This window comes from Jatropha curcas, chromosome 3, assembly GCF_041381405.1.
Source record: "Jatropha curcas cultivar XTBG-Jc1 chromosome 3, XTBG_Jcur_1.0, whole genome shotgun sequence".
Taxonomy (NCBI): Eukaryota; Viridiplantae; Streptophyta; class Magnoliopsida; order Malpighiales; family Euphorbiaceae; genus Jatropha; species Jatropha curcas.
In genome coordinates, this window is record NC_143153.1 from 7,903,973 (window position 1) to 7,975,292 (window position 71,320).

General features: G+C 30.7%; 6 protein-coding genes and 1 non-coding gene across 13 annotated transcripts; 4 read left to right on the top strand and 3 right to left on the bottom strand.

Moving 5' to 3' along the window:
* Window positions 1-9,552: 9,552 nt before the first annotated feature.
* Window positions 9,553-9,857, bottom strand: LOC149497464 (signal recognition particle RNA). The gene has a single exon (XR_016320292.1).
* Window positions 9,858-12,702: 2,845 nt separating this feature from the next.
* Window positions 12,703-15,289, top strand: LOC105645363 (HMG1/2-like protein). Of its 2 annotated transcripts, XM_012230937.4 has the most exons (7): window positions 12,714-12,874; window positions 13,507-13,626; window positions 13,764-13,821; window positions 14,108-14,152; window positions 14,383-14,463; window positions 14,584-14,673; window positions 14,989-15,289. In XM_012230937.4, exons 1-6 carry the CDS (start codon window positions 12,825-12,827, stop codon window positions 14,671-14,673), a joined length of 444 nt encoding a protein of 147 aa, XP_012086327.1. In that variant the 5' UTR covers window positions 12,714-12,824; the 3' UTR covers window positions 14,989-15,289. The 2 variants fall into 2 exon arrangements, with proteins under 2 accessions (XP_020539433.1, XP_012086327.1); XM_020683774.3 differs by lacking the exon at window positions 14,584-14,673 and having other exon boundaries at window positions 12,703-12,874.
* Window positions 15,290-15,594: 305 nt separating this feature from the next.
* Window positions 15,595-18,276, bottom strand: EMB2394 (Ribosomal protein L6 family). The gene is made up of 3 exons (XM_012230938.4): window positions 18,128-18,276; window positions 16,909-17,217; window positions 15,595-16,142 (listed from the first exon to the last, which is right to left on the bottom strand). The coding sequence occupies exons 1-3, from the start codon at window positions 18,160-18,162 to the stop codon at window positions 15,806-15,808; spliced, it is 681 nt and encodes a 226-aa protein (XP_012086328.1). The 5' UTR covers window positions 18,163-18,276; the 3' UTR covers window positions 15,595-15,805.
* Window positions 18,277-20,661: 2,385 nt separating this feature from the next.
* Window positions 20,662-26,196, top strand: LOC105645365 (glutamate receptor 3.7). Of its 2 annotated transcripts, none has more exons than XM_012230940.4 (6): window positions 20,662-21,394; window positions 21,871-23,210; window positions 23,611-23,888; window positions 24,023-24,054; window positions 24,714-25,120; window positions 25,450-25,592. In XM_012230940.4, the coding sequence occupies exons 1-6, from the start codon at window positions 21,145-21,147 to the stop codon at window positions 25,453-25,455; spliced, it is 2,313 nt and encodes a 770-aa protein (XP_012086330.1). In that variant the 5' UTR covers window positions 20,662-21,144; the 3' UTR covers window positions 25,456-25,592. The 2 variants fall into 2 exon arrangements, with proteins under 2 accessions (XP_012086330.1, XP_012086329.1); XM_012230939.4 differs by having other exon boundaries at window positions 20,669-21,394; window positions 25,551-26,196.
* A 12,955-nt stretch (window positions 26,197-39,151) lies between these two features.
* On the top strand, window positions 39,152-44,818 carry LOC105645366 (glutamate receptor 3.4). 3 transcript variants are annotated; one of them, XM_089719386.1, is made up of 8 exons: window positions 39,152-39,341; window positions 39,838-39,951; window positions 40,070-40,231; window positions 40,888-42,228; window positions 42,338-42,615; window positions 43,103-43,134; window positions 43,232-43,641; window positions 44,111-44,818. In XM_089719386.1, exons 3-8 carry the CDS (start codon window positions 40,193-40,195, stop codon window positions 44,567-44,569), a joined length of 2,559 nt encoding a protein of 852 aa, XP_089575512.1. In that variant the 5' UTR covers window positions 39,152-39,341; window positions 39,838-39,951; window positions 40,070-40,192; the 3' UTR covers window positions 44,570-44,818. The 3 variants fall into 3 exon arrangements, with proteins under 3 accessions (XP_089575512.1, XP_012086332.1, XP_089575513.1); XM_012230942.4 differs by having other exon boundaries at window positions 39,838-40,231; window positions 40,880-42,228; XM_089719387.1 differs by lacking the exons at window positions 39,152-39,341; window positions 39,838-39,951 and having other exon boundaries at window positions 40,050-40,231.
* A 14,101-nt stretch (window positions 44,819-58,919) lies between these two features.
* Window positions 58,920-62,481, top strand: LOC105645368 (septum-promoting GTP-binding protein 1). Its single transcript, XM_012230946.4, has 6 exons — window positions 58,920-59,379; window positions 59,611-59,731; window positions 59,852-59,948; window positions 60,079-60,118; window positions 60,239-60,322; window positions 61,774-62,481. The coding sequence occupies exons 1-6, from the start codon at window positions 59,083-59,085 to the stop codon at window positions 61,936-61,938; spliced, it is 804 nt and encodes a 267-aa protein (XP_012086336.1). The 5' UTR covers window positions 58,920-59,082; the 3' UTR covers window positions 61,939-62,481.
* A 284-nt stretch (window positions 62,482-62,765) lies between these two features.
* LOC105645369 (hexokinase-1 protein) lies at window positions 62,766-68,544 on the bottom strand. 3 transcript variants are annotated; one of them, XM_012230948.4, is made up of 5 exons: window positions 68,386-68,544; window positions 67,153-67,229; window positions 66,069-66,191; window positions 63,586-63,665; window positions 62,766-63,019 (listed from the first exon to the last, which is right to left on the bottom strand). In XM_012230948.4, the coding sequence occupies exons 3-5, from the start codon at window positions 66,180-66,182 to the stop codon at window positions 62,950-62,952; spliced, it is 264 nt and encodes an 87-aa protein (XP_012086338.1). In that variant the 5' UTR covers window positions 66,183-66,191; window positions 67,153-67,229; window positions 68,386-68,544; the 3' UTR covers window positions 62,766-62,949. The 3 variants fall into 3 exon arrangements, with proteins under 3 accessions (XP_012086338.1, XP_012086339.1, XP_020539451.1); XM_012230949.4 differs by having other exon boundaries at window positions 66,069-66,225; XM_020683792.3 differs by having other exon boundaries at window positions 66,069-66,277.
* Between the last annotated feature and the right edge of the window lie 2,776 nt (window positions 68,545-71,320).

Consider the following 71,320-nt stretch of genomic DNA (forward strand, 5'->3'; position numbering starts at 1 on the left):
GCAAGTCATTTACATATGTAAAGCTTTTAGTATATTCATTTAAACATGAAATCTGGAAAAACCTTTGTTTTAGATTACCGAAAACAAAGCAAATCTATAACCCAGATTCAGAATATGTTCAAGAAAAATTATAACCATAAAGTTCAAACCTTTAAGCATATATTGTAATTAATCGACAAATATTGAAGCATAGCATCTGACAAACTTGCTGGATTTCAATAGAATTTTCAATAGAAATCTGCCTCCACTCCTTAAGCTGATTGGGTTTAAATAGACTGAAGTATCTCACAATTTTGGGAATAAATTCCCAAATTACATCCCTAATTGATGCCTATTGACTCCTGATTATGGATAACAATTACAACCTTAATTAGCTCCCAAATTGATGGTTACTTACAGCTATCTTACAAAAGTATAGTCAATTAATTATAATAGTATATTAACATCTCCCCTCAAATTGATGATGGGCAATCAAGAAGCATGAATTTGCCAATGAGAAATTGATGACGTTGTCTTGTCATAGATTTTGTGAATACATCAACAATTTGAAGAGCACTGGAGACATGTGGAAGAGAAATGACACATGTATCTACGGCTCTCGAATAAAATGACAATCAACTTCGACATGTTTAGTACGTTCATGAAAAACTGGATTTATAGCAATTTGTATGGCACTAGTGTTGTCAGCATGCAGAGGAGTAGAATGAGGTTGAGGAAATCTAATTTCAGCAAGTAACGAACGTAACCAAACAATCTTTGAGCAAGCAGCGGACATAGCCCGATATTCAGACTCAGTAGAAGATTTGAAACACGGTCTTGTTTCTTACTTTTCCAAGATATCAAAGAATCGCCAAGAAACATACACCAACCAGTTATAGAGCGTCGAGTGTCTGGACAACCGGCGCATTCAGCATCACTGTAAGCAACAAGGCGTACAAGAGAGCCAGTAGGAAAGAACAAACCCCGAGAAAGTGCCAAGAAGATAGCGAATGATTCGACAAACTACCACCAGATGTAAGTGACATGGAGTACTCATGAATTGATTGACTTGCTGAACTGCAAAAGAAATATCGGGCCTTGTAATAGTCAGATAATTCAAACTGCCAACTAATTGCCGATAAAAAGATGGATCAGGAAGAAGATCTCCATCTTGATTATGATAATTGACATTTAATTCCAAAGGAGTATCAACTAGGGATGAATCTTGAAAGCCTGCTGAAGTAATCAAATCTGTAGTATATTTGTGTTAATGTAAAAATATCCCAGAACAATTAAAGTGAACTTCCAGCCTTAAGAAATATGTAAGTGGACCAAGATCCTTCATATTAAAAGAAGTTTCAAGAGATTATTGGAGATTGAGGATCGTTGATGTATTAGTACCAGTGATAATAATGTCATCTAAATAAACAAGAAGTAGAACAAAACCAGCAAAACTCTTATGAAGGAACAAAGAGGAGTCATATTTACTTTGCACAAATGAGAACTGAAGTAAGGTAGACCGAAGCTTGTCAAACCAGACACGTGGAGCTTGTTTTAGTCCATACCAAGACCTTTTTAACTTACACACATGTATGGAAGATGAGGAAGTCAAACCCAGTGGAAGTGTCATATAAATATCTTCTTTAAGATCACCATGAAGAAAAACATTTTTGACATCCATTTGATGAAGAGGCCAACCCTGAGAAGCAGCAACTGCAATAATAGTACGGACGGTAGTCATTTTTGCAACTGGAGCAAAGGTCTCCTCATAGTCCACTCCGTACTTTTGCTTATTGCCAAGAGCAACCAATCGGGCTTTATATTGATCGAAAGCTCCATCAGAATGAAGCTTGACTGAATAAACCCATTACATCCAATGGGCTTAACATTTGGAGGGCAGGGAAGAATTTCCCATGTATGATTGTCGTGAAGAGCTTGAAGTTCGCCTTGCATGGCTTTTTGCCAACATTCATTCTTGGAGGCTTGTGAGTAACAAGATCGAATAGAAATATCAGATAAAGTGGCAGAATACCCAGCAAGATTATCAAAAAAACTATACCGTCTTGGAGGTTGAGATACTCTGGTAGATCGACGCAGAGTAGATTCAGGAGAATCAGACATAGATCAGGGATCAGTCTCGGGAAGAGGCACCGTTTGTTGACGTCTTTCATACACAAATCTAGGCTTAAACCAATTAGGCACAATTGGAAAATCCTCAAAAATTGGAAGAATGGGAGAAGTAGAAGAAGACTCAGCAAGATTAGGAAAGAAATATTGATGCTGAAAGAAAATAACATTTCGAGAAACACGAAATTTGTTAGAAGTTGAATCATAGCAAACAAAACCCTTTTGAGAAGAATTATAACCCGTAAACACACATTTAACAGATTGAGCTGAAAGTTTACGACGTTAATGAGAAGGGAGATGAACAAAACAAACACAAGCAAATGTGTGTAAAGCATGATAATTAGGATATTGATGATATAAACGAAAATATGGGGAATCAAGATTTAACACCTGAGAAGGCATTGTATTAATTAGATAAGTTGCAGTAGGTAAGACTTCAACCCAAAACTTAGATGGAACCGAAGATTCAATTAACAAAGTTCAGGTTACATCCAAAAGATGACGATTTTTATGCTCAGCACCTCCATTTTGTTGTGGTGTATAAGGACATGAACATTGTAAGACAATGCCTTTCTCGTGAAGAAAATTTTGAAATTCATGAGACATATATTCTCCTCCAGAATCAAATCGTAATACTTTAATACAAATAGAAAACTGAGTCTCAACATAGGCCAAAAAGGTCTTGAAAACAGAATATACATCAGATTTAGAATGAAGGAAGTATACTCATGTATATCTACTGTAATCATCAATAAATGTCACAAAGTACTTGTATTGAGCATGAGAAATAACGGGCATAATGCCCTAGACATCACTATGAATTATATCAAAACATTGGACAGCACGACTACCATTAGAAGGAAAAGGAAGAGTTTTGCTTTTACCGAGTTTACATGTGGAACAATCAAAAGGAACCTTAGCAAGGAGTTCTTTATTGCCTAAGAAACCAAAATTTGATAAATGAGACAAAATAATAGGATTAGGATGACCTAAACGTCTATGTTATAGTTCACTCTTACTAATAACCGTAGTACAAAATGAAGAGATACGAGGAACAGAAAATAGTAGTGGAAATAGTCTCCCAACTTTAGGCCCCTCCGCGATTACTATCCCCGATGCCTAATCCTACACAAGACAACCATTACGAGAGAAATGCACATCATAATTGTTATCTACTAACTAACCAACCAAAAGAAGCTTAGTTGAGAGCTTTGGAGATATAAAAACATTGTTGAAACATGGTCTAAGATCTCCAATCTCAGTTAGGTATTGTACTACCATTTGCAATCTGAATTTCAGTTGAACCATGATACTTGCGAACATTGTTAAGCATATTAGATGTGTTTTTCATATGATTTGAGGCAGAAGAATCGACAAGCCAAAGTTGAGAGAGGGAGGTATTTTTATCTTGTAGTCCTAAGGCGGAGAAGGCTAAAATAATCATTTGTTGCACCATTTCTGGAGTAAGAACCACAGGTTCAGCAACTGAAGAGGGAGTTATAGAAATTGTTGGAGCAGCATTCACTTTTCGATTTTGAGGCCGTGTCGGACACTCCTTTATGACATGTCCTGACTGTTTGCAATAATTACAAAACTTCTATCCACAATTGGCAGTAATATGCCCATAATTTTTGCAGCTATAACACTGAATTCTACTCATATCCCGACCCTTTACTCTTCCTTGGGCAGCAAAAGCAACCTTGACAGTAGTTTCTTGTTGGAGAGAGTTTTGAGTGAGAAGACGCTGTTCTTCGCGAAGTAATTTGCCAAAACAAACATCTAAAGAAGGTGAAGGAACACGACTCATTAAATTTGAGCGAAGTGTCTCAAATTTGGACCTCAACTTCATTAAGAATTGATCTTTTTTGCTTTGCTCATGAATTTCTTGAAGTACAGAGAGAGATTCTGTAAGCACTTTAGCATAAATAGTGTCAGTAAACTTAGCCCATAAATTCTGAAAACTAGAATAATATTCCTGAATGGAGAGATTTCCTTGGGAATAATTAGCAATATCACTCTCCAATTGAAAACGTCTTGCAGCATTGTCTTGATTGTAGACCTTGTTTAAGTAATCCCACATGCCTTTTGCAGTTTTAAAAGACCTCAGATTAGGAGCAATAAGAGGGTCGACTGACCCTAGAATCCATGTCATTACTCTTGCATCTTCAACTTTCCAGTGAAGCAACTCCTTAGCATCTTTAGAAGCTGGATCATTTCCATTGATATGGCCCAACAATTCTTTTCCTATAATAAAGAGCTGGAACTGAAATTCCCATGAAGAATAATTTTTTCCGATGAAACGAATATGAAAACTCTCAACTACGTTTAAAGTGGCCATCTCAAATAGCACAAGGAGACCAAAAATGAAAAATTAGTAATAACAAAACCAGGAGCAGGTCAACCAGAAGAATCAGCAAACCCACCAAGATGAAAATCCTACAGCCAGAAAGTTGCAAGATGGAAAAATGTCCACCAGAATCTCTTCCAAATGAAGAGAACCTCCAAATAGAAATTTAGAATTTCTATGACCAAGAGTTCATCAAAGATATGAACTAAACTGAGAGTTCAAAGATATGAACTAAACAAGGAAAGCAGAAACAGAAGCTGCAGAATCAGAGGCAGCAGAACCTGTACTTTGTTCTTAAAAAAAACAAAGCTGAAACTCATAAAAGAAGAGCTCTAAAATTGCATAACCATGGCTCTGATACCATGACAAACTTGCTGGATTTCAATAGAATTTTCAATAGAAATCTGACTCCATTCCCTCAAGCTGATTGGGTTTAAATAGATTGAAGTATCTCACAAATTTAGGAATAAATTCCTAAATTACATCCCTAATTGATGCCCATTGACTCCTAATTATGGCTAACAATTACAACCTTAATTAGCTCCCTAATTGATGGTTATTTACAGCTATCGTACAACAGTATTGTCAATTAATTATAATAGTATACTAACAGCATCAAGGTATATGTGTATGAGTGATTAAAATCAAGTAAAACCATAAAGAGAAAGAAAAAAAAGGAGAAATCAACACAAAGGATTTGTAGTCGTTTGGCACTTAACCCGCCTACATCAACTTCTCAATAATTCATCTTGAGATTCTCCACTAATCTGCTCTTTTTAAGAGCAAGAGTAAAGCTTTTTACAAATAGAATGGTTCTAACACCTAAAATTAACTGTAATCCGCAAGTTTTTGCAAACAATTTATAAACTTAATCTCTAATCTTTGGTAAATAACTAGAAATTTTAAACCCCACTAATTTTTATAAGGAACTAGAAAACTTAACCTCTAGTTTTGCTAAGAAACTGGAAAACTTAACAAGACTTACTCTTACATAAAATGAATGCTTGAAAATCTTTACAAAGCTTTACACAAAGCTTTCACTTATAAGTTTTGAGATTTAAAATCTCATATTTATTCTAGATTATAAAATCTACAATAGATAGAGAGATACATCATAATTAAATTTAGAAATTAAAGAAGTTTTTAAATATGAAATTAGTTTTGATTTTGAAAAACTTCTCTTTACATAAATGGTTCTTCTCATCTATTAGAAATTATGCAATGAAACAAAAAAAAAAAGATATAGAGAGAGAGAGAGAGAGAGAGAGAGAGAGAGAGAGAGAGAGAGAGAGAGAGAGAGAGAGAGAGAGAGAGAAAATGATGAGAAAGTTTGAAATTTAAAATTTTAAAAGCAAATAATATCTCTTATAAAGAACTAAAATCTACCAGGCCAAGAAATTTATACCCAAGAGCTCGATTCTTCTTATTAGACTAACAAATTAACATTAGAAACCTGAGAGGGAAGGGAATGTAAACAGGCGGCAGTTCTCAGAGAGAGAGAGAGAGAGAGAGAGAGAGAGAGAGAGAGAGAGAGAGGGAAGTCGGTTTTGGGCTTATTAGACAATCACTCAAAGTCATTGAAAGGCCCAATGGAAATTTTAAAATTTTATATTCCACAAAATCTTTTTAGATCATAAACTTATATTTAGAATTTTTCACTATAAATTTTTCAAAATAAATTTTTAATCAAAGAAAATGTTTTAAGTACCATTTTTGAAAATTTAAAAGAAAGATAAATTAAATATAAGGCAAATAGGCATAGTCTTTCTTTCTGTTTTAACATTGAACTATTAATCTTAAGAGTATTTAATGTAAAGCACTAACCAATATGTTTTCATTCTTCAAGCTGTTTTCATCTTTAATCTTCAATGTAGAATTACATTGAATTTTCAATGTATAGCTTTATTTTGAATTAAAACTCTTGCATAAGGCTTAGTACAAATATACAAAATGAGAATTCAATTCATTACTCTATTAGGCATCAAAATAGAAGGGTGTATAACCTTGAGCCAACAATGTTTAGCATTTTGATTAACATTAAAATACTATTATTTGTATTATTTAGTGGCCTAGAGTTTGTACTAGTGTTTAATTAGAGAGTTGAGATAGTGAATTATTAAATGTTACTATCCTAACTTTTAGTTGACCTCTACTATAATAGCTAACACCTAAGATTACCGATCAAGGTCATAAAAAATAATTTCAAACGCACCAGACCAGTGTGAGGAAGCACATCTTAAAATTGCTCCAGAAGTCTCAGTGCATGTAGGTTGAGCTGAAAATATCCTTCACCATGAGTATAAAAACAATAAATAAGGAGTGACTTAATTGATAAGCAATACTTGAGTTCAATGGATAATCTATATAAAGTTAGGAGTTCCATTTCATGGAAAGACACTTATGAAAAGATATAGTAACAAATCTCAAATGAGATTATTCTCATACCCAAAAAAGAATGAGGGATGTTTAGTCGTGTAGAGCAGAGATGTTGGTGTTTAAGAAAAAAAATAGAAAAAAGACAAAGGATTCGGAAAAAGGAAAAATGAAAAATCCCAGACAAATGGTTCATTTGAATAATGTTTGAGTAACATATTGAATTTACTTATCCAATTCAATAACCACTTCAAATTATTGAATTTTGTATTCTAATATCACACAATTAATTTACCTGTTTGTGCTTGAATTGATTCCATCTACTCTGAATGAAATTACCATTAATGTGTTATTTCGTTTTATGGTCAAGGACAAAGAATAACACAAATTGAAAATTTGGAAAATGAATTGAGAGATTAAAAATTTTGAATTAAATAGTATGTTGCATTATTAAATTTACTAATAAAAATTAAAAAAAGAACATTCATCATAATTAATCAACAATGAATTCTCTCTTTGTTTTTTATTGGAAGAATTAAACTAACTACTGAAAAAAAGGTAATGGTTCAACTAGACTCGCCCATGGAGGCCTTCATAACCTTTCACACCTGTGTGGCGCCTAGAGTTAGCTCATAATCTAGGCCAGCCATGCATCCTCCAAAGTCTTAGCATATTATTCGGCTGTAGAGGCTCATTTTGCCATATATATATAAGGGTCTCATACATCCATGTCTGAGCTCAAGGCCTTTGGGCATCCCAGGCAACATAGAACTGCCTATACCGAAACTTTCACCTGCAAAGAGATGCGTACTATTGGCCTTTGGCCGATAGTATGCATAGAGCTCCTTCCCTATGGAGACATCACCTCCTCTCAGTAGAGCATGATGCTCACGTCATAGCTGACTAGGGCTCAGTCCCACATACCAATCCGAGGAGGCAAAGAGCATTACGCTGGGTCTCCCCTAGCATGTCCTTCGACAGCATTCTCATCTCCATAGTCTCAGCTTGTCCTTAGGATTACAGTGGTACAACTCCATGGGTATGGGAGTTGGACTCGCCTTCGTACATATATAATAAATAATGCAAACCCAGGTGTGGTATAAGGATACATTGCTATATCTCAACCATCACTCTCTCATATCTCTCCCATATGATCAAATTAGCCCACGCCACCTCATGCACAACCTTTTCATAGCATAATGATGCGTTCCAAACCCCCGCATCATTACATTCTCCCCCACTCAAACAGATCAATGACTTCATCGATCATGTTGCACCCACTATGGGCATTCTAGCCGTAATTATCTTTGTTCTCAGATCCCCAATGAAAAAGTTCTACGCATCTGCTTGTTGCACTGCTTTGTGAAGAGCTACTGCAAAAAATAAATTTGTATTTTTGCATTGCTTCTGTTCTTCTTTATTATTCTTCTAGAAACAACATTCTTCCTCTCAGCTACGACGTATCATCAAAATATCCAACCCATCACTGACCTTTCTACATAAAGGATTAAACTTTTATACAATATTCCTTCTCTTATGTATTACATATTATCATTGTTTATCAAATCATCCACCTTCTTACATAGAGGATTATACTTCATATTATTAACATTCTCTATATTTACACCATTCCTCTCCCTTTTAGCTAGATAGGATCTCCACATGTACTCTCCCCCACTCAAACAACCAATGACCCCTTCAATTATGGTAGTGTGCTTGGAGTATCCTCCATAATTCTCCTTTGTCTTGGTTGCTCTTTGATCGACATTTCTCCTTTGCACTAGGGTTGTCCCTTCATCTACAGTTCTCTTCACAATGAGGTTGTCCCTTCATTTGCAATTCTCTTTACACTGGGGTTGTTCCTTCAGTAGCTAATTTGCTTCTACATCGATTTCATTATTATTCAAGTGTTTTTCATTGCTCAAGCAGTTGTTTGCCTCATGCTAATTCATGGCATTGTTATATGTACCTCGCAAAATACAACCAACAAAACCCAAAGCAACCTTAAAATAAAAGTATATGTAACAAAATCGTTAAGCCTTTTCTTCATGCAGATTCGTATCTCATAATATTAGCAACAATAAGCACAAAAGAAATAACACATCAAGGTAAAAAGTGATATGACTTACACCTATAATCTTCTTACACGTCTGCAAGTAACATAGTACCCCTTTTGGTTTCATTATTCTTTTGTTGCCTTGGTTATTGGGCTCTTTCTTCTAGAGCTATGCCACATTTGAAAACAGGTCGATTTGCATTCAATCTAATTTTGACTGAATTTTATAACAGGTTGATTTCAAGTTGTCTTTCCATGTATCATACCTGTCAAAGTAGGAAACCATGGCGAATAATGTTTTAATATATTAAATTTACTTGTCCAATTTAATAACCACTTCAAATTATTGAATTTTATATTTTGATATTACACAATTAATTTACATGTTTGTGCTTGAATTGATTCTATCTACTGTGAATAAAATTACCATTAATGTGTTATTTCCTTTTATGGTCAAGTACAAAAGAATAACACAAATTGAAAATTTGGAAAATGAATTGAGAGATTAAAAATTTTGAAGTAAATAGTATATTGCATTATAAAATTTACTAATAAAATTTTAAAAAAAAAAAAAAAAAACCCATTCATCATAATTAATTAACAATGAATTCTTTCTCTCTGCTTTTTATTGCAAGAATTAAACTAACTACTGAGAAAAAAAGCGAGAAAAAAAGGTGATGGTTCAACTGGGCTTCCCCTACGGAGCCATTTTGGGCCCAAATAGCACCAACCTGTAATCCATCCACTGCCAAGAGCGAGAGGTACTCGCTGCTCTGTTAAGCCAGCCTCACGCGGTACCCGCTTCTCCAGGAATACAGTGACCCAAACCTTCGCTAGGGTTACAGCATTCAGCTCTAGGCTTGGTATGGGCAAGCAAGGACCACGCCATGTTAGGCCCGATTCCATAGAATGAAGCCGTGTCCCACCACCTCTAAGCTCTCGTTTGAGTTACAAGCCCACGCAACCGGACTCAGCTGCCCCTCGCTATTTTGCATGTTATTAGAAAGAGCAAAAATGTGTTTTTTGTTGGCAATGTGGGATTCCAAGAATGCTGCTTTACTTATTATCTATGTTTTGCTTGTATTATAATATGGGTTGGTATTAAGCTTTAATTTCATATATATATATATATATTAAATTCTAGTTTCATCCATGCATAAAAGGTGTAAGTTATTTATATATGACTAATTTACACTTGATATAAGTTAATTCTATATGTGGTATAATAATGTAATTTAAGCACTACAATTCAATACAATTACACCTTACAACTTGTAAAGCTCAAACTACAAAGTATGAAAGACAATCTATTAATTAGATAGATATATTATAAAAAATGAGAAGAAGGCTTAAACTTGAAATCTTTTAATATATTTTCAGGGTTTTTATCTTATCATTACGCCAATTGTCGTTAGGGTAATATCACTTCAACGATACATTAAAACTAATAATTTTCATTTTGTATTTTGCTTTTATTGAAATTTTTATTACTATTGGATGACAAGTGCATATTGATCAAAACCCCGAGATGAGTTCATCCCATTACACCCATTATCAATTTATATTTCAATGTGAATCAAATATGATTTAGTTAACGTTTTTATTTTCTAATCATAACTTTTTTTATCAATTCAATGAATATTATTAAAAAGAGAAGAGTTGATAGCATTAAGGTAATAAGAGTCAAAATCAAATACACTCTCACGCTACTGAACTCGGCCGCGTTATTATTTCCTGCAGAATATTAGAAAGAGCAATTTTAAGCTATTTGTTGGCAAGGTGGATTTGTAATTATGCTTCTGTTTTTATTATAATAATATCTATATTTTGTTTTCATTATGATATGTTTACTGATTTTGAGGTTAACTGGAGTTATTAAGGCCTATTTATTATTAAAAAAATTGTTTGTATTTCTTTTTTGAAGTTTGAAACCATCTGTCTATATATTTATGTTTTCTATATATAAAAGTCTCTGACTAAACTTTTGAATTATTCATTTGATTATGTAATCTGATAGATAATTGATTTAATAGGATGATAATAAAAATAGAGTTTCATTCTATGTATCAATATCAATAGTAAAAAAACTATAATAAGAGAAAATTTATTGACTTCAAAATTGAGTTCAGATAATTTCGCTATGCGTCGCGTGAATAAAGAAAATAAAAACAAGAGTTTAATTAGGAAAATGATGATTAATTTGGATCAACATGAGAGTTTAACTATATTGCATTGTCAAAATTCAAACTGTATATTTAAAAGAGATCGATGTATTTACTTCTCTCACTATACAATCCTATAAAAATAAAGTTAAACTGAATTTATTGATCATATATAATTCCATTAAGATATTAAATAAGCCTTTTGCATTGAGAGAACCTTTATTCCCAGTACTTTAATTGGGGGTAGAAGTTGGAAGTAATCTTATGCTTACTAGTTAACACTTGGATCCAACTATCACTCCCATCCTTTAAAATACCTCACCCAAGTTTCATGAGGAAAGCTTCAATAACTAAACTGAGATTTCTCAATCCAAGACGCCTATAAACTTAGATGAGTCATATTTCTCCAAAAGGTCAATCTTCCTCTGAGAATTAGAGATGCCATTTTATTTCACAAAAATTAGAAGGCAATTTCACGATTTGCATTGCATATTGCCGCATCGCCGCAATCACTAAAGTAGTAAGAACTCTTTCTACTATCGATAAATGAAATATAACTCTTCCGTATTATATTCAGTCTTTATAACTCTTCCAACAACAACGCCAATAGCAGAAAGGACCTTTTTATGGCAAAGGTGGATAGAAAGTCCAGACAAACGTTTCTATACCACAGTCTGTTCTAACTTAAAAGTCTTGAATATTGAAAGGACTCCAAGGTTGCACTACTAAATAACTGAAGACCACTGTCCAAGGTCCATCCAATATGGCCTTATGAAAATCTGTTTCCATCTCAAATTTGACTAAGAAATAACTATTTCCTGAGTCAAGAACCTGATGTCCCCGGGTTCTACAGACTCTCTATCTTAGAACATAGAGCTTTATTTCCAATTCTCCTACTTTATACATGAGCAATGACAGACGGTGGCTGTTTACTAGCAAGATTGGTCTATAAGTTTTTCGAAATAATCACTTCAGGAATTTTTCTTGACCTTCAGTTAACAGAAGAAAGTTCACATCATCTTCATTATTCGGATCCATTCCTTGTACTATCTTCTCGCTCTCTTGGCAAATTTTTTTGCTTGCTTATGAATATTGTTTTTATTTAATTTTAACTATAATGTATTGCATCACATTTATTGAATTAAAGTACAAAGATTGAAAAAAATATATATAACTATAATAAATTTTACAATTGGCCAAATAAGTTGATAAGCCTAGTTTAATTCTCAAAAATTATTTTTTCAATAAATTAGTTAATACTGTTCTTTTTCTTTTTAGTAAATATGTAACTGGAAGGCCACTCACGCGGCATTGCACGTCCCATCCTTCACTGTCCCAAAGGACCGTTTTGCTTTCACACAGCTACTTGCCTACTTCAATAACTGCATACGATTCATACTCGCAACCCCGAACGACGAGCCTAAACTAGAAAATCTACCTTTCCCAATATGTCCTTCTCAACACGTTTCGTAAAGTAAAAGCGAGTACTCTTTCTAGCAGCGAGTATATTCTCATCCTACTCTTCCCTTGACATTGCCAGCCCCTTCGACAATTAGCACTCCCGCCAAAAAAATGCAAAAAATAAAAACCCAAATATTTGGACTTGAAATTTCAATTTAATTTCATTATAATTTCGTTTGAAAACCGCAGTTACTTATAAATGCTTCCTCGCATTTTCTGTTTTAGTTTTTAATTTTCTTTCGTTCTCTGCCTTAAAAGCATTTTGCTCTCTCCATATCTCTGTTACTCTCAAATTCTCTCTGCTTCAAAATACGAAGCCATGAAGGCACCAAGACCTGCTGTGATTTCTCACAAAAAGCTTGACGCTGAGTATCTCTCTCTCTCTCTCTCTCTCTCTCTACTGCTTTTTACGCTTTCTTTTTTCTTTTAAGAAAAATTGTTTCTGTTTTTGAGTAAACTATGTGCCTATGTTTGTTTGAATGATTATATTTCAGGCGAACATGTGTTTTTCCTTCGATTTTGTTTTGCTAATGAGTTTTTGCTCTTTTTCTTCCTTTGTGACTCTTTTCGTTATTTTGCTTCTTTTTCTGTTGTTTGCTATTTCGACATTGCGTTTGTGTCATTGCTTCGTGAATGTGCTCCGATTTTAGCTTTTGCGTTCATATTTTCGGTTCTGTTTCTTCTTAAATTCGATTGATTGTGTAGCTGTAAAGCTATTTTTCGAGAATCGTTGTTCTGGTTTGAAATTTTGCTTTCCTATCATATTTCTCGACTCTGTTTCGTAGCAAACTGTGAAACCTGCATAAGAAATCCTTATTCTGGTTTCGGAATTCGGAACTCACATTTTCTTCTTTTTCATTTTGGTTTTCGTCAGATTTGGCTTCTATGTTAATGATCTCGTTTTTTTCTTTACAAAATCGATTATCTTCTCTGACATATTTTTGGTGCATTTTCTCTTTGAATCGATTTCTTTTAACAGTTTTCTTCTTCGCATTTTGAAGGAAGTTGAAGGCACGCAAAGTCGAGACCAAAACGCCAAAGGAAAAAACGAGCAAGAAGAACTCCGCTCCGAAGGATCCTGATGCTCCGAAGCGTCCTCCCACTGCTTTTTTTGTTTTCATGTAAGTTCAATTTCAACATAATTTAGATTCGGTTTGCTTCTCGCAAAAATATTTAATGTTCGTTTTAGTATTTTTTTGAAGTGTTTTTGTTAATTGAAATTTTAATATATATGCTTTATTGTTATTTTGGATGACAGGGAGGGGTTCAGGAAATCTTTCAAGGAGAACTTTCCCAATAACAAATCTGTTTCAACTGTGAGATTCAATTTATTTCGATTTTAAAATTTCATTTGTCTGTTTGTTTGACGAGAAAACCTGTAAAATTGATGAAAATCTGATTGATGAGAAACCGCTGGAGACAGATATTCTCTGAGAATAGATTTTCTATTCTCATTATTTATATTTTATAATCATAAAGTTTAGGTTAAGTATTGGAGTTCAAAGGTGACATTGTTTTCTACTCTCTGGTTTTTCTCGGCAATGAAAAGGGAAATAACTTTTCATGGAAGGTAATTACTGACTGAGATCTGTGAATTTGCAGGTTGGAAAAGCTGGTGGTGAGAAATGGAAATCAATGTCTGATTCTGTAAGATCTCCAGTTTCTCATGTCATTTTGCTCATTGAAAAACAAAATCGCAATAATTTTTAGGTCTCTGTAGTTAAATGCTGTTTTAGTTATCCTATCATTTTATATGTATCATTGCTAGAATTTAAATTCTGTTATTAAACCTTCAATTGGAAATTGTAGCTAATTTTCGATTGATTGCTTGTAGATCTTTAGCTTTCTTTCTATGTTGTTTTGGTCTTTAAATCTAGGAGAAAGCTCCATATGCTGAGAAGGCCTTGAAGAAGAAAGCAGAGTATGAGAAAGCTGTTGAAGCATATAAGAAGAAGCAGGTGCTCCTATATTTTCTTTTCCTTTTGATTTAAATCTATCCTGTGCTGAATTTCCAAAAAATTTCCAATTCTATTTTTTGTTTGGTGATTTCCTGCTTTTGCTATTTTAAATATTGGAAGAATTACAATGGAGATATTGAAAAGTCCGAGGAATCTGAGAAATCCACTTCTGAGGTCCACGATGATGCGGAGCAGGAAGCCAGTTCTTAGGTAATATGTGACGCATCAAATATCAACAAAAATAACAACACTGCTTGTCTATTCATTCGAATTAGTGCTGACCATGGAGTCGTGCGCCCTGTGGAGGTGTTTTAAATCGGAACGTCAATATCTGACCGGTGACTTGAGCCGACGGGCAATGATTAACACACCTAATAGATCCTCTTTTTTTCCAGTTAAAAAAAATTAACTGAAAAAAAAAAAATAGTGCTGAACATATTACTATTGCTGTCAGCCCTCATTTTGTGCCTGGAATATTTTGCAATTTAAGGGATCTTGATATTGGTCATTTTGTTTTCATTTCAGAGAAATCTAAGCAGCTGTTTTTTTGGTTGAAGTTGGTGTGTACAGAGGCGTACAGTGAAAGAAAGTGGTTAAATCAATAATCATATTGGACAACTTTAATTAGGAGTAGATTTTTACTCTAATGTTTTAGAGTATCAGTACAGTAGGTTTTTGATGTTGCTTACCTAGCAACAGCCCTTTCGCACTCTAACTGTGCTTACGCTACTGTTCTTTATGCATTGAAATTCACAGTTGTGCTTTGGAACTTCTTTGGCAACACTTTGTGGAAATATATGGTCCTTCTATATTATACTTTGATTAATAGTTTCATTTGTCATCATTTGGATACAAATATAGACACAATTAAGGGTTGATTATAACTGCTTTCTTTCTTTTTTTTTTTTGAGAATATATAATATTGTAACCGCTTTTATATTGCAAGGGTTTTGATAAAAGTTGTGGCCTCGTGCCAGCCAATGAAGCACATCATTTGGATCTTCCACAAGCACATGGTTTTCAATTTTGACAATTTGCCAATTAACTCCATTGTTCTATTAAATGATGAGATTTCATTCATATGCTTGTGGAATATATATTAGCCTTTCAGAATATAGCCGCGCTATCAAATAAAAAATAAGAAATGACGACTAAACCGCCTTTTATATTAGACTTTTGTTTCAAGGCTTCTGATTGCACTAGCTTCTACATCGCTTTCTGCAATAATCTAACCCATAACAGAAAACGCAAATGAAATGTAAAATAAATTTGCTTGTCAACAAAACAAATCACTGAAATACATCCTGCACATAGGACAAAATACAACAAAGAAATGCATCGATCACTTCTTCTTCCCTGCTTTTCCTTCCTTCAACCTTACAACTTCATTGGCATACCTCACACCTTTACCTTTATATGGTTCAGGAGGCCGCCATTTCCGAATAGAAGCAGCAAACTGGCCGATGTTGCATTTCTCATATCCGCTAATAATGATTCTCGTGTTTTCTTCCACCTTCACTTTTAGATCATCAGGTATTGTCATTCTAACTGGATGAGAAAATCCAAGACTTAATACCAAGTCTTTTCCTTCTACTGTTGCACGATAACCGACACCAACTAATTGCAGTCTTTTCTCAAACCCCTTTGACACTCCCACCACCATGTTGTCGGTAAGTGTCCTAAATGCATTAAAACATGAAATAAGTGGAAAAGGTATAAAAGACCAGTAGAATAAAAGATGCATTATAACATGAAGGTATAAAAAGACCAATAGAATAAAAGCTACGGTTCATAAGGCTGATGCTCGTATTTGCGAACTTAATTCACATACAAATGGAAAAACATAAGATATTGCAATAAAAAAGAATCCTTAAAACAACAGAATCTACAATGCTACAACAGTAAAAGGTACTAACAACAAATAACTGCCAGTATTTCTTTTCAAAATATCTTTTATTACTTTATACACAAAATTTTTAATGTCCCTTTGTAACCCAAAGCATCTTACCACAAACAATGTTCTCATTTCACATAATACAACCAAGAAAGTATGCTTGACTCTCTGTATATACCTTACTGGTCATGTTGGCTACATATTTGCCGGTAGTGATGTAAACAGACATTCCATTCCAATAATTAGTTACCTCTTAAAAATAATTTCCTAATGATTAGGAACTATGTAAAAATAGATATCATTCAATAATATATTAAAATTATTCAAATATAAAAGATGATCCAATGCACGAAACATCGGGCTATACTAAACAATTTTAGATCACTGGTGAACCAAACCAAAAAAAGGGAATCATATTCCAAAAGTTGAATTGTTCCCGATTCCAAAGAAAATCAAATGCGACCTAAAAAGTTTCCAATAATAGAGTTTCAAAAAAATGTGAAATAAATTAGGGAAAGAAAAGTTCAAGACGAGAGGATGGAAGAATTTACCTGAAAAGCCCATGCATTTGGTTTGCTCTTCTCGTCTCCAGTGCTTTTTTAACCCGGATAACTCCATTCTCATCTCTTTCAAGCTTGACTTCTCGAGGATAAGTTCTTGAAAGTTCCCCCAAAGGACCCTTCACTTTTAAATCTTGGCCATCCAATGTGATTGTCACATTGGTAGGCACTTGAATCGGTTGCTTCCCTATTCGTGACTCCTTACATACTATCATCTTTCTCAAGAACCCAACACGAGTTGTAGGAGCAATAGGCACACCAACTCCATTTCTCTCACCCAAAAACACAGATCTCAGATTGCTGAAACATAAAGGAAGAAGAGTTATATCAGAAACGAAGAATTTTCACTGTTAGCTAATGACTACATCATCAAGCATAAGTGCTTTAAGACGTTGAGTTCTTGGAATTGAATAATTAGACTATCAATTATTCTAATTCATTTAGCAATGGCAGGCATTGGGGAAAGTCCTAACTCCTCTACATTGCCCAGGCTGAAAGGTTTCAAAGTGGCTCAAATTCAAAATAGAATAAAATATGAATCTTGAAATAAGTGGTTTTGCCATTTTGACAAAACAAGATAAGCAAGACTTTTCCAGATGAAACAAATAAAGGTAGTAGACTTGGTTTGGTTGGATTTACTCTCTCAAGAGACACTTTAAGGGCCTAGAGGAGCTAATGACCAAATATGAGCATGCATTTTTTTTAATGATTGCTTTATGATAATGTCTAATTGAAAAATTGGATTATGAAATTAAAAGGCATATATATATATATATATATATAATCAACACTTTAAAATGAACGAATATGAGTAAAGGCTCTGTGGAAAAAAGACAGCAAAGTGTATTTCTAATCGCAAATAAATGACAACACAAATTTATTACCTAGAAAGCTTAATAAACCTTCAGCCTATCAATTAATTTCTCGTTCAAGCTAAGTTTGTTCATCAAATTATTCGATTCCGTTACATGGGGAAACAATCTTTTACAAATTAGAGGAAAAGACTACCAACTAACCAAACAGCAATTGGGTTGCTTGAGAGAAAATTATGACATTCAAAACATTTCTTTCTTTGCCAGTATAATGCGCTTAATTGACAAGAATTGACAAGATACATAATAGACTGTAATGGATCTGCCAGCACTTTATCATACAGTGTATGTAATTGTAAAGCATAAACTCAATTGAGAACTAGGGTTAGGGTTTCTACCTGGTTTGAAAAGAGGAGGTAACTGAAGAAGCCATTATCAACAGCCTTCGAGCATCACTGAAACCTTTGCTACTTTCTTTTTGATAAGAAAAAAAAGAACAGATGGGCTATCCATACTCCAGAGCAACTGTTATCCAGCAATTTGGCAATTCACGGAATTACCCTTAAGGCTTTGGGCTGATTTTATAGGGGCTAAGGCAACCTTCTCCCAGCCCAACCCAGTCCAGCCCGGCTTAGCTTATGGCTCATAAAATTTTCGATATAGTCCGGCCCTTCAAATTTATGACCGGTTAGGCCCAAATATTGAGAATACGCACGCGGGACTGCCACGCTGCCCGATAATTGAAATTTGGAAAGCATTTCTTATATTTATAAGCTTACACTTAAAATTTAATTTTTAACACTAATTAATTTTAAATTATTTGATTATATATTACTTAAAAAAATTTCAGTTAATTATTTTTATAGTATCCCCAAAACCCATAATATCCAAATGTATCTCAGCATCCAATATCTATGATAAATAATTCTTATTTATTACGGGTCACAAATACAAATTTAATAAGATTTTTGACATGATGAAAAACACTATAATAATAAAATAATTATATTAACTGATAATATTTATCGAATGATTTAATCAAAGTAAAATTTATATAAAATATAAATATGCTTAATGGTTGACTTAACGGTATATAATTATAAATTATATTAAAACAAAACAAACAAAAAAGGAAAAAGAAAACGTGTCGTGTAAATCAACACTAAGATCAACAATAAAGTTTATTTTAACATCAGTATTATTAATTATATTTATCAACAGTAAAGTTTATTAATTATATTTTATTAATTTAATTTTTTATTTTTTCCTGGGAATTTTTTGTAAATAACAAAATTTAATGTTATTGAATTATTAATTAGCACATTTATTTCAAAAAATTTAATTTGTGCAACATTATTTGTTCATGCTAATGGAATTTTTTTTGAATTTTTATCTTTTAAATTTTGATCTGACATGATGATTTAAAAATGATGAAAATATTTTTTTATTTGCAATTTCATTTTAATTGCAAATGAGGATGTTATCACTGCAAAATATCGAAAGTTAAAATTAAGATAAAATTGACAAAAAAAAATTAAAATAGGGTTAAATAGCAAAAACCTATAAAGTTTGGATTATTTTAATATATTAAGCCAAATACTCTAGTGTAGCTTTTCTTTTTTCAGAGTAATTTCTATCTTATCAAACTAGCAAAAGGAGTGGATACAAGAATGATGCTTTTGAAAGTAGACAATAAGCATCGATGCTTTTCCAATCACACGAAAGATGCTTAATTATATATATGCTCTTTCTTTTTTCTTTTTTTTTTTGAAATTATATATGCTCTTGCATTATATTTATTGGTGTTTAATGAAAAATGAAATGCCTCTTAAAACATTGCCTTTTCATTTGTATTAGACAACAAATATTCCTTTGAGTGTGCGATTAGGAAGTATATTCTCTCTCTTTTTTTAGATTTCTTTTCTCTAAATAAAAGTTACGTTTTTTAATTTCTTTGAGTGTCCTTGTATTTAATGAAAAAATATAAAAAAATTGAAAAAAAGATATAATAGTGTGATGGAGAGAAATGATAAGGGCAAACTCTGTATTTTAAAAAATACAGAGGCAAATATTTATTTTGACTAAATATAAAGATAAAATAGTAATTTTTTCTAATATCTTACATTTTTTACTATTGTGTATGTTATCCTTTGCTTTCTTTTATTTTCTCACTGTTTCTTCTCAAGCAAACAACAGTAAAAGCACATGAAAAGAAAGTGAAATTCTCAGTAAAAGAGCTTACATTCATTTTCCTACTATCTTTTACGATTATTTTGTTTAATGCTTGTTCTTGAGTTAATTTATGAATTCAGTTGAATTAACTGAATCAAGTATATTTAGTTTTATTCATTTCAGTTTTAATTTTAATAAAAAAAATATAGAAAATTTTTCAGTTAGAATTGATTTTTATTAACATAAAAATAAGCTAAAAATAAGCAATTTATAGTATCATTAGAAATTAGAATTTGATATTTCAAGATAACAAAAAAAAAAGCCAAAATACAATTTAAAGTATGAAAATTTATTTCCTTCAATAATCGATTGTTTGTCATTTAAAAAAAATATTACTCTTTATATTATATTTTAATAAGTATATTAAATAATATATTCTTTATATACTAATTCCATAACAGTAAGTATATTTGATACTATTAAACTGGTTTCCGATAATTGATCCAACCAAAATTCTCAATAGACATTAACATAATATATCAAAGATTCTATCTAATGTCTGTTTCGTCAAAGAAAAGTAAAAAAAAAAAAAAAAAAAAAAATCTTCTATGTGTCTAGTTATGGGACTTGTTCTCATCTCTGTCTCATTATCTCTTACGGAGTGTGAGTCACGCGACGTGACTCACCTGTGGAAACTACTCTTTTTGTTAAATGAAAAATGATAGAAAATTAATGCATGCAAGTGGGTCCGGAGCCTGCAAGTTGCCTCTTCCTCCTTCAAACCAGACCTGCAAATTATTTCTCCGTCCAATTTCCACTCTCCACTGTCCTGTCCTGTCTCCATCTTCCTATAAGTCTTTGTCCTATAATGGGAATGTCATTTTTCTTCAATTTCTTCTTTCTTCTCTCTGTTTTACAATTTTTCCACAAGGTCTAATTCAGCTTTTCATGTTTATCTTCTATCTGGAAAGATTTTTTGCTCATTTTCAAGAATTGGGTCCCTACCTGTTAATCTCGTAACCAACTCCATATAATTATTCAAGCTTCTTGCTTTCTTTCTTTCTTTCTTTCAGCTAAAATTCTCTACTTTCCTCACTAATGGACAAGATTAATTTACTAATCGAGAAACAGAGTCGCCTTTCATTTTTGAGCCTACAGTTATTGAATTTTTTTCTCTGAGTATCCACGTTCTTTTAGCTTGAATTACTTATTGTTAAAAACTGGGTCTTTAGTCTCAAGGACAATGGCTATTCCATTTTTCTGGTTCGTTTTCATATTGGTATTTGTCAATGCTTCTGTTTCCTGCCAAAGGCCTAAAGTTGTAAATATAGGTGCAGTTTTTACTTTTGATTCTGTTATTGGTAGAGCTGCAAGGCCAGCAATGGAAACTGCGGTGTCTGATATTAATGCGGATGCAAGAATTCTCAATGGGACAGAGTTAAAGTTGTTCATGGAAGATGCAAACTGTAATGTCTTCTTGGGTTCTGTTGGAGGTAACACTTCAAATTCCCAAACATGATTTTGTAAATTTTTCTTTGAGAGCACTTGATTTTTGTATTTTTTTTTTTTTTTTGAATTTAATAAAATTGATTTTGAAGAATTGAACTTGGTTATATTTTTAGGTTTAGATTTTGTCTTTGTGTAATTCTCTCAATATGTTTTTCTTTCATGTTATTGAACTTTGCCAAGTGCTTTTTCTTAGTTGTTTGTTTTATTTTTTTGGTCTGTTTGAGGGCTAATTAAGGTGTAGAACCTTTCAAGTTTTGATTCTGAACTCAAGAATGTTTCTTTTCAACTAAATTATCCAATTTTGACTTCTATTATAGCATTTAGCACTCTTAATTAGTTCTCACTGCTTCAAGTGCTTCATGATTAATTCTGTTTCAAAGCTTTATATTGGATGTATGAACTCAGAATTTGGAGTCCTTGCCCACTACATTATCTTGATTGCACCTCTGTTTCATGCCAGTTTTTCAGCTGCTTGAGAATCATGTAGTAGCTATTATTGGTCCCCAGTCCTCTGGAATGGCTCATATGATTTCTCATATTTCAAATGGTCTCCAAGTGCCCCAAATTTCCTATGCTGCTACTGATCCAACTCTATCTGCCCTGCAATTCCCCTTTTTTGTGCGAACCACACAAAGTGACTCTTATCAGATGGCTGCAATAGCAGATTTGATTGATTTTTATGAGTGGAAAGAAGCCATTGCTATCTATGTGGATGATGATTATGGAAGGAATGGCATAGCTGCTTTGGATGATGAATTTGCAAAGAAAATGTCAAAACTGCGCAAATTGGAGTTGTCGGTTAACTTTGATGAAACTGAGATAACGGATTTGCTCAAGAAATCCAAACTGCTTGGTCCTCGTGTTTATGTTGTTCACCTTAATGCAGACCCCAAATTCAGAATCTTTACCATTGCCAAAGAGCTTCAGATGATGACTAACAAATATGTTTGGCTTGCAACAGATTGGCTTTCTACTGCTATAGACTCATTCTCTTGGATGAATCAAACATCACTTAGAACTCTTCAAGGAGTAGTTGGGCTTCGTCAACATATTCCTGAGTCTAGCCAGAAGAAAGCTTTTATGTCTAGATGGAGGGAAATGCATCAGAATGGGTCAGTAAGTTCTGCATTGAATATATATGGACTTCAGGCTTATGATACAGTTTGGTTAGTTGCAAATGCAATCGATAAGTTCATCGATGAATTCAACAATATAACTTTCACTTCCAGTGACATGCTAGGTGAGTTGGAAACATCTGAACTACGGCTGGGAGAGCTCAAAGTCTTTACTGGTGGAAATGATCTGCTAAACAAAATATTGCATATGAACTTCACTGGTTTAAGTGGTCACTTTCGATTTAATCAAGAACGGAACATTGAGAGTGGTGGCTATGATGTCATTAATATTGATCACATGTCTATTCGTACAGTTGGTTATTGGTCTAATAGCTCAGGTTTATCAACTTTACCTCCACAGAATCACCAAGGCGAACAAGCTAATTATTCCCGTCTGGATCAGAAGCTTCGTACCATTACCTGGCCCGGTGGAACTGTTGATAGGCCACGTGGTTGGGTAATTGCTGACAACGAAAGACCATTGAGAATTGGAGTGCCATATAGGGCCAGTTTTGTTGAGTTTGTAACTGAAAACAAGAGCCATATAGTTGAAGGATATTGTATAGATGTGTTCCTTGCAGTGAGGAGACTAGTCCCGTATGATGTACCTTTCAAGTTTGAGATCTTTGGGGACGGCCGGTCCAATCCCAATTATAACGAGCTAATACAGAGGGTGGCAGATGGTGTAAGTAAATATTATTGACTTCTACAATTGGTGAGAGAGAGGGCAACAGAAATAGAAAAATTTAGGCAGGTCTTTGGGGCAAGCATGACCTTCCAGGACATGGAAATTTACGGAAACTATGGAGTTGTTGTCTGATTCAAACATAAAATGTCTACTTGGATTCATATAAATGCTTTATTACTTAATTAGAACTTAAGCAATATCATCTACATTGTAAGATAAATGGATATTATGATGGGGTGTGGGATTATGGTCATTTTTTCAGGTAGGCCTAAGTCTGATTGAGATTCATGCTGGTGGGTGTAGCCAGAATGCCGTATTTAGATGCATTTTTATAGCAAGTAGAACCTCTGAAATTGGATGGGCAAATCTTTTTTATTCTCTAATGTTTTGGTGTCAGGTATTTGATGCAGCTGTTGGAGATATTGCAATTGTAACAAACCGTACAAAAATAGTGGATTTTTCTCAGCCTTATGCTGCTACTGGCCTAGTCATTGTCGCACCAATCAGAAATTCAAAATCAAGTGCTTGGGTATTTCTTAAACCATTTACGGTGGAGATGTGGTGTGTCACAGCAGCTTCTTTTGTGATGATTGCTGTTGTTATTTGGATTCTTGAACATCGAGTCAATGATGATTTCAGGGGTCCTCCCAGAAGGCAGATCGTAACAATGTTCTTGTATGATCATCTATACTTGGATGAAGTCAATTTATTCATTTCACTTTAACTCCTAGTTTGATGTTGCAATAGATTAATCTATATGTAGCTGAGATAGTAAACCTCTAACATTGTTAACCTGTTACCGGTGGCAGGTTCAGCTTCTCGACTCTATTCAAGACAAACCGTAAGGAATACTATACTTGTCTTAGATTACTACTCTGCTTCCCCTATTTATTTCTTTAAGATATGCGTCCATAAGTAGGCACTGTGCTTCAGAGAATATTTCTGTCTAAAACGTGACTCTGATCTCACTCTAAACTCCATAAGTCTAAAGGCTTTCTTCTTATGAATTTTATAGTTTTAAATATCAGTAGACAAGCTATGTCTTGCATTTTCCAGTGAAAGTGAAATGCAAAATCTGAGTGAGAATATAGACATAATTCAATTCATGCTCTTGTAGCTTTACTTTTTCCCTCTCTGCAACCAATGAGGACTGGTGTGAGTTGATAGGAGAATTGCTTGCAAATGCACCTTTAGGTCTCTTCGGCTTTGTTATTGTTATAAAATTTCTTTTTACAATTCTCTGATACAGAAAAGCTTTTCAAAACAATTTGGTAACTGCTAAATAAGTGAAGAAGTTAATAAATATAGAAATAAATATTTAGATAAATAACAATTACTGTTATTGTTGTTGTTATTCTATTGAAGAAGTTAAATAAAGGAATCCTTTTCCTCTTAGCTACCTTTACAATTATTAAATATCCATCTTAATTTAGTATAGAATGGCAATTCTGGGATTCCTGTATTAAAACTTGTAAGTACTGAATTGTCATTTCATTGCAGAAGAAACTACTGTAAGTCCTCTTGGACGCTTGGTAATGGTAGTATGGCTTTTCCTGTTGATGGTATTAACTGCAAGCTATACAGCAAGTTTGACTTCAATCCTTACAGTTCAGCAGCTTTCATCACCCATTGCTGGAATTGACAGTTTGATTTCAAGTAGCTGGCCTATTGGATACCAAGTAGGATCATTTGCTTATGGCTACCTATCTGACAGTCTTTACATATCTCGTTCTAGACTTGTTCCTCTTGGGACCCCAGAGGAGTATGAAACAGCATTGAGGCTAGGGCCTAATAATGGAGGGGTGGCTGCAATTGTAGATGAGCTTCCATATGTAGAGCTGTTTCTTTCAAAACAAAGCGAGTTCGGCATTATTGGGCAGCCATTTAGCAGGGGTGGATGGGGATTTGTAAGTACCTTTCCTCTAGAAGCAATTGAACTTTCTTACATCATATGCAAGAATGATGTTTAATGTCTGCTTGATAAACCTGCAATTGATATTTCACTTCTGGATACAAACTGCACAAAAGAAGCATCCTTTTGTCTTGGCATAGTACATTTTTGCATTTTCTTTTTTCAGTGTGCATTCATATGATCATCTCTAAATGCATGTAGCCTGAAAAGGTTATGACTAAGCCAGGAGTCGTGGTGATCATGATCATTTTCATATAAACAAAATAAAAACTTTTTCACTTTCGAAGGAAAGGAAACATAATTTTGCTGTCTTTTGCATTTTAGTACTGAAGCTCGTCCTCCATTATGGCATTTGGATGAGAAATTATAGTGTTTTATCATGGTCCAAGACTTTCTCCCAAGTGTGCTTCATTATGGTAAATCAGGCTTTTCAAAGAGATTCTCCACTTGCTATTGACATTTCTACTGCAATTTTAAAACTTTCCGAGACTGGAGAGCTTCAAAGGATCCATGCGAAGTGGTTCTGCAAAATGGGATGTCCTGGAGAGAAGAGAGGAAAATCTGAGCCTAACCAACTTCATTTGATCAGTTTCTGGGGTCTATATCTTCTGTGTGGTATCTTCACTCTTGTTGCTGTTCTAGTATTTCTACTTCGAGCCGTCCGCCAATTTGTGCGCTACAAACGGAGGCAAATGCAAGTAGCTTCTCCATCCCCAATTTCATCAACAACTCGCTGTTCTCAGGTTATTTTTCACTTTTTCGACTTTATTGATGAGAAAGAAGAAGCTATCAAGAAAATGTTCAATCAGAGTGAGAATCCTGCACACCAAATGAGCACCCAAAGATCAAATATTTCTTCGGAAGACATTAGAGGATCTGCCAATGGTTCTGGTTGAAGAGTTTGACATTGAGTAGCTACCCAGTTCTTGTATGTAGTCATTATAGCATTAATATAGAGAACCATGCATTATTGATAAATTGTAAATTATATTTTCATAGTGTAAACATGGTATTCAATAATATTGTAGGTACCTGATAGACTTCAAGATATCGAAGACTACTTTTTAATAAGTGATTGAATCTACTTGCAGGGACTCGAAGGCCTCAGACAAACAGGCCTAGGAGATGGTGGAGTAAGAGACTGGCTGTGAGGAGGCTGTTAGATGGGATAGCTGTGGGTCTGGAGGTTCTGGTTCTTCCTGCTGCTCTGGGTCTGGAGGTTTTAGTTCTCCCAGCTGCCTTAGTTCCTCCACTGTGGGACGGATTGATTCTACCTGCAGGCTTGAAGGGCTCGGACAAACAGGTTTAAGAAACGGTGGAGTAGGAGACTGACTACAGGGAGGTTGTTATCTGGCTCCTTGCAGCCAGTTTCCTACTCCACCGTCTCCTAAGCCTGTTTGTTTGAGGCCTTCGAGGTAGAATCAATCCATCCTACAGTGAAGGAACTAAGGCAGCTGGGAGAACCAGAACCTCCAGACCCGCAGTTATCCCATCTAACAGCCTCATCCCAGCTATCCCATCTAATCGCCTCTCGCAGCTAGTTTTCTACTCCACCATCTCCTAGGCCTGTTTGTCCGAGGCCTTCAAGCCCCTTGTTAGTTGAGCAATTTACTTTTTCTTCTTTACTTGGAACATTTCTTATTAATACTAATCTAACTCATCTTGTTTTGAGTTGCTTATTGTTACAGTGCTTTTGTTTTTGGTTAATTAACTCTTTAAGTCCTAAAGATGATTCCAATATGGCAGTTTTATTGAGTCAAAAGCTCATCATTATCATTTTAGTGTTATTGAAAGTTTGCATTCATGTTTATTGACTTCTTGCTGTAGTAATGAATAGGTGGTGATCGTGTTCAACCAGCAGAGAGAAAAAAAAGGGCAGCAGTCTTGCATTGCAATCAGAACCATAAGGTACTAAAGGCACCTAACAACCTTTCCTATGGGAGCACATAAAAGTGTTTTATGAGCCACAAATGCGCCTATTAGCTTGCCATTTGAGAAATACTGCCACCTCACTTTAATTTAGAAATGTGATATTATACTAAATGTCAGTTTGATTTTGAAATTTAAATTATTGTCAAGTTTACTGTTGTACCCTTTTTTTATTAGGGTATTACAAAACAAAAATATTCTTTTTTTTTTTTTTCCGTTTCCTATCATTTTGAGCTGTCTTTAATAAGATGATCTTTTTTTAGTCTTTGAAACTTATTCAGCAGCTATATTTTCTTATTCTTTCTGCTCTTCCAAGGTTGCGTTTTTTGATTCAAAAGGTCTGTTGATTATGTTTTCCAGCTGCTGTTTCTTGTTGTAAATAATGGTTTTCGTTTTTTATTCTATCATTTTTCTTTTGCGATTTCGTTTTTGTATAATCGTATCAACAACTTAATGCTCGCGCTCGCTGGAAAACCGTCACTCTTATGAATGTTGTTCATGCTTTAAAGAGATAAGTAGGACTTTCGATTCTGGTCAGATTGATACTAAAATAATATATATATATATATATATATATATATATATATATATATATATATATATATATATATTCTGTATTTAATTGGTTTTACATATGTATATACTGTATATATGTATATATTTTGTATATTGTATAATACCATGTAAATACCATATACATCGTATTTACAATTGCTACCGTTGCCATTGTATTTTCTATTAGGGCACTACAAAACAAAATATTTCAGCGTTTCCTTTGTTTATGAGCTTCCTTTTTTTTGCCTGTTTCCTTTTTTTCATTGTTTTCTTTCTTTTTTTTTCTTTTTTTTTTCAGTGTTTCCTTTTTGTCGTTTTTCTCTTGCAAGGTTACTTTTGATACTATTTAAATTTTTTTGACCAAAATTATTATTATCTTAATTTGTATTCTTTTCTAATATTTTGTTAAAATTGAAACACCATATGAGATTTGGTAAATTGCTCCTTTAGAAATTGATTGGACTTATTTTAACTTAATTAAATGTCAATAATCTAATTAATTTTTAGTACTTCAATAAATTAGTTTCAAATATATATATATATATATATATATATATATATATATATATATATATATATATATATATATATATAATTTGTCTCTATTATCAATTATGTGATATAATTTATTTTAAATGAAGTTGTAAATTAAATAATGAAAAACTCTAATAATTACTATAATCATGAAATCTACTTGACAAAAAAAAAATCATGAATCTGTTAAAGTAAATTAAGCATTTAAATAAAGAAAAATTATCATTTTATCATTGTATTTTGTCATAATATACAACATTACCTTTGTATTTTCTAAAAAATACATAGTTTTATCTCTATCTTTTATCTCTATAACTATATTATATTATTCTGTCAATTTCTTGTACTTTTTCTGTCAATAAATTATAATATTGTCTTTATATTTTGCTCAAATTGACTATTTTTTCCTCCTATTTATTAACTATTTTGTTCCTACACTTTATTAAAATTAATTGCTTTGTCTTTGTATTTAATGGAAATATACAAAAAGAAAAAAGAAAAATAGTGTAATGGAGGCAAAAGACAAGGACAAAACTATGTCATATACTTCAACAAAATACAAGAATAAAATAGTAATTTTTCATTTAAATAATTAAAGCATTTAAATTTATTTTATAATCTCATTCTTTTTTACTAAATTTATAATACCAGTGGAAAAATTTTGAAACTCAAGACTTCATAATCTTTATAACGTCTAAAACGCGAAAAAATTAACACATTATGCTGGATTGACAAATAAAAATATCTTATTGTTTACTTTATTATATTTAATGCAATATTCATTTTCATATAATAAATCTCATGCACCTCGGGCTTAGTTTGTGTGCACAATAGTTTGTTTTTATTTTTTTTAGAATTTTCTGCTAAATACACTCAATTGCACTAAAATTGTTGGTTTAGGTACTTCGTTGAAGATATTTTCTGTTCAGATATTAAAATAAAAAAATTATAAAAGTCCATAAATCAAAATTTATAATTATCCATTTTGAATATCTAAATATTATTTTTGAAAGGATATCTAAGCATTTATAAAAACACTAGTATTATAGATAAATCACAAGAACTGAACTTCGAAAAATATTTTGTGATTTCCTAAATTTCTCCATTTAACTTTGTGACATCTTGAATTTCACTTTTTCTATATTTATAACATCCTAAAGTTGATTCATATTTCAATTTACGAGGTATGAGATTATTATAAAAAATGAAATTCAGAGGAACTGTAAGATCAAAATATAAAATTTAAAAGATCACAAAACTTTTTTCCATAAAAATTCGAAAGGTTAAATTATAAGCCGGTGAAAGTTATCAATGATTAAATTCATTTGATATAAATTTGAAAGAAAAGAAAAAATATATATAGCAAAAGGAAATATAATAATTTGGGATATCAACGATTTTTATATTTTTAATTAAAAGGTTGAAATAAGCTCTTGAAGTTCATCCACTACTTGGCACTGACAAAGCCAGGCTCTTAGTTCTGAAAAAAAGAAGAAAAAGAAAAAAGATGATTCTTCCAAACGGAGGAAGCTTCTCTGTAAAAGCTTTGTTCTGATTGCTTTGAGAAGGGAATAGCATTCCATGGATTTATGAATTCATATGGACATTATTCAATTGGCCGAATTCATGACATGACATTTAAAAATTTTTATTTGAAAAGGGACACTCTGGACTCTTATATTGATGTTTATACTTTTTTTTTTTTTTTAAATAGAGAAAATTAAATATTACTTAGAATACATTTAGTCATAAAATTATAGGTAGTGAGTAATTTAATTTATAAAATTATAAATATCAAACATTGCTGAACCGCTACAGATTAGAGTTAACCAATCAAATCATTTGAATAGTAATTAAAAAGTAATAAATGTGATAAATGAAGATCTTTATAATTTTTTTCTAAAAAAAATTAAAATAGTGACAATGGTAATTAATCATCTTTAGTTTATTATATGAGTTATCTAATCTCATACAATAAATAAATAATTTTCAACTTGTTACAGTTCATTTGGCAACGACTTTTGAGTTTATTTTTAGCATTTTGACTTGATTAAAAATCTATTTTTATTATTTTGTAACATAACATTTACGATAGTTTCTAGAGGTTTAGAAATTTTCTTAATAATTATATCTATTATTTTTTAATTTAAACTGTTACATGTATAACTTTCAGCAAACTTCTATTACAACAACTAACAAACTGTATAGATGATTTATAAACATTCTATACTACAAATAGAAAGAACGTGGATCAATCTCCGTTTGGGATTCTTTCTCTGATTGTAAATATTTGCTAAAAGACATTGAGTTTAGTTTTGTCATGTTTGTTAGGAAGTCTACAAACAGAGTTGCCCACGTGAGCAGGGACTTATCCCTCTTTCGTTTATTTCAGATTCTGTAATGTCTAATTCTCGTTAATGAAGATGTTTCTTATATTTTAAAAAGAAAAGATACCAGTTCCAAAAAAAAAAAAGTCTGAAGATACCACCAACAATTCATATATAATCTTTTTTTTTGATAATCAACCGGAAAAGAAAATTGGGAACACAACAATCACCGAGTCCAAAACGCACACACCTTAAGACTGAAGGCCACTAAGTCTCATTTAATTGGTATCTCATTCTCATTGAAATTGATAAGGACGTAGTAATTTGTGTTTTGGCTAAGAATAGACATATCAGTATCATGAACGTCAATGTTGTACTCCTACCGTTCTATTTATATAAAGAATCAAAACTTCTCTAGGACTAAGGAGATGTTTTTTTTGTGGAATTTTTCGTGGCTTATCCTTGAAAAGACAATTAAGAGGTCTTTAAATTCTTAAAAAGAAAAAAATAGTGAATAATGAGAGAGATGACGAGCAACTTCCAATAAAATAAAAACGTGGACTCAACTGCTCAAAACATTCACTTATGCTTAATTTATCTTGCATGCATTTCTAATATATGTGTGCTGTCGTGTAAATGTCCACTTATTTTTCTACAAGTTTGGACTAACTATTTTATGTGTTTGCAATACTTTAAGCTGTTTATAAGGTAAAGTTATTTATGAGAAACAAATTATAAGTGTACACAGCTACATCTAAATATAACTGGGTACAACAATTTTGATTTAAACATTATCGTTTGGAGAAAAATTTCCCTTTGTTTTGGATATATATTAGTTGCGTGTAAATCTCATTATACGTGCAAATTTAATTTTTAAGCATAGACATAAATTATGTATATAATTCAGACTATGCTTGTAACTCAAAAAATTTAATCTGTGCGCATAATGTGAAGAAATTCTCATTTTCTTAATTTTGAAACATTTAATTGCCCAGCCACAATAATTTCTGTCACTCTTGAAATTCTTGCAAAGTCAATGCTATCTATGTTCTATAATATTTGTCACATTTCACATCTCTTAATAAAACCATTAGCTTTGTCTAAGTTACAATAAATTATTGAATAAATTGACTATACTACCCTTAATTTAATACTAATTCTCTAAGAAAACCATTAAATTGAAGTAATAATTATTGGTCATATACAAAGAGTAAACATGAAAAAAAAAAAGATTTATTACTCTTTGAAACCATAGATGTGACAAGTATTTAGAACAAACTATTTTTTTCAAATTTAGCAAGTATTATGGAACGAACGTCGTATTTAAAATAAAATCAAGATAAAGGCATATTAGACTTTTTTTACTTTGGCACTAATCCCAAAGTTACCATTTTAAGTAATTTTCTCCGTATAAATAGAATTGTTATAAAAGGAAATTTTCTATATATAAATAGAACGGAGGGAGCATAACTTAAAAATGGATCTATACCAAGTTGATGGGTCTGTTCAGCAATTTTAGGCAGTTCTCGTCTATGTTAGTTGTTGTAGTAGCTTTCGGTTGATTTATTAGCGGTTAGATATTAGCTATTAGTGGTTAGTTGTTTATATAGCGGTTTAAAATAGAAGCATTCAGTAAAAATATTTATTTGATTAGCTGTTTAATATAAAAGATAAAAAAGGGTAAGGTCATAGAAAACAAGGCAAAGACAAGTCATGGACATAAGCGTCATAAAAAATTTATAAAACGCTAAATGTTAATGAGGATAACGTTTCATGAAGCACTATCTCAAACTCTAAAAGTTATTATAAATGTGCTATTGCCGAACATAATACTTAATTAAAACATTATTTTAACCCAATCAAAATACTAAATGCTACTTCAAATGCTCTTGTACTTTATTTTTTTCATACTCGTAGAACCACTCATATTAATTAGAATCGGAATGTCTATTTTGACCATATATAAAATAAAATTTTAGAAAAAAAAAAAAAAAACAATACCTATAAAAATCTAAAATTTTAAATTTCTATATAACAAAATAATTCAGCAGTCAATCGTTATTTTAATAATTTGATCAAACTCTTAAAATTAGTAATTATTTGAGGTCTTGATGGCTATTAACTATTGTTTTATGGGTAATAATTATTTAGCTAAATATGATCATAATTTAATTCCGTCTTTCTATTTGCTAAATTTATGGATTAGTTCTTGTGATTTATCTCTATTAATTATTTATTTTTCCATTCAAAAAAAGTGTCATTTTTGTTATTATGTAAGAAATTAATAGCAATTTAATAATAAATATGATAGACTAAATAATGACAGTATATAAAAGATGAGATGATCAAATATTGCAGAGAATTTAACATGTAAAATGATATTTGTTTTATAAAATGATTAAATAGTTTAATAGGGTTAAATCTTGTATATTATTAGTGTATTTATCACAAAAAGGACAACGGATTTGTGGTACAGCTAACCTAGGAACTCCGTTTAGATTGTACCCTATAATGCTAATACCTAAAGCAGTAAACCAAATACCTACTACAAGCTAAGCAGGTAAGAAAAAGGGGTGAATCTTTTTTCCCTGAAAAATAAAATTTTGACAAGGTAAATACTCTATCGGGTTCATTTTGTTTGTTTGTTTGTTTGCTATTTTTTTTTTAAATGTCCTAAATATTTATAAAGTTTCTAAATTTATACATATAAATAATTATTTTTCTCATTATAATCCTTCATTAAATGAAAGACTTTTATTAATATCTTAATGAGTTAAAATGTTAAAAAAGACAAAATAATTTTTATTGACTAAATTTCTAATATGCGTATTTTGTCAAACCATACAAACAAAATGAAACGGAAGAAGTAAGAAATAAAATTAATTTCATGCTCTTTTCTTACTTATGCATAGAAAATAGAGAGTCTTGCTATATATGTCTCAGAAATGGTGGACAATTGGCTAGAGCTTTAGCGAAATTGATTGCAAAAAAGGAAAAATCAGCCAAATTAAAATTAATTTTTGGCAAGTTCATTTATGTTCAAAAACTGCTCAGCGATAGTCAGACGAGTAGGCAATATAGGGGTGAACCAGAAAAGTTTAGATAGAGTCAGATCTAAATGTTAGTTAGGTGAGCGTCCTATAGTTATTAACCCTGTAAACCATCCCCATGGAGTAGTGAAGGGAGTACCCAATTTGTAAAAAAAATGGTAACCCCTTGGGTATCTTACACTTGGAAGAAGAAGTAAAAAATAAAATAAATATAGTAAAGTAGAAAATGGAATAAATATAGTGATTATTTGATTTTTCATCGCGGTACTAAGTAGTAAACATGAGAAAATTCTTTGCACTAATAGTGACACTTTTAATATTTATTTCATTTATAGAGATAGCCTAAATATGATCTCTTAGACTAAATTAGTTTGATAATACTTTTTGCTATCCTATCAAAAGTAAACCATTATTATGATTTTTTTAATAAATTAATAAAATATTATAAATTCCTTCGTTTCCATCACTTCTTCATTAATGCTTAGATCTTAATTTTGTGATGGAACCTCTAATGGTATTTGTCTGAGTCAATCTGCTTAGTCTTTACTTACTCGAGACTCTTAATTTTTTATTTTATGAACAAATTAGTTTAATTATAAATCAATTAATATCATATTTTATTACATTAATTTTTATGTGATGACTCATAGATCTTACATATTAAAATCATATATCATTGATATTCTTTTTCTCTCTTTCTCTCTTTCTCTCACCTTTCCATTTATCTATATAATTTTATATTTTGATTTACCATTTATAATCAAATTGGTTTTTCTTAAGAATCATTTACATCGTTTTCTTTACTTTTGTAAAAAGCTCTCTACAGTTAAACCAACAGCTAATAACGATTAATTATTATTTTGTACTTTGAGAGAAGCTTTCAACAGTTAAACCAAACCAAACCAAACAATCAACTACTATTTTTTTTTTTAAAAAAATTTATTTTGGAAAAAGCTTCCAACAGTGAAATTGGTAAAACCAATAGTGAAATTTGTAAAACCATGGGGCATATGAAATATTCTCCAATAATGCGGGAGTAGGCTAGGAAAGTCGTGACATCAAGCAGAAAATCTCCTTCCAACAAGGAAAGATTCAAAAATATTAGCATCACTGACTCAAGAAATGGCTAATTAGCATTCAGTCATCTTTGACAATGGTAGAGCATTGTGATTGCTTAGGGATCTCAGATATTTCTTAGATCTTAGTAATAGAATAGGGTACACCAAGTCAAGACAAGTGCCAAATGGACCCAGCAAAAGGGTCTAATCATTTCTCTTTCCACCTTCAATGAAGGTAGGCCGCTGCTGCTTCTGCTTCTTCTACATCGCATTTACACCGTGTCTAGTTCTCTTATACACGAGATTTTGTTTTTTATTTTTTATTTTTATCTCAATTTCAACATTTTTTTTTACTAAAATTACCCTTCTTTTTTTATTAAGTTAAGTGTGTATTAACTGCTGCCAGCTAACCAAATGTGGTCTAATTGGTTTTTTCACTGATACGAGAGTGAAATATCTTGAACTCGAGTCGTTTCAACTGCAACTTAATATTCCAAGTTTTCACTAATTTGATGAGTTAACGAAAGACTATTCATTATATTATTTTAATCTATTGGATCTCCCGATAAAATAAAAAAAATTATTTAGATCATTTTGGTTTAAAAGTAAGTCCAATTGATTATGAACTCAAATTATTAATTCAACTTAATTAGTTGCTTTATAATTATATATCTAAATTTATTATAATATTTCGGAGACCAAATGTAGAATTCATATCTAATATATTTAAAATAAAAATTTAAAATTTGAAGAAGTCAATCGTCCTTATTAGTTTATTATGTCCGTCGATGATAACAACACTATAGAAGATAAGGGGTCAGTTGCTTTTGCTGCTCCTTTTAATTTCAAAATCCCATTTATTCTCTTTATAATTTGGAAAATATCAACATTAACATTAATTTGTAGATTAAAAGTTAAATTGACCTTGAACTTATTAAGTTAAATTGAACTTGATACAAATAAAATTAAAATATCAACCTTTAATCTTTCAAGAAAACTCTATTTAATCAAATATTTGATTAATTTCAATAATTTAATATGAATTATTTAATTTTAATAGATATTAACATAAGGGTATATTAATAAAAATAAATCAAAAATTATAATTTAACTATATTAATTAAAATTTTTAAACATATATGCATGTCAAATTAAGATAAAAATTATGTACCCAAGGGTTTTGGAAATTATTATTTTTTTCCTAATTAGTATAAGAATAATATATTTTATTTCTAAATTTGAGTAGGACACATTTGGCATTCAATTTTCGAATCATTATACTTTTTATTAAGGCAATACTTTGAAGTTTGAGCTGTCAATTACCCTTTTGAGTTTAAAGAGGTGTAAGTGTATTTTTATGCAAATGCAAATGTGATTGTCACATTTGCTTTTTATGGATGCAAAAAAACTTTTATAAAGCTAGAGTTGCATCAAAATATAGTGAAGTGATTCCATTTTATTAACAGAAGTTTATGCTTCCCATTTAATATTGTTGGAAAGATAGGTTTTCACATGTATTTAAACTATTAAAAGGAAAACTTGAATCCAATTTTTTCTTTTTCTTTTTTTATCAAACACGTTTATATAGATAAATTCTAAAGTTGCAGTGCATTTCCCATAATTCAATCGTGTATTGATAACACAAATTTAAATTTTCAATAAAAAAAAATATAAGTTTGGATATTTGATAATTAATCAAAATGCATAAGAAATAAGATAGAAATTGAGATAACAACTAGTATCAACTTTTGTAATTTTGTTTTTAGGTATAAACAAGGAGTTGTAATCTTCATTATTTAAACAGTAGCGCGTAAAGGTTTTGATCCATTAAAATACGCTTTCAGGAATTAAACTTGTGTTTTCACTCTTATGAAAATTGAGGTCAGTTTATTACTCTAACTAATACTTTGTTGGTTTAAAATTTGCAATTCTAGTGATGTATTTGAGAGATAAAATCCATTAATAATGTTATTTTATCAATAAAATCTTGCTTAATAGAAGCTTAAAATATTAAAAAGTAAATTTACAAAGTTATTCATTGAAAGATTTGATAGAATATAATTCTAAAGTTTATGGACTAAATTAAAAATGTAATTTCAAAAAATATACACTTATCTTAAATAAAAAAATGCTCCTAAATTATTAGGGCATGTTTGGCAAGATTAGCTGTTTTAGTAACTATTGGACTTTTGATATTTCACTCCAAACTCTAAATACTAATATAAATGCTTTGCTACTCAATATTATAAATAATAAAAGGTAATGGTTTGACTTAATTAAAATATTAAAACTACATGAAAAGTTATTGCCAAACAAAACTATAATGTCTTTTTCAAAATATGCATTAATTTTAGCACTTAAGTAAAGTTAGTAACCAAAATATAATTAAATTGAAAATTATATTTTCATTTTCATTTTCATAATACAGTTACGTAGATAACTATAATTTACCAATTAGGTGTAGTATAGTTATTCTTTTCACTTATGTGGAAAGTGAGATGTCAGATTTGAGATCTCTCGACCACAAGAGTTTTCAATAATTTGGTGAATAAAGAATAAAGTTACCTCTAGTTGTATGATCCATAATATTCTTTCGGTCCATTGAGCTTCTAAGGAATAAAATCCGGAAGAAAATTGGATTTTATTCTTGCAAACCACTTTGGCAGCACATTAAGGATTTAATTAAACAATCAATCTGAAAGTTGAAAAAAAAATAATAAAGTGTTATTTTATACTGTATTTATTTTAGGAAAATAAATTAAATCAAAAATATTTTCTGAATTTCTTTGGGTTTTGTGTTCTTAGTAAAATCATTTAATAAAAAAAATATTTTTTCTAAAATATAAAATTTAAGAAAAAACTAAATGATGTTAAAGAAGTTTTTAAATATTGAGAAATTTATTATATCCTTATAAAATATATTTATTAATCAACCGATTTTCGATAATCACCGTTATCAGTCATTTTAAATTAATAATCTTTTGAATTTTATTATCAATCAATGTTGTTGAAAAATAATCTTCTAAAAAATATTAATACATTAATCTTTTGAATTTTAATATTAATAAATTAATCTGCACAACAATATTTATTAATATTAGTCTTTATTATGTTTATAAATTTTATTAATAAATTCAATTAATTTATTTTTATTAATATCTTTTCTATTTTTTTATTAACCAATGCTGTTTATAAGTAATATTTATGGATATATCATATCAAGATGGGAATCCATAAATAATTTTTTTTTTGTCTATTTCTAAAACTATCCATACACTAAATTAATAATTAAATATTATATTAAAAATCATTGAACACTTTGTTTCACCCTAAACTTTGTATTATATTGCAATTTCATTCTATTTTGATCTTAATATTAATTTCACCATAAACTTTAATCTTCTGTTACAATAGCATTGTAAATCGCAATTAGAACTTAAAAAAAAATTGCAAATAAAAAGTATATTAATGTTGAATCACTTTTAGCTTTGGGTTAACTTTATCTGAAGCTTTATTACTCATATAAATTTATTAAGTTTAACTATTGTCTTGTATAAATATATATTTTCTTTCATGCTATAATTATCAATTATAATTATATCTTATATTCTATTTTGATAAAAAATCATTTATAATTTCTAATAGTTTACGAGTTAAATAATTTCATAGTAGCTTTGATTTTTAGATTTTATAATTATTTCAAAATTTACATTAAAAATCAAAAAATAATAATAATTAGTTTATTATTTAAGAAGTGCTCTAATGTTTTTAACAAAGACATTCTTGTATCAAATAATGCATTTTTATCTATTACTTATTAATGATTAAATAAATAATTTAAAAAATAATAAATATTTTTTTACTATTGCTTAAACTCTGTCACTTATATAAATGTATTAAGTTAACCTGAATTTAAAGTTAATAGTGAACCCCGTAGTAATGTATTTTTTGTTTGCAATTTAAGTTCTAATCGTATTTAATGTGCTATTGCAATAAAAAGTTAAAGTTCAGAGTAAAATTGGCATAAAAGTCAAATTACGGTGGAAATGCAGCAAAATACAAAGTCTAGGGTGGAATAATGAATTAAGTCAAAAGTCATTTGTTTTTATTATTATTTTAATCATTTTTTAAAATATTTTTTATACCAAATATATTTATTACCAACGAGTTGGTAAATTTTTTTCCGGTAAATAAAAGAGAAGCTAGGACCTCCTTTTTTTTTTTTTTTTTTTTTTTTTTTTTTTTTTAAATTTTTTTATTATTTTTTATTTTTATAATTTAGGAGAGGACTTCGATTTTACCCTTCATAAACTAAAATCCCACATGTTCCACACAATTGATAAATGGACCCACCTAGAATCAAGACTTACTGTTGTTGATGATATCAATTTGTCAGAATCTGAGACATCAGATGAGGCAATGCAAGGGGCCAAACCCAATCCCATCTGCCGACGTGGACATCTCTCAACAATAAATGAATAAATAAATATTAAGTTGAAATCTATTGCTACTTAATCGTTAATTAAATATCAAACAAGATTTGCAAACACTAACTTTTTATAAATTAAAATGCTTATACTGTTAGCAGACACAGTAAAAGATTTTAGAGAGACAGAGAATCATTCTTTGCTTAAACTTACAGGACTGTTATGAGCTTTATTGCTCTTCTGGGTAAGTGGAGGTGTTTCTGTTCTGTGCTTAAAGCTTATATATTTCGGTCTCAAAACTGTGCACAGCACTTGTTCTCATGCTTGGCAATCAGGGTAAGCTTCACTGCGACAAAATTAGGCTTGCCTGTACATTTCTTTCTTTCTTTCTCCTTCTGTGTTGGTTCTTGGTCCATTTGTTTTATACTTGCATGTCAGCGTGTGGGTTTCTTTTATCTACTCAAAATACTTGTCTTTCCAACATGTTATTATAATTTAATCTTTTTTATTTAGTGGGTTATCATTATTCAAGCATGTGAAATTAAAATATAGCTGCTGCTCTTTTGATTCCCTTTGTCATTTCTATGGTTTTGATACTGGAAATTTAGTTGGTATATTCTGAATTTTAGTTGTTCTAATTTTTTAATTGTAATCTGTTCTTGATTCCTTAACTCTAGGTGCTTACATTTAACAAATAAAATTTTGCTTTTTGATTCCTTTACTTTTTATGTTGTGATTTTTATACTAGTTGGTATTCTGTAGATTTTATTTGTCCTAATTTAGTTTATAATTTGTTTTTTATCATATATTTATATGATTGATTGATTGGCAGGTGCTTACGTTTAACAAAATGCTGCTGTGAGTTGCGGAATCAATTGCTTGATTGCAAGCTTTTGTAGACATGGATGTATTCTTGATCACTGGGTTTGGCCATAGACTGATCATGGCAAGAATACGATCATTATTAATTTTTAGCATTCTTTGTGTGCCCATGGAAGCCATGGGTCAGGCAGGAAATGCCAATAGTTCTTCAAAAATACTGACACCGAGTGTTGTGAATATAGGAGCTTTATTTACTTTGGATTCTGTAATTGGAAAAGCAGCTAAGCCGGCAATTGTGGCTGCAGTTGATGATGTAAATGCAGATTCCAGTATTCTCCCAGGGACAAAATTGAACCTCATACTACATGACACGAATTGCAGTGGATTTGCTGGAACTATGGAAGGTATTTTCATTACACACAGATTACATTTCAATTTATTTTGAAACTGATCTATTTGTTTTAGGCATTAGAAAATTGACATTTTATTCTTTTGACCATTGACTGTTCTTTTTTGCATTTGGGATTTTATTTTATCTTGTGTTTCAAATCCTCATATTCCTGTTTTAATCATGGTCTCTATCTTTATTCCCTCTTGTCAATTATGTCCCAATTCTCTTTACACCTGCTACTACATGTACTTGCCAAGTGTTTCCTTGAACTATAAAATTGGTGGCTTGCTGTGCATTTGCTTACACAGTGTGTTCACTATTAAGGTTTACATCATTTAAAGGATTAACAAATTTCTGATTACAAATTTGGATTAGAGTATTATTCTGTGTTAGAGTATTAGTTTGGTTCATATAGTTCTCCTAGCTTGAATACAGTGTCTATTTTCTATGCCTGCCAAAATGTCTTATTCTTCTGATATTAAAGTTATGAAATTGTTTTAATTTGAAAATGAAGAACACTAAATGTGAATCTGTAACTGATCGCAGAATATTGTGCTATTAAATTTAGGAGCTAGAACTATTCAGGTATACCTAGGCTAAATGTTATCTAGGTGTCTGTGTTCAATATAAAGATTTTGATGGAAGTGCCTTTTCCATGTAGCTTTGCAGCTGGTGGAGGATGATGTGGTTGCTGCAATTGGCCCTCAGTCATCTGGAATAGCTCATATCATTGCTCATGTTGTTAATGAACTTCATGTGCCGCTTTTATCATTTGGAGCAACGGACCCCACTCTTTCTGCACTACAGTATCCATATTTCCTCCGCACTACACAGAATGACTATTTCCAAATGTTTGCAATTGCTGATCTTGTTACATACTTTGGATGGAGAGAGGTAATTGCCATCTTTGTAGATGATGATTATGGAAGAAATGGTATAACTATATTGGGAGATGCCCTGGCAAAGAAGCGTTGCAAGATATCTTACAAGGCTGCCTTTACCCCTGGAGCACCCAAGAGTGCAATAAATGACTTATTAGTCGGAATAAACCTGATGGAATCTCGGGTATATGTTGTGCATGTGAGTCCTGATTCTGGTATGCAAGTTTTTTCTGTTGCTCAGAGTCTTGGTATGACAGGCAAAGGCTATGTTTGGATTGCTACAGATTGGCTTCCTACTCTTTTAGATTCAGTAGAACCAGCTGGCATTGACACAATGAATCTCTTACAAGGAGTTGTTGCTCTTCGTCATCACACACCAGATAGTGATATGAAAAAGAAGTTTTTGTCCAGGTGGAATAACCTTAAGTATAAGGAGAAAATGGGATCTGCTGGTTTCAATTCTTATGCACTATTTGCTTATGACTCAGTATGGTTAGCAGCTCGAGCTCTTGATGCCTTTTTCAGCCAAGGGGGAAGTGTATCTTTCTCTAATGACCCGAATCTGCATGAAAAAAGTGGAAGTAGGTTGAACTTGTCAGCACTTCGTGTTTTCAATGAAGGCCAACAGTATCTCCAGACACTTCTCAAGATGAACTTCACCGGCATCAGTGGTCAAATTCAATTTGATCCAGATAAAAATTTGATTCATCCAGCATACGATGTTCTTAATATTGCTGGGACGGGATTGCGTACAGTTGGTTATTGGTCAAATTATTCTGGTCTTTCCATTGTTTCTCCAGAGACCTTGTATAAGAAGCCTCCCAATACATCTATCAGCAACCAACATCTTTACACCATCATATGGCCAGGTGAAACTAAAGACACTCCTCAAGGATGGGTGTTTCCCAACAATGGGAAGCCTTTGCGTATTGCAGTACCCAACCGAGTAGCTTATCAAGAATTTGTGGCTAAAGACAAAAACCCTCCTGGGGTTCGAGGATATTGTATTGATGTTTTTGAAGCTGCAATAAAGCTGTTGCCATATCCTGTCCCACGTACATATATGTTATATGGAAATGGCGAGAGAAACCCTGACTACAATGGCCTTGTCAATGCAGTTGCTCAAAATGTGAGTATCTGGTTTCAATTTGGAAGTTTAATTTGTTTAGGTGTTCAGATGCCTGATTTGGCATTCACATTCAAGTAGTATATCTTAATTTGTTGTCTTTCTTTTTCAGACTTATGATGCAGCTGTAGGTGATGTTACTATAACTACAAATAGAACAAAAATTGTGGATTTTACACAGCCATACATGGAATCAGGATTAGTTGTAGTTGCTCCTGTCAAAGAAGAAAAGTCTAGCCCTTGGGCTTTCCTTAAGCCATTTACAGTGCAGATGTGGTGTGTCACTGGTGCCTTCTTTCTGTTGGTTGGTGCTGTTGTCTGGATTCTTGAGCATCGGATCAATCATGAATTCCGTGGTCCACCAAGGCAACAACTTATAACGATATTCTGGTAAGCTGTTGAAATTTCTTGTAGTGTAATAAAGATCTCATTTATCAGTGGCTGATAATTTTAGTGCACCTAGCTATTGCATTACTGCCTCAATCCTGGGTAACACATGAGGCTTAACAAATAGTTAAAGAATACATGGAGAAAATCATTGACATAAATTACACTCATCTCATCACTATCAGATATCAGCATTGTAGTTGATAATGGTGGAAGGAGGCTTGTGCTTATGTATACTTCTAACCAAGTTAGCTTTCACAGAGGGGTGTGCATCATTGATAGTTAGATATATTAAAATGCATGCTTGGACCCTCGAATAAAAGCCTGAACTTTTAAGTTGAGCAGTTTTTTTTTGATAAATTTATAATTCTATTATCACCATCTGAAGCATTTGTTGAAGTGCCTCCTCCCTAGCAATGTACTCGCCTTTTGTGCTCTTATTTTATAAATGTTAGCGTGCTACTAATTGGCAGTAGTTCTAATCTTGCAGGTTTAGTTTCTCAACAATGTTCTTCTCCCACAGTACGTGAATTGTTATTAATTTATTATGCTAACTTTACTTCATCATTACATATTTCTAGTAGAAACTTTTACCCCTCTGCTACACTTCATAATGTAGGAGAGAACACCGTTAGCACCTTGGGACGTTCGGTGCTGATCATATGGTTATTTGTTGTGTTGATTATCAATTCAAGCTATACAGCCAGTTTGACATCAATCCTCACAGTTCAGCAGTTAACTTCACGGATTGAAGGTATTGACAGCTTAATCTCAAGTACTGAACCAATTGGAATACAAGATGGGTCATTTGCATGGAACTACCTGGTTGATGAGCTCAATATAGCAGAATCTAGGCTTGTTAAATTGAAAAATCAAGATGAATACTTTATTGCCCTACAACGTGGGCCAAAAGGTGGTGGGGTGGCTGCCATTGTTGATGAGCTTCCTTACATTGAGGTCTTCTTGAGCAACACCAATTGTGTATTCAGGACAGTGGGGCAGGAGTTCACAAAAAGCGGGTGGGGATTTGTGAGTATCAATTTCTGATTTGTCAACTCTAAGCCTGACCAAGTTATTTTTGCTCAATTTCTGGTGATTTCTACCAGCTAGGATTACCTCATTATGCATCATTGACATGGAAGTGGCATTCAAAATGGAACGAACTTGATATTTTTGCTAAAATCTAATTACAAGAAAAAAGTATTAGATCACTGTGATTTCCGTGGATATAACAATGAAATTGTGTGTGTGTCCATATATATATATATATATATATATATATATATATTCGTTTTTTCTTCATTTCAAATATTTGAAAATCGGAATTTGAATGACATTCACAGCTTTATTGGTTTCACTAAAAGTTGCAGTTGTACTTGAACTTTCTCTGTCTTTAACCAAGTTGATTATTTAAGTATCATTACTTTGTTGCAATTTGATATCTAATGTCGTTCTCAAAGTCTGCTAGTTCTCACATTCATATGTTTCTTTTTCACAGGCATTTCAGAGGGACTCTCCCCTTGCGGTTGATCTATCAACTGCCATTCTCCAACTCTCTGAAAATGGTGATCTGCAAAAAATTCATAACAAATGGCTTACACGCACAGAATGCTCTATGCAAATCAGCCAAGTTGATGCAAATCGACTCTCCTTGAGCAGCTTCTGGGGGCTGTTCCTCATTTGTGGCCTTTCATGCTTCATTGCTCTTACTATGTTCTTCTGTAAGGTCCTTTGTCAGTTCCGTAAATTCACTCCGGAAGAAGGTGAAGAAGGGGAGGTGGAAGAGATTGAGCCAGCAAGGCCTAGACGCTCACTTCGTACAACTAGCTTCAAGGATATACTTGATTTTGTAGATAGGAAAGAAGTAGAGATCAAGGAAATGCTTAAGAGGAAGAGCAGCGGTAACAAGCGACAAGCTAGCCCCAGCACAGATGGACGAGCCAGTTCACCTGCCTAGGGGAAGAAATGAGGTTTTCTTTTTCCTTTCCTGTTTCCCTTTCCATTGTTGAATTTTTCTAAATGTTTCTTTCTGAAGAAATTATTGAATCCTATACCATTCCCTTCCAGTCCATACAGTAAAAAATTAGGCAAGCTAGAATGACGATGAACTGGAAAAATGTTAGTTTTAGTGCATTCTGTATCATAAAAAGATGTTTTGTATACATCTATCAATGTAAAATTTTTCCTTCTCTTTTCCATCAACAAACCAGTATTGCTTTTTAGGCTTTACAAAGTTCCGGGTTTATGAAAATAATAATGCTAGATTTAAATCAAATTACCAAAATAATGTCAAATTAAAACTATTTACAAGAATAATTTCATCCTCTTACAATATATATATATATATATATAAAGGAGAATTCATGCCGTGAGAAGACGGGTAATTTTTGATGTGTTCCTTTTTTTGAAAGCTTGAACAAGATTATGGTAGCAAGCTGACTTCTTGTTTCAGTTTAAATTAAGCTCTGTGGTAAGGTGAAATGTTAGTAAAAATTATCTTGCATTTTGTATATAAATCGAGTTGCTTGTCATAGATTTTAAAGTGAGAAAACGGAAGAGGGGGACAGGCTATGAAAATGATAAAGAAAAACAGAAAAATCTGTTCCATGCTTTGTAAATTTCTTATATCAGTAATGAAGTTATAGCATCAGTGCTTCTAAGACTTGTGTATCACTATTTTTGCCCTTTTGCCCAAACTTGGTTGAGCATTAAAATGTTGAAACTTGTTAGTCAGTTGCCAGGTCTTCAGAAAAGTATTGTAAGTGTAGAAATTAATGAATGTAATTACTTAGAGTTCCGCAATTGAAATTTGTGGGGTTGTAACTAATAAGTGACTAGATTATTATGTGTATATATTTTATTATTTATGAATAATCCATACAAATATTAGATAGAGCCTAAAAACCTTGTGAGTTGTTATTTGATGAATGGGCATAAGGGTTAAGTATGTAAACAGATCAGTGAATCCACTTTATTAAGGCTTATTACGGGCCTTAGAGGCCTTTAAACCCACCCAGATCCTAGTACCAGTCCGGCCTATGGTGATGGGTCGTGACAAAGTTGGTATCAAAGTCGGACCTCATCTAGTAGATGTATGGTTCGAGAACAAACTATGCGGAAATTGGTGGGCCTGTGATATCCCGACTGTAGGACACAGAAATGAATCAAATCATATATCAAAGGAGGAGAACTAATTAACAGAGACGCATTTTGGTGAAATAACTTGAAGAGTTGAAAGAACTCAAAAGTTAAGCGTGTTTGCTTAACGGAAATCTTAAGATGGGTGACTATTTGAGGAATTTCCTATTTCATTTACGGGACAAAACCGTGCGGTCTTGCCAATCCAGTATGAGATGCTATTTTAATCAGAAATCTGTTACTGATACAGTGTTTGTGTTTTGTTGACGTTTCAAACGCTTTTGTCATATAATTTTTTTTTTTTTTTTTTTAACGCTAGCTTTACTAACAAATTCACGCTCTCTTCCACTTACATGTTGTGGTTATAATGTAACATGCCAGGACACTAATTTTAAGGATTGATAGTTGAGATTCAGATGCAAGAATATTTGTCAAGACAAAATATTTGTCGACTATACATTGAGCGTAACAACCTATGAAAGACAGTAAAAAAAGAATATTATAGTGTATGAGATTGGGGATCGTGAGACGAAAGCACAAATCGTGTCATTTTTAGTATAAGAATATGTTTTATTTAGACAATTTAAAACATGCATGTGAACAAAAAAGGACAAATTCTCATGCTATGCTGAGTCTACGTAGAAAAAACTTCACATATATTCATGTGGAAAATAAAACTCATATAAGTTACATATTTCGTTCATAATATTTAAGATTATATATTAAAAAACAAACTACTGCAAACTTACCAAATGACATGATTCTTCAAATGTGATCTGTCACATTTTATGTGCTGTTTGTACAAGAAAATTATAATTTATTTTTCTAAAGATAATAGGATAGAAAAAAAAAAAAAATTAACAAAGCGGAGCACCAATATAAAAGGCTTTATATAAAATAATGCTTGCAGATACTAACAGTAATAAGACCATTTTCATTCCCTTTTGGTTCAGATAAGAAAACTTGAAACAAACTGTGATTAATATGCGTTAGGGTCGTTGACTTCTGTCATGATTTATTATAAGGAAATTTATAATTATACTCCTATATTTTCTCGAAATTAATTACTTTACCCTTATAGTTTTTAACATATAATATCATTCTTAATGTTTTGTTGTCCGTTACATCCAGTACTCTTTCAGTCTGTTTTTTACATTTTTGGACATTAAATGTGAGTAAAATAATGTCTATGATCCTAATTTAAAAAATCATTTGCCTAAAATTGAAAAACTCAATTTTTACATCCATTTTTCTTTTTAATCATTGATTACAACTTATATCAAGAAATTTTCAAACCTCAAAACCTTCGAACTCTAATATCATCAATCTCTCATAAAACTAAAACAATAAAAAGAAAAAAAGATCTGGCTAAGGTCAACTCAATTCCTTTCTAATTTCTTCTTCTTCTTCTTCTTCTCCTTTCTAATTTAAAACACGATTACTTTGAAGTTACTCCATCTTTTGTTTTCCAGATCAAATCCTAATCCTTCATAGAGATTAACTCCTAACCGTTTGTGAAAGATAAGGACTGAACTTCTATATAGGGAAAAACAGAATGGCAAGGAGCCATAGCTCTTAATTTCACTTGGTTTCATAAAAAAAAGAGAGATGGGATCCTAGTCAGTCCCCAATCAATTGATTCTCAATGCTTTGATATTACTAATGAAGGAAAACAAAATACTAAAAATAGTAATTTGCTTGGGGAGTGATTGTTATTAATTTATTTTTTCCATTAAAATTACGAAATCTTCGATGAATTGGTGAAACCATTTTTTTATTAACTTCATTTTTTTTTTCACTTCTTTGACCTTTTTTTTTTAAAAAAAAAAAAAAAAACATTATATATTCATTCTGGAAAAAAAAGATTTTTAAATTCTTAAGTGAGGTGATAGATATATATATATATATATATATATATATATATATATATATATATATATATATTAGGTCATTCATGCTTATATTTTAATGTATAATACAATAAATATTATTTACATATAATTGGGGTGCCCTATATTTTAATATACACACGTTTGACTGATAAAAGTATTTTAGTAAATGAGTCACCAACATATTGTTAAGAGCCATGTGATACATATATTTAAAATTTCCAAGGAAACAAAAATTAGGATCACATATCTATACCAGAAAACACATGTTAAACAATAACTTGAACAAAAAAAATTTAGGAATCATGCATGAAAGGGGTATGTGCCATGTGGATATTCTTCTTCATTCTATAAAAAGCTAACAACAACACTTGATCCCACTCAACTCAATTCTTAAATATTATCAAGTACCAAACCTTTTTTTTTTTTTTTTAATCTACATCTTATTGAAAATTATTTTATTTCCTGGGATTGTTAAATATTTAGCTTTTTATATTTTTGTCATTAAGAAAAAAATAACTCTGTCTCAAAGTAATAGTTAAATTCATGCATAAGAAATTTATTATCAAAAATTAACTATAAAGTTTCTAAATTATAATTTTATTAACACTTTGGTCCTTCAGTTCAAAATAGAGAAATTAAAATATTAACGGAAAGCACAAGTTAGGGACCTCATATTTAGTTTGACTATAATTTAAAGATCAATTTCTCGGCTAATTGACAGTTGCAAAATGTTATTTTAGATGAAAAAACCAAAATATTAACAGGATCATAAATTAGAAATCTCATATTTAGTTTTTGAAAATAGAAATATTTATATATTAATTTGAATATAATTTAAAGGTGAATTTTACTTTTTTTTCTTATTAGTATAATTTTTTAGCCTATAACTCAGGTTTAGCTCAACGGACTAAGAACAACTGCTGTAAAATTAAATAAATAAAAAAAGAAATTACCTTTACCTTTACCTAGTTGATGAATCTTTTTGGTAGCTGTTGGCTTTTAACCAGGAGGTGCCTACCCACTGATCCTGTTGGTCCACCAAAGATTTAATCATGGAAATGAAAGTCTTAATTTTTTTTTTTTTTTATCAAGTTTTTCAGATCTCACCCGCTTATCATTGTGTGAAGACTCAGAGTTAAGAATTAAAGAATCAATCAGGACCAAAATATTTAATATTTTGAACTAATTAATAGTTAATTAAATACATATTAAATTTTATAACATAATTTAAAATTAATAAATTTTAGTAAAATTATATATGTGAATTGAAATAAATTAATTATTAAAAATAAAAATATTATGATAAGTGAAATTCAATACAATAATAATGTTATCAAATAATTAAAAACAAGAGACATTATATTATACTATTAAAATATGTAAACACTAATAGTTTAAGTATAATAATAATTATTTCTCTATTAATAATATAAGAGTAAATTTAATAAATTTATTTTTTAACTTTATGAAAAAGATAAGAGTCATTGAACCAATCTTTGTAGTTTAATTGGTATTATTATTTATATGAGGTGTGAGAAGTCTAAAGTTCTAGTGAGACTATACAAGTGTTCACTAATTTAATGAATCAAGGAAATGATTACCTTTTATGTAGCATGCAATATTATTTCGGTCAATTTAGCCTCCCAATAAATAAAAAAATAAAAATGAATACTGAATAAATTTATTTTTATCAATAAAAGTATTAAAATTTAATTCAAGAAATAAGATCCAATAAGTAAAAAAAAAGTTGTTGATAAAAATATATTATTTTTTTACTAGTGCAAATGTTAAAAATAACTTTATATTTTATCTTGTTTAATACGTTTGTGTTTGACAACAGCTTTTTAAGTAGCTTTTAACTTTTTGACTAGTCAAATCGCTATACGCTATTTTTTATATTGTTTGGTATCATAGCGTTTGAACTCGTTTTTAGATATTAAAATAACGTTTTATGAAAAGTTAAATCATGTAACGTTTAGCTTTTAGCTTTTCATAAAAAGCCCATACAACAGTTAACAACTACCAAAATACTTAAGTTAAATCATGTAACGTTTTATGAAAAGTTAAATCATGTAACGTTTTGTTTTGTAATAAAACAAAACAATAAATTGAAAATTTCTTTAAAAATATGTTTTTCATAATTGCAACTAAAACCAAATGTTTTAAACTAAAACCGCCAGTTCCGATTTTAAAAATTGGAGAACTTAAATTGAATCTCAAATACATGATTTTAATACAGTTTGAAACCTAAAATTTTCTCATAATTTTGATCAATTCGGTTTCGACTTGAAACTAAACTGTGGTCATGGTTATGCATTAACTAAGATTTATAGAGTTTAAGTGGGAGAAAAAAAAAAAAAAAAAAAAAGCAAGCCTTGAATTAAATTTAGATGATAGATTGTTATGTCAAGTTGTCATTATGTTGAAATTATTAAATGTGAGAAGACAATTTGAGTACAATTCATCATATTGACTATGTTGTTAAAGATTGGCCTAACAAATTGAATAATTGAAATAAAAATCAAATTTTCTTTTAATATAGACTTTGAAACTCACTTTTCGTTTCTTATCTTGAGCAAATCATTTTCCCACCAACATTTTCAGATATTTAGACTCAAAGCACTATTCACCAATAAATACAAACTACTCTTTTTTCATTTTTCTTTCTTTCCTACTATTTTTCTTTTTTCTTTTGAAAAAAAAAAAAAAAACAGATGATACATTTCTATGCTTCGGTCCTACAATTTTGGTTATGATTTTTATATTTGATTTTTTGGAGAATGTCATTCTCATCCCTATATTATTTATATTAATTAAAGTGATTAATGAAACCTTAATATATTTTCTAAAAAAAAATTCATTAATTAATATACATTAATTTTATAAGTCGAATTATAATTGAAAAATATATAGAAAATGAAATAATTCCATTAATTCATTCCTCCATCTTTACTAGTTTATTTTGTAACGTGCATTGCACATTGTTTGTACACGTCTCATTCCGTATAGGCATCTACTCTTGATATGATTTTTTATTTATAATTTGTATATATAATATAATATTATAAATAGGTTATAATACTAGAAATTTTAGTTTCTTACTTCCATTCATTCGCTATTTTAAAAGAATCTTTAAAATTTTAATATACTGTTCAAAAAAATTTATTCAATATTCAATTATTCTTTAATAGTAAAATTATTCTTTTTAGGGAAAATTATTATTTCATCCCTGATGTTTGCCATAATTATTTAAGTAGTCCCCGACATTTATACATATATTTATAATATCCCTGAGGTTTGCCACCGTCATATTAATTGGTCCTTCCGTAAAAAAAAATACATTTTTTCCGTTAATTTTGAGAAGAAAAGACGAAATTATCCTTTGGAAAAATAATTATTTCGTCCCTGAGATTTCGTCCCTGAGATTTGCCATAATTATTAAGTAGTCCTCGACATTTATACAAATATTTATAACGTCCCTGAGGTTCACTTCCGTCATATTAATTGATTCTTCCATAAAAAAAACACACACACTTTTTCCGTTAATTTTGAGTGAAAAAGACGAAATTATCTTTTATAAGTTTTCATTGACATTATTATTAATCTCTTTTCTCTAAAATACCTAAAACTCACATTTTCACCATATTCCTCAATCCAACGCGGTCTTCATTGCCACCACCGTGTCAATGAAAACTATCATCTCCATGACCAGATCACCATCAAAACTAAAATCCAACATCCAAACTCAATCAAGCCATCATCACCCTTCATCCATTTATCTCTCTCTCCTTTATTAGAGGATTTAGGAAGTTTGGTCATTCTATTAAAAATTAACAGTAAAAAGTGTGTTTTTTGGACGGAAGGACCAAGTAATATGACGAAAGTAACCTTAGGGACGTTATAAATATTTGTATAAATGCCGGAGACTATTTAAATAATTATGGCAAACCTCAGCGACGAAATAATTATTTTCCCTTTTAGTTTTGTTAGTGATTTGGTTATGGAGATGATACTTGACAGAGACACGGTGGTGGCAATGAAGACCGCGTTGGGTTGAGGAAGATAGTGAAAATTTGAGTTTTAGGTATTTTAGAGGAAAGGGATTGACAATAATGTCAATGAAAACTTATAAAGGATAATTTCGTCTTTTCCACTCAAAATTAACGGAAAAAGTGTATTTTTTTTTTAATGGAAGGACCAATTAATATGACGAAAGTAAACCTCAGGGACGTTATAAATATTTGTATAAATGTCGGGGACTACTTAATAATTATGGCAAATCTCAGGGATGAAATAATTATTTTTCCAAAGGATAATTTCGTCTTTTCCTCTCAAAATTAACGGAAAAATGTATTTTTTTTACGGAAGGACCAATTAATATGACGGTGGCAAACCTGAAGGACGTTATAAATATATGTATAAATGTCGAGGACTACTTAAATAATTATGGCAAACCTCAGGGACGAAATAATAAATTTCCCTTCTTTTTAATACAAGAACTAAAACATATGATATAATATATATTTTATCAAGTAAAAAATAATAAGCAACAGAACTATTAATAATAAAAAGTACATTTATTTTTCATGTTATAATAATATTAGACAGACTAATAATATTTTTCCATTGAAATATAGAATTAGATATCATCGTAATATTAAACAGATTAATAATTCAATAAAAATATTAAAATTTATTCTTAACAAAAAAAAAAAAAACAGTTTTAATATTATTAAAATATGTTAAAAAGTTTAATTCTATTATTAGTAGCTAAATTTATATTGAGATATTTTAAATAAATTGAAAATCTTATTATTTATACTAAATGCTTTAATATATACTGGAGATTTGGTTTTAATCATTTTTTTTTTGTCATATTTACCCAAACAAAATGTAAGGCCTTTTAAATAGACAAATTACAAATCAAATCAAATTTTATGAAGTTTTATAATTCACTTAGCAATTAATAATTTATATTACAACTAAAACTAATTTAAATTGTTGATGATTTTTTTAAAAAAAAAAATGTAAATATGCTTATATATTCATTGCATCATAAAACAATACGTCCAAAAACAAAATGCTAATAGGTCAATAACAAAATGCAAATTTAAAAAGTTAACATGTACAAATAATATTTGCAATCCAAGTAGAAATAAAAGAAATTAATATAAACATTAATATTAATTGAAGTTGTAAAATTGTATCAAATTAAAATCAAACCTTAGATGGCATAAAAAAAAAAAAAAATCTTGATAGCAAAATGAAAAAGCCTTTTGTAGAGTCTAAAGTCATAGCGAGAATGAACCAAAGTCTTTCTCTTCCTTTCAGCCGAGAAGAAATCCAATCTGCCCTTAAATAGATGCACCCATCTAAAGTTTCGGGACCTGACGATATGTCTCTTTTTTCTTTGAAAAAAATTTAGCATTTAATTGGTACTTCTATAAAGGATAGGATTTTGTCTATTCTTAATAATGGTGAATCACCTGCCTCCTTGAACCATACATTCATAGCTCTCATTCCTAAAGTTAATAATCCAGAATATGCTAAGGATTTTAAGCCTATTAGCTTGTGTAATATAATTCTAAAATTAATTAATAAACCATAGCTAATAGGCTTAGATCCATTCTTCCCCCTCATCATCACTCTCAATCTGCTTTCATTTTGGGATGTCTCATAACTGGTAATATTTTGATCGCCTTTGAGAATTTTCATTACATGAAACCTAAAACACAGGGGAAAAGAGTCTTTTTGCCCTTAAATTAGATATGAATAAAGCATACAATCAGGTTGAATGGATATTTCTGGAGGAGAACAATGGAAAAATAGGTTTTTCTATTGGATGGGTTGAATTAATAATGCATTGTGTTTCTTCTATTTCTTATTATGTTCTAATAAATAGAGAAACCCAAGAAGTCTTCTTCCCACAAAGAGGACTTCGTCAAGGTGATCCATTATCTCCATATCTTTTTCTGTTTTGTGTAGGTCTTATCAAGCCAAATCAAAAAAGTAGAATCCCAAAATATGCTACATGAAATCTCAATTTGCAGATAAGCCCCTCCAATTTCTCATCTTTTTTTTTTTTTTTTGTTGATGACAGTATCATCTCTAGTCGGGCATCTCAATCTGAGGCTGATGTGTCGCTGAAAATTATTTCAGATTATAAGCAATCATCTGGACCAAAAGTCAACCTAGAGAAGTCTAAAATATCTTTTTGTAGACATGTTCCCCAATTAATACTTTAGGAGAAAATGCCAGGGTTAGCGAGTTGGGGAATCAATTTGTATATGAAAATGGGGAATCAATTTGTTTATGGAAAGATAGGTGGGTTCCAGATCTTAATTACTCTGCGATATGTTCTCCAATTAATACTTTAGGAGAAAATGTTAGGGTTAGTGAGTTGATCAACCATGAAGGTCTTGGCTGGAACGATGAATTAATCAATGTGGTGTTCCTTCCTTTAGAGGCGCAAAAAAATCAAACAATATCAAAACTAGTTATCAGCTAGCTTTTGATGCTCTTTTGCTTCTCAGTTCGCGTCTTCTTCGTCTCCGACTGATACATCAATTTGGAAGACCTTCTGAAATCCAAATATATCATTGAAGGTTGAACACTTCCTGTTTTGAGCTACAAAAAGTCAGCTTCTGGTTCTATTTTCTTTGATTGGTAGACGCATACATTGTAATGTTATTTGCAAGATATGTGATTCTGCAAATGAGACCATAACTCATTGTTTGAAAGACTATGGTAAGGCTAAACAATCATGGAAGCTATGTCCCCTCTGTTTCAAAACAGACTTGCACGATTCAAAAGATTTTTTGAATTGGGTAACGATTTTATTTGTTGAGTTTCATATTGATCATAGGGACATTTTCACAGTTGTTGCTTGGGCAATGTGGAGAGCATGAAATTTGCAAAAGTTCTAGCAGAAGGATATATCCTTTCCACAAGTTGTTCAAATGGGTCTTGGCTTATTGCATAATTATCATTCTAAAAATTCGCGACCTGTTTAGTATAACATGTTGTCTATTAATGTTGGTGCAACTCGGAAATAGAGTTCTCCTCCTTCTAACTAGTTTAAAGTAAACTCGGATGTTGTTATCTTGCGGGATAAAGGTTGTGGTCTTGGCTTTGTAATCAGCAATGAAACATGTGTTATCATAGGCTTTAGACTGAAGAATCATAGCTTCCCTTCTTAACATGACCATGCATGTCGAAGTTGAAGCTGCCATCCTTGGCCTGTCCGCTACACTTGATTTGGGGCTCTCTAATATTGTCCTTAAGTCTAATTCTTTTATCATGATCCCGCATTTATAGTATAAAACAATTCCAAATACCGATTATGGTACTAGATTGCTAGTACTTGACTCAATTATAAGTAGGTGATGCGGAGCAACTTGTGATTCAATATATGGAAGACTTGGACCGCTGCAAGCCTAAGAAGAAGGGACACGCCCGTGTCCATGACGGCACGCCCATGCTTCTCTCTAGAGCCTAGAATAAAAATACCCTTGAGACTAAGAAGGGACACACCCGTGTCCATGACAGCACGTCCGTGCCTTTCACTAGAGTCCAAGACACGCCTGTGTCCCATGACAGCACGCCAGTGCCGCTCCCTGGAGTTTAGTTTCTATTGATGTGTCCAGTTATGTTTTTTGTGTTTTATTTTAGGGTTTTATGTTTCAACCCAAACTTATAAATGGGTTACTTTGTTATTTTGAGAGGGCACACTATTTTTGAACATCATTCAAACTCAATAAACTTCTTTGAAAGTTTAGCTCTCTTTTTTATTCGTCAAATCAAACGATATTGATCAAAACTCCTGACGGAGTATAACCGTCTATCCATTCACGTTACCATTTTGCGTCAGTTGGTATCAAAGCTTCCATAGCCGAAAATCAAGAAGCACGATTTACAGCTTTAGAGACGAAGTTTAAAGATTTAGCAGAGCAGATTAGACAGTTGACCCTCATAGTACAAGGAGGCAACCCCCAACCTGCAGTTGCAACAACAGAACTGAATCTGCAACAACCAAATCCTGCAGTGATTCCTGGTAGACGTCTTGCCGCTCATTATCCTGAAAATCAAGCAGAATTTAATGCACCACCAGATTATGGAAGGCGCCAAAATCAATATGATGGAGGCCGAAATTACAGAGGTAGTGGTGAGAATCTTCATGATGGATACAAAATAAAGGTAGATCTTCAATCTTTCTCAAGATCTTTAGATGCTGAAAGCATTCTTGATTGGTTAGTAGCGGTAGAACGTTTCTTTGAGATCATGAATGTTAAAGAGGAGCATAAAGTTTCCATTATGGCATATAAACTGAAAGGAGGTATAGCAGCATGGTGGCAATCTGCTCAAAATGAACACCTTCGTCGAAGGATTGAACCTGTGCAAGATTGGATTTTAATGAAATAGTCGATTGAACAACGTTTTCTTCCCAGTGATCACTCCCAAATACTATATAACAGATATCATGCCTGTTTTCAGGGAAATCGAAAGATTGATGAGTACATGGAAGACTTTTTGAGATTGCAGGCTTGATGTGATGATTGTGAGACTGAATCCCAACAAGTGACTCATTATCAGAGGGGATTGAATCATGATATAATATGAATGATTCTCCAAATTACAGCCTATCAATCTATCAAGTAAAATTTATTATTTAATTAACTACTTATTTAATAATTAATATAGTATACAAAAATTTCAAAAGACTAAAATAATATTATAACACACAAGTATGTTATATTATATTTTTCATTTAACTTAAATTTTAAAATTAAAAAAATAAAAATAAATTATGGTAATTCAAAATAATATTTTTAAATAAATAAATTTTAAAAATTAAATAATTTTTAAAATTTTTAAAAATTGTAAAAAAAGAAATAAATTCACGGCATTAAATATAAAAATTAAAAGAATTAACTAAAATTACAAAAACATCAAAATTTAAACTTTCTTTAGTTATTTTACTTTTTTACCGAATGTGGCGTGATGATGTGGCAATGATGATGTCAAAATCTCACTGATTGCAATGTCAATGACTTTTAACAAACACATAAATGAGACTATAATTATAATAAAAAAATTATTATTATAATTCAAAATTAAAAGAATTGACTAAAATTATAAAAAAATATCAAAGTCCATATTTTTTAACTTTTTATTTTCTTTTCTTATTTTTGGATTTGTGAGGGGAAATAACCAACCAAAAATGATTTTATGAATAGAAAATTATAAATTTAATCATCATTAAAAAAAAATACGAAATTTACAACACATTAGAGGCAATTTTGATTATTTTCCTCCCAAATTAGAGACTTTCCTTCCATAACTTTCTTCCTTCTACATTATTTTAATTTCCTTAAAGAAATAAAAAAAAAAGTTATTTCCCTTTTCAATTTTTCATTTCTCCTTTATTTTCTATCGATCCAAATATAGTGAAACGTTTTAAATAAGAAATTTATATTGTTCAAAATAGTCAACACTATATTTACAACACGTTGCAGCTAAAAAAAGTACTTGTTTTACAAGAATTCATGAAAAACTGACAGTTGTCCTAATTATTTATTAAACTTTTCAAGTTTTCAGTGGACAAAGGCATAACAGTGCGCAACGTGTAAGGACATAATGGTCATTTAATGGAAAACAATAATTCTGGAAGTTTTATGGAGGTGGAGCTGCTAGTGGAAGCGCGAAAATAGCTAGCCGCAAAGCTCTCATAAATTAAAGATTGTTTATGTATTTATATATTTATGGGTCCCTTTGTTTTTGAAAAATAAATTACACTTGAAAAATATATTTTTTTGAAAAACATTTTTTAAATAATTTATTTTTTGTTATTTAATTGTACTTTAAAAATTAGGTAAAAATATTAAAATTTTTAACTCAAAGACCATAAAAATAAAAATACCAATAATATAAATTTTTATTTTAAAAATTTTATTGTTAAATATGAAAATAATGCGAAAAAGGTAAATTATGAAAGTCGCCGGTATATGGTGATAGTGAACGGTGAGTGATGGTAATAGCTACGATAATTAATAAATTAAGAAAATATGACTTTATAAGGTTATAATAAGTTTATCAAAATCCGGAAAATGTTTTACGCTCTTGGAGATGAGAAGTTATTTTCTTAAAAATGACTTAATTTTCTTTTGACCAGGAAAATATTTTCCATTGATTTATTTTCATGAACGCCCCCAAATAATGAAAAATTGTGAAAAATATTTTCCTATGAATTGTTTTACTGACACAAACAGAGCCTATATTTTCTTTAGGAGAATTTATATTTATTTCTTTCGAGGGATATATTTGTATGTTTCTTATTACTCCATTCTTCCATAATTATTTATAGTTTTTAAATTATTCTTTTAAGTTATAATAAAACATCCATTAACTTGAATAAATTATTCTTTATTTCAAATATTTTTTCAAGTGATAAATATTTATGGATGTAAATTATTCTTTATAAGAACTACCATAGTTTTTATATATTCATATTGAACTTCCTTTTTCAGCACATCTTCACGGCACACTCTCGTCTTATTCATTTAGAACTATTATTTCTCGATCCTAAAAAATAAGCTTAATTTGATTTTTGTAAAACTTAAAAAATATAATTAATACGAGAGGCTTAAATTATAGTTTTTAGTCATTTTTTCTCAATATAATATTTTTTTAATTCAATTTTAAAATATCTATATTTTATTTATTTCAAATTTTAATTAATAGCAATAGTTTGTGGACTCAGTGGATAAAGATAGACATAAAACAAAAGCAAAATAAAAAAAACTACAAGGTTATTTTCTTATGAAAAATAAATAAAATTATGACTTAAAAGTTAAAAAAGAAAGAGAATGTCAATTAGATATAGTCGAAGTTGATCTTCTCGCTTAGAAGAATCTTGAGTTTCTATAAATAAAAATAATTGGATATTTTTGTATGGAAAGAGAGTATTAACATTCTATTAAGAAAAAAAAAATTATGTTTATCAAAAAGTTTCCTAAAACTTAAAAATTTGTTATTACATGTCTATATATTTTTTTTTTCTAAAATATAATCTCAAAGTGAAAGCAACATCTGAGAAATAATTAGGAGCCGGCAATTTGGACCATTGGTATAAAAGCCTCCCTGACAACATACGAAAATAGTCAATTCTTCCGTTAAAGTAGTCAGATTGATAGCTAAAAAGTTGTTATTTGCAACTGAAAATTAAAAATTCTTTAGCAAATTTCCAAAAATACCCATCACTCTTTCAAATTATTAGAAATACTAAGAGCAAACCTCTGCTTCCATTTTCCCTCATGGCCAAATAGATATATCCTATCATCCCCCTCGTTTTCTTCCTCAGGCCATCATTCAACTCTCCTTCCGATTAACCGCCACAGAACTTAGTCGTTTTGGTTTTTTTATTGGTTTTAACAGCATAAATATGGGTAGTTTCAATCTCAGAAGGAAAGCTAGTTATCGAATGTCGATTCTTAGACGCTGCATTTTTCGTGTCTGGAATCAAATTGTTATGTGTTCTTTAGCGAAGCCTGTCCATTATCGGATGTTGCAGCCGCTTCCCTTGCCGGCTTCTTCTTCAGCAGATCGCGAATTCGTCTCGGACAATGTCGCTCCGACGTCTCCGAGTGCCGCGATTTGTAATAAGAATAAGGATTCCGATTTGGTTTCTTTGAAGATTAGTCTGTTGGGCGATTGCCGGATTGGAAAAACCAGTTTTCTGGTAACTAAATTATTCTTTATTATTATTATTATTATTATTATTAATCTTCGTTTATGTTTTACTCATTAACATGCAATAATTAATTCGAGATTTAGCTTGAAATTCTATGAAATTAAGAATTTTTAATCTATTAAAAAAAGTATGCTTAAACAAATAAATTGGCAATTATGATTATTAGTGTACAATCTTAATTAATTAATTAATTAATTATGTTGCTGATTATGAATGAAGGCCAAGTATGTGGGGAATGAGAAAGAAGAGAGAGGAATGGTGAAAGATGGGATGATTATGATGGATAAGACATTATTGGTTAAAGGTGCACGTATTTCTTACAGTCTCTGGGAGATAGATGGTCAGTTTGTTATTTTCTCTCTTATTTTCTTTTTTTTCTTTTTTTTTTTTTTTGAAAAAATTGAATTTATGTTAATATTTTTTTTTGTAAAAAAAATATTAAATAATAATTGTGGTGTAGGTGACGAAGGAGCCAGGCACCAAATTCCTGTTGCTTGCAAGGATTCTGTAGCAATTCTAATCATGTTTGATCTTACAAGTCGGGTCACTTTAAATGGGTCTGTTTTTCTTTAAATGGGTCACTTCCATTATTAATTTATTTTGTGGATAAATTATTATTATAGTTTTAATGATTATTCTGTTATTTAAAGTGTATATATGGTTTTTTTTTCTCTCTTTATATTGCAGTGTCATAAGGTGGTACCAAGAAGCAAGGAAATGGAATCAGGTAGATAATGCTTTTTTTTTTCTCTTTTTTTCATTTATTAAAAATGTAATTAAATATAAAATAAAAAAACATTTCTTGCTTAATCCATGTAAATAATAACTTTTTGTTTTTTTTTTTTAGACTGCAATTCCAATAATTATAGGGACCAAGTTTGACGATTTCATTCAGCTTCCAATGGATCTGCAATGGGCAATTGCCAACCAGGTAACATTAAAACATCTTCAAATCATATTCAATTAGGAATGGTAATTTAATTTTACTGGTTTCATCATATACTGTTCAAATCTAATTTTAATGGAGTTAATTTTATTCGTTTCATCCATTTAAAAATAGAATGGATGTAGATTCTAAAAATAAAACCTGACTTGTTTTATCTATCTAGAGGACGGTATATATTTTATATGGGTAGACGAATACGGGTGTCGGATCTTCTCGGTACCCAATTCTACCTAAATTATTTATATAATTTTTTACATTTGATATTGATTAGGATTTAAAATTGTAACTTCATCATAGCCCTAAAAACAAGTCTAATTGTAAAATTATAATTTTAATATTCTAAAAACGAATTTCATATTTTTGATCAAAAAATAAATCTCACAGTTTTGGTTAACTATAGCATTTGTAAAAACAATAATAATAATCATTATAATAAATCGAAACCTATCCCAAAAATAGGTTGTAGAGGCCAAGAAGCCAGATCACATGCTATTGAATATAGACAAAAAATAACATATTCTTAAATTTCTAAAATAAAAAATGGACTAGAAATCATGCATTGTTTGGTTAGATCCAGCAATTATTTAGAATTGTGATGTATCCATTTGGATAATGATGGAAGAGACTTGGAGACTCATGTCTACATCAATGCTTTTAATAAGAAAAACATGCATTCAATCTTTAAGAAAAGTGTCATTTTCCGTTTGTTTAATTTCTGTGCAAATTTATTGCAAACCATTGTCTTTGGGTAAGGGAGAATTCACTGCTCCGTCCTTCCTCGTCAAATTTGATATTCCATTATTTGTATAGTTTCACAAGATATGTATATTGATAATTTAATCAATAAAAATTATTTTATTATTTTTTATCTTTAATTCATTTAAATATTAATAACAGTTTTTCATTTAATGAACAATCATAAATGTTATTATTGAAAAAATAGTTGTTTAAATATCTAATTTAAAAACCTCACAAACATTTTGAGATATCCAAAAAAGGAATAACAAGCAAATAAAATGGGACTGAGAAGTAATTATTAACCTTTTTTTTCTTTCCCCTTTTAGATAGCACTTTTAGAAAATTAAAGTAGTATTAATTATTTTATTTCAATTTTACTTCATCTAAATATTTGCACTAAACATTTTTATAATTAGAAAGCATTAATTAAAAGGTAATTTAGTTAATTGTCCTTATTTTTTTAATTCTTATAAAAGTTAAAAAAAAATGTAAAATTTAACAGAAAAGGGCAATATTACGTAATTTGCATTATTAGATTACCAAATTTCCATGTGGAATTCAATAAAAATCTAATTTATGCAAGAGTTTTGTGCAAAGTTTCCCAATTAATTAACAAATTTTTGGCATCTTTTTTATCTATTTGGTGAGCCAATAATGAAATGTGATGTAATTTTTGAATACAATAACCCTTCTTACAGGCAAGATCATATGCGAAGGCTCTGAATGCTACACTCTTCTTTTCAAGTGCAACCTACAACATTAATGTAAATAAGATCTTCAAATTCATAACAGCAAAGCTCTTTGATCTGCCATGGGCTCCTGAGCGAAATCTCACAATTGGAGAGCCTATTATTGATTTCTGAAAGGGAGACACTAATCACTGTCAATTTAGTACATAGCAAGAGCCTCATCTTCTTGCACTTGCACTCCACCACTACCACCAGCAAAGTAATTTACAGGTCAACCGGCCATCGGACACATTTTTCTGTTATCCAGTGGCTTTGCGAGTTGTTTTGTTCACAACTATGGAGAGGTCATCGTCTCCTTGTATAAATAAAGGCGGCTGATGCTCAGATACTGTAGAAAATAGGAAGAAAAAAAAAAAAAAGGAAAGAAGAAAAAATTTTACATTTCTCTTTCCTTGGAAGCCCATTTCCTGCTATTTGGAAGAGTTGATGAAAGGCTTGCATTGCAGCAAAACAAGGGGAGGGATGCTTTAGAAAGAGAGTACCAAACAGTCATTTGGGAGACCAAACGGCTCTTATGAGTTGTAATGCTATGTAATGCTATCTTTCTACTAAATAATGTTTGTAAAAACACCAATATAAGTCCCATTCAGATCAATGGGAATCACTATTATTATAGGGTAAAAATTATATTGCAGATTCTTGCTTTCCTTGCAAAAATTTGGCTTTCTAGTTGGCAGTTATCCATGTTCAACAACAATGGATTTGTTTGGAAAAATTAATTATTTTGATAACTATTAGCTGTTTTAGTAGCTAGTAGCTGTTTAGAGTAGCTTTTATAAAACGCTATTTAACCTATAAAAACTAATTCAAACGTCATGTTACCGAATACTATAAAAATAGCATTAAATGATGAAATCTACTTAAAAAGTTGTTGTCAAACACAACCAATATGCGAATAATTTTTTAAGCAATTCCATTATAAACAGAAATAACACGCATAATTCTATGAACATCACCAAAAGATGCTGAACCATTTTTATTATGAAAATCAGAAAGCCACTATCTGTGGCTCTAAAATTTATACATTAGTGAGTGGTCAGGCATTGTCATATGCCAAAAAGTCTTCAAGATCATTTTGGTCTGAACAAAAAGGAAGTCATTATAAAAGCATCATGAAAAATTATATCACTCAAGTTTCACCTCTCTCTTTGGTGGATCTATCTGCAAATAAGTGTATGGCTCTGTTGGTTCCTCCCTGCATGACCAAAAAGTACCATACACTAATGTCAATAACACAGTAATACATTCTCACATAAAGAAGCAAAAAAAAAAAAAAAAAGAGTCAAACATGGAGGGATGACAGTGGGACAAGGATCCCACATGAACAGGGCAGGGATAGAGAATACACCTCCCATACCGCCCTCACCCTGATCCCATTGGAGCTCAATGACTAAATATTTGGATTCATATAACATTTACTAGTTTATTAAGCATATATGCGAGGCAATACCATAAATATATTAATATTATAATATATTAATACTTTTAACACCAACCCCCCCCCCCCCCCCAAAAAAAAAAAAAAATCCTACAATTTTACCATTATGTGCAGATCAACAAAGAGATATCGAAGCAACCACGCTAGGCCTTAATTTGTCCAGTCTAGATCACACAATATTTTATAATAAAAGCAACTTAAAAGACATTGCCATTATCTGTGGCTAAAATTACTAATCCAAGCCCATGAAAAAAGTCAAGAATATTAATGAAATCTATTGGAAAACATAAACAAGTATATTCCAAAGTAAATTTGAAACATACCCAGGCTTGGAGCGCATGCATTGCCAAAAGAGCTTAAAAGGTCCTGGAACTGTTTTAAATGGGTTCCCCTCAAAACAAGCCTACATAGCAGAGATGGACAAATGCATTCAACTAATGCAATAAAAAGAAGCATATCAACCATATTCATTTTTCAATGCAAATTAGCTGGATCATGGAGTTCACTTCAATTCTCCATAACATTGATTGAAGACACGTCAATGTAAAGCAATATTCTTTTAGTTTAAATGGAGTGTATGTGTGCCTAATGGAAAATGACCAATCTTATTGTCTCAAGTACAGAACCTGAACAAAACATTACCTTCTGGAATTTAAAATGATTAAATGTTATTTTGATTCCTTTCCTTTTAACAATATATATCACTTATGAAGGGGAAATCTTAGAACTTAAAATAAGGATAGTTTTTCAATCTCATTTTAAGGACAAGGAGAAATGGTAAGTTTTACAAATCCTCAGCTCAACGAAGGTTTAGCTGCAAATAAGTTGGTCAGCTGTATCAAAACTCTCTATTCGACCTGGTTGTTAGAATTAAAACTTCAGAAATAAATAGGGCTGCAAAATATTTATACTATTTCCCCTTGCATCATCTTCTGTTAGCTCCTTACTTTCCTTTCTCCTTTCCTGCAACTTCAATATGCTCAATCCTTGCTTTCCTTCCCAAATTCAAGAACAACATTTTAATTGCTGTTAAAAAAGTAACATTCCTCAAGTTCAATGTAAGCATAAACGTATTCTTCATTTCCTTTTGGGATTTATAATGAAAAAGATATGCTCTCTCATTACTCTGGTCTCAACATATATAGAAAATTGTAGAAATAGTTATTATGTTTAATATAAATAAGGATAAAACTGGGAAAAATTCATTAGTTACTTATTGATATTTTCAAAGCGATAAATATTTGTGGACAAAAGAACTAACATAAAACGACAGTTGTTTGAGGACAGAGGCAGTAGTTTTTATGCATTCATATTGAGCTTCCTTTTTCAGCAGATCTTAAAGCCATTTAGAAATATTATTTCTCAATCCTGTGACAATAGGCTTAATTTGATTTTCACACAAATTAAGAAAATATGATTAATATGATTAAATTATAATTTTCTTTAATTTTCTTTTGTTCATAATATGTTTTTATAGGTTTTTTTTTTTTTAATTTATAAATTTAAATGTCTATTTTTAGCAATATTCTGTGGATAAAGATGCACATCAAGCAAGAGTAGAATGAAAACAATAAAGATTATTCTCTTATGAAAAGAGAAATAAGATTATAATTTGAGACAAGTAAAAAAGGAAAAAGAATATTTTTATAGAATAGGAGTATTAATATTTATAGAAGAATCTATCAAGAAAAAAATTTCTTATGCTTATGGAAATGTAAACAATGGAAAAAACCTTTCCTAACTTAAAAAGACTTTTGTTATATATTTTGATTTATATATTTTCTAAAATAATCTCAAAGTGAATGCGAGATATAAGAAATAATTAGGAGCCACAATTTGGACCATTGGTAAAAACACCTCCATACAACATAAGAAAATAGTCAATTGTTCCATTAAAGTAGTCAGATTGATCGCTAAAGGTTGTTACAACTTAAAATTAAAATTTCTTTATCTATGCACATTTTTCTGGAGTATCATGTCAAGCAAGATGCTTAGCGTGTATTATATTCATTGTATCTATGCCCAAGAAAGGACCCAACATCTACAGGTCCTTGGCATGAGAAAAGGTTCAAGATGGCCTTACCTGTCTGAAGTTATCGATGAGAAAAATTTAATAAATCACCCTATTGTTTATTCATGACTTCTCATCCCTTGTAAAGAATATATCTAGAGGATGTACAACACATTAAATAAAAAAAAAAAAAAAAATTCTCCTTGTATTCATTTCATTATAAAAATAATATATATATATGAAGAAATCTGTGCTCAGTACCATTCATCACAAATCCATAGCCTCAACACATTAATTATCAAAACTTAGTTTCATTTCTATCTAAGCAGTTGCAAAACCATATGAGGAAGCATCACCAAAGCTTCCTTATCATTTTCTGAATTTCTTTATTGCTAACAACTTCTCCATTTACAAGACTAGTTAATCCAACATAAGAAAAACCATATGAGGAAGCATCACCAAAGCTTGCTTATAATTTTTGAATTGCTTTACTGTTAACAGCTCTTCCATTTATAAGACTAGTTAATCCAAATAAGAACAACCATTATGCATTACCAAATAGTTCAAATATCTAAGACTATACCATTTTAATCACTAGAAAATTACTGTTTTATGAGGTTTACTTTGAGCTCACCATAACCAAACCAAAAGATGGTATGCAGCAAAACACAAGATTTAAGAAAAATTTTCATAACTCTTGACTATTTTACACAAAGACTCTCCAAAATCTTAATAATAACACTAGATAGAGGAAAAGCAAGGGAAATTTTAACGATTTTAATAGTAGAAAATTACTTGGATAACATCTTCAGCTCGATCATTGCATCTGTGTGCTTTTGGTTGACGATGCTCTCCTTCTGGCGTTCCCCATGGACTCTCTCTCCTCGGCACTGGTCTCGTCTCGCTCATCTTTTTCTTCTGCAAATGTTATTGTCCAAATCCATGGAAAAGCCTTCAATGGATTAAGAAAAAATCCACCATTTGGAATACAAACTAGTACAGTTCTAAGACAATTTATGGAGGCAAAAGTCAGTGAAATCCCTTATATTATCTCCTTCACCAGATGGGATTTCAAATCCCTTATCTTATAGCCATTCTGCAAATGAAACATTTCTCAAATTTGCATAAATTCTCTCCTCATAGCACTATAAAAACTAATATATCCTATCCAAATCCATGTATTCTTTGAATCCCCTAACCCAAAATCCCTCAAATATTGCTGCTGGCACTCTGGCATAGGCAACTTTTCATTAAAACTGTATCCGCAAGTGTAACTCATAATCTCTCGAGTATGAGATTTAGTTTAAAATAATGCTTCATTCTCAAAGAGCATTTTCAAGAAACATCAATTATTAATACCCATATGGAGAGAAGTCACAATTTTTTTTAAAGAGAACTGGTTGAGTAAAGCAACTAGACAGAGCACCTGTTTTTTTAACAAATATAAAAGTGACAAACAATAAACTGAAAGAAAAATTACACAAAAGAATCCATCTTTCAAGCTTTGCACTATACAAATATGTTTAATGAAGAACTATCTTGTCAAAGTAAAATGTTGTGGCAGATTGAGAAAAGAAAATAGATATAAACCAAAAAAATTCACAAGAAAAGCTTCAATGCAAATTCAAATCCTTAGAGAACCCATTTGAACTCAAAATGGATTCCAAAAAGAAAATAAAGAGAGAACCAAAAGGTGAAAGAAAGAAAAAAAAAGAAGCAGCAAACAAGCGTAAATATTTCCGAAGAAGCACACGAAATGATAATCAATACCCAAATTGGGATCATATCTAAGAAAGGTAAATATCCTCAGAAGCCAAAAATTAATCTGGAGTTAAACTCTTAAAAAAAAAGGTTACCAAATTTTTAAGAAGATACTGACCTGATTTAGCTCCTCAACTATTAATTAATGGTTCCTATGTGCCACCCACCATAAACAGAATGAGTAATTTACAGTAGCTGCAAAAAATAAGAGACCCAGATGAAATCAATGCAAATCATTAAACAATAACTCAAAAGAGAGTACCTTTGTTTTTTCTGCAACATAAAAAATCAAGAGAAAAAAAAAAAAAAAAAGAAGACAAAAACTTGGACCAAGCCCTAAAAGCCAATGTGCATAATGGGCCTAGATAGGGTTTTTTTTTTTTTCTGAAGTTTAGTAACTTTGGGCCAATACTTTAATAGTCTTCAAATAATAAACAAGAGAATCAGCACTACCAATAGAAAATACCTCAATAATAACAATATACTTCAACAAACTATCTTTTCATTGCAGTGAGTTCCTATCATTTTCTTTTTCCTGTTACTATCCTGAACTAAAACAAATCTCAAAGAACTTAACAATTCAAACAAAAATAAACAAGATGGAATAGGAGAAATAATCCAACTTAATTATAACCTAGGATTTGAGGCAGAGTCAACTAATGTTAAAAATATTCCCAAACTTGATATTTTAACATGTAATAGTTATAAATTATATATGCTGAGCGCATTGCACCAGTTACTGCTATTATGATAAGTTAACAAATGAACTGGCTAAACTCTTTTATTCATGGTTGTGCTTTAAACTGTTGACTAATATGTTTTACATTGTAAGTTGTTAAACATAGTAAGAAATTACCAATTTTAAGGTCATTTGGAAATCAGCTCTTTGCAGCTTTACTCATCAAAAGCTAATACAATTTGAAGCATAATATCCAATTATAGCAAATAAGTGTCAATTTACTTATATTGAGTGGAACTTTTCTTCTCTGAAATCACAAAATTGTCAACATATAAATATCACATTTTTGTATCCCACCAGCATCAGCTAGGATCAACCTCCCTATCTGAGGAAGATCAATCAAGAATCATTCACAAATGTCCAATTTACAAGTTCCCATTTACGATTCAGAATTAAGTTTTAAGCATATCAATAATGATCTTTTAAATCCAAATAAATAAATACAAATTAAACAAAACGTCAAAGAAAATCATATGAAAACAAGTACCAAATAATATTCAATTGCAACAGCAGATATTTTTATCAGAAAAGAACAAAAAAAAAAAAAAAAAAAGTAAATGAACTCTGAATCGCGAGGAATAAGAAGACAGAAGCAAGGCGAAACAAACTGACCTGTTTCGAGTGCTTTAGATGGCCGTTTGTTGAGTATCCCGCGGATTCAATTTTTGGGCATTAGGCAGAAGGAAGAAAGCTGCAACCGCAAGCTTTGGAAAATGGGGATTGGATCGATCGAAAACTTTATGCCTCCTAGACAAAAACGACATAGTTTTGATTTAGGATGGGCTTTTATTTTTAAGCATTGGGGAGGAGTTTCAAATATGGATTAGTGATCATTTATTTTTTTTTTAAATAACTTGTTAGAAGTAGAAATCAATTAATTTCTAAAAATTTCAGCTTTTAGATATTTTTCCACTGAAATTAAGGAGAGAATGTGTCCTGCACTTTTTAGTAAACATGCATGGTATGGTGCTATTACCATGCACAAATTGCTATCTCGAAAAATTTCATTTACATGATTTTAAGTTGTACATCAATTTGTCCTTTGCTTCAGTCAAAACAACCTGCATTAGTCAAATATTTAGTTTAATAGCTAAACAGTAAGAGCAAGAGCCATGTCTTAGTATTAGTACTACAAACAACAAATAATTACCTGACTAATAGGTTTCCGTCAATACTCATTAAAAGCAGATACTGTAGGAAAATTCGTGTATTAACAATGATAAATTAAAGAAAAGATCAAGTGATTAAGAGTGTGGAGAGAACCTTTCTGGAGCAGATTTAAACAAAGAAGAAAAAAAAAAATCCCAAGTATAAAGGTAGGGTGAATTACTATGGAAGATATAAAAGGAGTAGTGTTTGATAGAAACTGTAATTTTAGGTAGTGTATAATTTAAATAATTCAAATACGGTGTCCATAGTTATAATATATACTGTTTAACAATTCAAATAATTCAATCTGGAAATCTATAAGTAAAATATTAATTCAAATATTTAAATTATCCAATAACAATAAAAAAAAGAAAAATTTTAAAATTTTCTATAAAAAGAAAAATAGAATGCTGAACAAAGGAAGAGCTTTGATTTTTCTCTTTATTTCAGCTTTCATATATATATATATATATATATATATATATATACACACGAGACCATAACAAATATTAATAATAATAGAAATTTTATAATTTAAAAATTTTATTGTTAAATATGAGAAAAATGCAAAATATATATATATATATATATATATATATAAATTATGAAAGTCGCTAGTGGCTCATGGTGGTGACCACCGATGGTGGTAGTCGGTGTTAAATGGTGACTAGTGGTAGTAACTACGATAATTAATAAATTAAAAAATATAGATTTATAAGGTTTGTCTATGTCCGGACAATGTTTTACTCTCTCCAAAATAGAAAATTATTTTCCTTAAAAAATAATTTAATTTTCTTTTGACCGTTGACTTATTTTTCTGAACACCCCAAACAATGGAAATTTGTGAAAAATATTATCCTACAAATTATTTTACGGAAACAAATGGAGCCCAAGTTATACATATACTTATTGCGAGGTTATGTTTTAACTTGGAAGATGAGTTAAATTAAATCCCTACGTTAACCTTTTTTAATTTATAATTTTGTCCTTTATTTTGTCAAAAGTAATATTTTATTTATATCTTTTAAAAATAAACAACTATATTTTTATAATTAGTTGTGATTCTGCGCTTATCATGCGCATGTATCTAAATATTATTTAATGATTATTATTATTCAATTACTATGAAAAGTCCTTAATTTGCAATTTTTTATTGAAAAAGTTTTTTTAATAACAATAATTAATCCCTATGCTTAATCACAAATCGATGATTATTTAGAAAATTATTGATTTAAATAATGATTTTAAAAGTCAACTTAATATATTTTTTCATAATAATTTAGACAGATTACGAATTTAAATTTGAAACTTAATTTATACAAAAAATTTGAATTTGAGTTTTTAAATAAAATTAAGCATGGTATTAGTTTTGAGAATCTAAATTGATGATTGATGTCTTTACTAAAATTTTATATAATTTATTCGTAAATTAATAAATTACAGTTAAAAAAAAATACTAATAAGAACAAGACTTAGAATTTTTTTTTTATTTTACATTTTTTAAAATAGTAAATATAAGCTTAAAATAATTTAATTACTTCTAAACGTTATAATTACACCAAAATAAATAAATAAATAAATAAAAATATATATATATATATTTTTTTTTGGTACAGTTTGTCATTTGCAATGATACTGATCCTCGTACTCCAGTTCTTGATATTATTAGGTGGGATAGTTAAAACATTTGCTGGCTATGAATAGTTCTCATGTAATTTTCTATTGCTTTCTTTATGGGGTTTTGTCCATTCCTTATTAAAAAAATTAATAATTATACATATAAGGAAAAAATAAATTATTTCATTCCTAGACTATTTGAAATATTATTATAAGGTGAATTATTTGAGTCAATTGTAAATTAGAAGACAAAAAAAAAAAAAAAGGAAATTACTTGCCTAGACCGGGTCCATAGTCACACGTATGGACCAAACCAATCACAATAAAGATTCTTTAAAAAATGTTCCTATTTTATCTATTGTTTTAGTGTATGGTCAGAAATACCCTCGTTTCAATAATAAACTTTATTCTTATTGGTTTGGTCAATAAATAAGACCATGAATTCGGTCTAGGTAAAATTTTCCCAGAAAGAAAAGCTTGTTGTGTTTTATACCACTTCTATTTACCTTTAAAAATAAAACTATAGACGATAGTTGTTTGCTTCAATATATATAGATAAATAAATACGTTTATAGATATAGATAAGAAAAAAAAAAATGAAAATTTGTAGGATAGATGATTAGAATAGGTTTTTTAAATCATCAATTATAACTAATATACATTAAATTTCAAATTGAAAAAATTGGCCAATCAAAATACAGAAAAATAAAAAAATAAAAATTTTCTAAAAAAAAGAAAAATAGAATGCTGAACAAAGAGAACGTCTTGAAACTTTCTCTTT

Excerpts from the sequence above, each read along its gene's own strand:
- EMB2394 (XM_012230938.4), bottom strand. The coding sequence starts at position 18,162 with ATGGCTTCTTCAGTTACCTCCTCTTTTCAAACCAG. Across the intron at positions 17,218-18,127 it reads ACCTCCTCTTTTCAAACCAG|CAATCTGAGATCTGTGTTTT; the intron begins GTAGAAACCCTA and ends TTTATGTTTCAG. Across the intron at positions 16,143-16,908 it reads CAAATGCATGGGCTTTTCAG|GACACTTACCGACAACATGG; the intron begins GTAAATTCTTCC and ends TAATGCATTTAG.
- LOC105645368 (XM_012230946.4), top strand. The coding sequence starts at position 59,083 with ATGGGTAGTTTCAATCTCAGAAGGAAAGCTAGTTATCGAATGTCGATT. Across the intron at positions 59,949-60,078 it reads AGTCGGGTCACTTTAAATGG|TGTCATAAGGTGGTACCAAG; the intron begins GTCTGTTTTTCT and ends TTTATATTGCAG. Across the intron at positions 60,119-60,238 it reads AAGCAAGGAAATGGAATCAG|ACTGCAATTCCAATAATTAT; the intron begins GTAGATAATGCT and ends TTTTTTTTTTAG.
- LOC105645365 (XM_012230939.4), top strand. The coding sequence starts at position 21,145 with ATGGCTATTCCATTTTTCTGGTTCGTTTTCATATTGGTATTTGTCAAT. Across the intron at positions 21,395-21,870 it reads CTTCTTGGGTTCTGTTGGAG|TTTTTCAGCTGCTTGAGAAT; the intron begins GTAACACTTCAA and ends GTTTCATGCCAG. Across the intron at positions 23,211-23,610 it reads TACAGAGGGTGGCAGATGGT|GTATTTGATGCAGCTGTTGG; the intron begins GTAAGTAAATAT and ends TTTTGGTGTCAG.
- LOC105645366 (XM_012230942.4), top strand. The coding sequence starts at position 39,907 with ATGGATGTATTCTTGATCACTGGGTTTGGCCATAGACTGATCATGGCA. Across the intron at positions 40,232-40,879 it reads ATTTGCTGGAACTATGGAAG|CTTTGCAGCTGGTGGAGGAT; the intron begins GTATTTTCATTA and ends TTTTCCATGTAG. Across the intron at positions 42,229-42,337 it reads TCAATGCAGTTGCTCAAAAT|ACTTATGATGCAGCTGTAGG; the intron begins GTGAGTATCTGG and ends TTTCTTTTTCAG.
- LOC105645363 (XM_012230937.4), top strand. The coding sequence starts at position 12,825 with ATGAAGGCACCAAGACCTGCTGTGATTTCTCACAAAAAGCTTGACGCT. Across the intron at positions 14,153-14,382 it reads GGAAATCAATGTCTGATTCT|GAGAAAGCTCCATATGCTGA; the intron begins GTAAGATCTCCA and ends CTTTAAATCTAG. Across the intron at positions 14,464-14,583 it reads AAGCATATAAGAAGAAGCAG|AATTACAATGGAGATATTGA; the intron begins GTGCTCCTATAT and ends AAATATTGGAAG.
- LOC105645369 (XM_012230948.4), bottom strand. The coding sequence starts at position 66,182 with ATGAGCGAGACGAGACCAGTGCCGAGGAGAGAGAGTCCATGGGGAACG. Across the intron at positions 63,666-66,068 it reads GAGCTGAAGATGTTATCCAA|GCTTGTTTTGAGGGGAACCC; the intron begins GTAATTTTCTAC and ends TCTGCTATGTAG. Across the intron at positions 63,020-63,585 it reads TGCATGCGCTCCAAGCCTGG|GGAGGAACCAACAGAGCCAT; the intron begins GTATGTTTCAAA and ends TTGGTCATGCAG.